General features: G+C 38.0%; 1 protein-coding gene across 3 annotated transcripts; it reads left to right on the forward strand.

Moving 5' to 3' along the window:
- Positions 1-9,991: 9,991 nt before the first annotated feature.
- RFT1 (RFT1 homolog) lies at positions 9,992-50,151 on the forward strand. Of its 3 annotated transcripts, XM_058170049.1 has the most exons (14): positions 9,992-10,194; positions 13,969-14,054; positions 16,170-16,286; positions 17,276-17,465; positions 18,786-18,887; positions 19,498-19,632; positions 20,327-20,405; positions 21,962-22,012; positions 24,521-24,651; positions 26,205-26,349; positions 27,943-28,048; positions 33,178-33,427; positions 48,691-48,780; positions 49,766-50,151. In XM_058170049.1, exons 1-13 carry the CDS (start codon positions 10,096-10,098, stop codon positions 48,736-48,738), a joined length of 1,539 nt encoding a protein of 512 aa, XP_058026032.1. In that variant the 5' UTR covers positions 9,992-10,095; the 3' UTR covers positions 48,739-48,780; positions 49,766-50,151. The 3 variants fall into 3 exon arrangements, with proteins under 3 accessions (XP_058026032.1, XP_058026031.1, XP_058026030.1); XM_058170048.1 differs by lacking the exons at positions 48,691-48,780; positions 49,766-50,151 and adding an exon at positions 36,293-37,523; XM_058170047.1 differs by lacking the exons at positions 48,691-48,780; positions 49,766-50,151 and adding an exon at positions 34,569-37,523 and having other exon boundaries at positions 9,993-10,194.
- Positions 50,152-72,089: the final 21,938 nt, after the last annotated feature.

Consider the following 72,089-nt stretch of genomic DNA (forward strand, 5'->3'; position numbering starts at 1 on the left):
CAGTTTATAGCTATGACTGCATAGTACATGAGGTCACAATCAAGTGTTAATCAGTGTTCACCGTTAAGTTTAGTTCCAGCCCAATTGTGTGAATGGTTTAATAATTAAGGCTCGAAGCTTATTTGTGAGGTGGACAAACTTGGAACATTTACCACTTGTTGAAAAATTAGAAATCTAGGCTTAGTATAATGGGTATTATATATTAGAAATTAAGTAACAGTTTTCTATTCCACTTTTCATTATCAGCTTCTCCCTTTACACAGGGAGGCTAAAGGGACAACCCAGGCCCACTGAGACAGAAGGCAGATGCTGCACTGTGCTAGGTATAATATGATCTATTTAGTTTCGACTTGGCATGCAATAAGGATTCACTCAAGCTTCCTTTTTTCTTATGCAGTTGGCAGTGTTGCATCAGTTATGAAATTCAAAAGAAAAATGCTTCAGTAATGAAATATTCGCTTTTAAATTCATGTTCATAGTAACTATATGGTAGATGGTAAGACTACATTTAGCATTAGATTGATCTACTGATACACTCATACACACAGTAGATCTGGAAGAACCCAAAAATTGTTTTCCTGTGGTGCTGTTCCTGGACAGAAGAACATAGAACTATTCAAAAAAGATTTCTACCTTCCTCAAATGAAACTTCCCAAATGCCATGCCTATATTATTTGTAGCGACAAAAGCTCTGAAGGGCAGAGAATTGTTCTGTGTCAGGATCTTGCTATTGAAGTTTTGAGCCAAAATCTGTGTCCTGCATCACTTCAAATGCTTATCCAATATCTTCTTAAAAACTTTCAGTGTTAGAGCATTCACAACTTCTGGAGGCAAGTTGTTCCACTGGTTAATTGTTCTAACTGTCAGGAAATTTCTCCTTAGTTCTAGGTTGCTTCTCTCCTTGATTAGTTTCCACCCATGCTTCTTGTCCTGCCCTCAGGTGCTTTGGAGAATAGTTTGATTCCCCCTTCTTTGTGGCAGCCCCTGCGATATTGGGATGTTCCTATCATGCCACCCCTAAACTAGACATACCCAGTCCACATGCCCGGTGAGACGTCTTGCTTGCATGGCACACGCGCACCGCTCGCTGGGAAAAAAAAAAAGGATGGAAGGAAGGAAGGAAGGAAGGATGGATTGATGGATGGGCGACCGCTTTGAAGCGCAACCCTTCTCCCGCAACTAAGGGGGGGGGTCAATGTTTTCCCCAATCCTAGGGTGTGGGGAAACAGTCATTCTTTCTTCCCCCCTAGTCTCTCCCGAGATCGCACTGCAGCGCCCATCATCCCCAGCCGGCAATCTGAGCTCGTGCCATCGATGTGGTCCTTGAACTTCCCCCTCCTTGTTTCTAACCCAGCCTAGGATGGCCGGCGTGGAGGGTATGGTGGTGGTAAAATGACCAGGAGAAAGCTTTCGCTCTTTTCGAGAGGTCCTCTTGGAAGGCTGCCTTGGAAAGGGAAAGTGGGAGGGGACAGAGATTTCTCCCTCAAAGGTCCCCTTGGAAGGCTGGGTTGGAAAGGGAAAGTGGGGAGGGGGCAGAGATTTCTTCCTCGGGTCCTTCTAGAGTCCTTGAGAAACTGATATCATACAAGGTTAATAAATTATACTCCTCCTCCTCATTGATGAGTTTTCATCCTGAAATTGATTGAAACATTGTACCATCATATGCTGCCATAGTATAGTGTTAACAACATCTGTAAAGATGATATATGAGCATGACACTAAGTTTTTCTATATTTCCCCCTTTATTGAAAAACTTCCATCATGCTTCTTTCTGAAAACAAAGGTCATTATAATATACCTCATTATATATTTGATTTGATGATATTTCAGTTAATAAATACCATTTAAGGTGTTAAGCTTCCTTTCTTTTTCAGCAGCAAAGTGAATTACAACTTTAAAGAACTTTATTACTTTATATTCATTTATTTTAAGTATAGATTTTAGATTTTTAAACAAATATGTTTAGAGCTTTTATATCTTTCAAGTTATTCAAATTATCCCCTCAGCAGGTATATAATGGCATCCAATTCCAATATCATGTTGGGGCTTTTGAGCAAGGGAGGAGGAACGCGAGCACCACCTTTCGCGCTGGCATTCCGGGATTTCCCTTTGTTTAGAGCTGGGAATCCTCCTTCCCCCTTTTGCACTTTTATTGTTTTTCGTTCAAATAAATATTCATGTTATTTTACTTGGCTCTATCTTTATTTTTTACATTGACCAGTAGCTGCCTCATTTCCCACCCTCGGCTTATACTCGAGTCAATAGTTTTTCCCAGTTTTTTGTGGTAAAATTAGGTGCCTCGGCTTATATTCGGGTCGGCTTATACTCGAGTATATACGGTAGTTGCGAAGTCGTGTCCGACCCATCACGACCCCATGGACAAAATTCCTCCAGGCCTTCCTGTCCTCTACCATCCTCTGGAGTCCATTTAAACTCATGCCTACTGCTTCAGTGACTCCATCCAGCCACCTCGTTCTCTGTCGTCCCTTTCTTCTTTTGCCCTCAATCTTTCCCAGCATTAGGCTCTTCTCCAGCGAGTCCTTCTTTCTCATTAGGTGGCCAAAGTATTTCAGTTTCAGCTTCAGGATCTGGCCTTCTAAAGAGCAGTCAGGATTGATCTCCTCTAGAACTGACTTGAAACTGAACTAGAAAACCTCCAAGGTCCCTTCCAACTCTATTATTCTATGTTCATATAAAACTGCAAAGCTATAGAACAGATCTGTACAACTATTGACATTATAGTAGCTACTTGTGGAAATCTGCAGACAATGCAAAACCATGGAGAATTAACACTGAAGACTGGTTTAATATCATGGTTCGATCACCCTTTTTAATTTATAGTTGGAATGAACATTACAGGAACTAGATCAACAATAAACAGTATATTTACTTTTTACCCACTTCATTATCTTCATTGCACAATTTCTAATTTTACAATGTCTCAAAATCGCTGGAGTTTTAGATGTGGTTATTAATACAAAAGATCGTATTCTGGATGTACCAGAATAATAAAATCAGACCATACTACACCATTTTTCAGATTATTCTAGTCTACCTTTCCTATTGATTTTCTGGACCGCGCAGGAACCAAGTATGTTATTTCCTCATTAAGCTACTTGGGTGGTAGGTTTCACCACCATAAATTATGAAATAGTGTAGATGTGCTATAGTACATGAATGGCAATTAATTCTTATGCAAGTTTAAATAAAAGGAATTCATTTTAATTAAAAAGTAATAGCCAGTTCCATAACATAAAGTTTTTCCTGTTGACATGTTTAAAATTTGAGGAATGCACACTTGCAGGCAACTCAAGAGGTTCATGTTTTAGCCCTCTTTCCTTGCATCACACAATCACCTATATATTCTATTCTCACTTAGAACTTAGAACTAAGGAGAAACCAGCAAATGCTCAGTCTTACATATTGGAAAAAAGAACCCAAACACTAAGTACATACTTGATGGACATTACCTTACAGATGACCCCCACCCCATTAAAGACCTTGGAGTTTTCATGTCAAATGATCTAAGTGCCAAAGCCCACTGTAACTACATAGCAAAAAAAGCTCTAAGAGTTGTTAACCTAATCTTGTGTAGCTTCTTTTCAAAAAACACTACACTACTAACCAGAGTATATAAAACATTTGCTAGACCAATTCTAGAATACTGCTCGCCTGTTTGGAACCATCATCACGTCTGACAATTGAACGAGTCCAGAAATATTTTACAAGAAGAGTTCTCCATTCCTCTGAAAACAACAAAATACCTTATCCCACCAGACTCGAAATCCTAGGCTTAGAAAACTTGGAACTCCATCGCCTTCGACAAGACCTAAGTTTAACTCATAGAATCATCTATTGTAATGTCCTTCCTGTTAAAGACTACTTCAGCTTTAATTGCAATAATACAAGAGCAACCAACAGATTTAAACTTAATGTTAACCGCTTTAATCTAGATTGCAGAAAATATGACTTCTGCAACAGAATCATCAGTGCTTGGAATACTTTACCTGACTCTGTGGTCTCTTCCCATAATCCTAAAAGCTTTAACCAAAAACTTTCTATATTGATCTCATCCCATTCCTAAGAGGAGCATAAGGGGCGTGCATAAGCACTACTGTTCCTGTCCTATTGTTTTTTCTTTTCTTCTTCATATATATATGTTTTCTGAGGTTTTTGCGGGTGTTTGTATGTAGGTCTTTGGTTATTTGGGTTTTCTCCCGCGTAAAATTGGAAGTGTCTTGGCGGTCTCATCATCTTCAGGCTTCAGCCGTTGCACGAATGAGACTTCGTCGCCAAGACACTTCAATTCCTGGAGACCCAAATAACAAAGATATATATATATATATATATATATATATATATATATATATGCTTATACCTCCTAATTTTTTTTTACTCATATATAAGTTTATATACTATATAATCTTTTATATGATGTTGTGACAAAAATAAATAAAAAATAAATTTCCTGACAGTTAGAATAATTAATAATAAGTGGAACAACTTGCCTGCAGCAGTTGTGAATGCTCCAACACTGGAAATTTTTAAGAAAATGTTGGATAGACATTTGTCTGAAGTGGTGTAGGGTTTCCTGCCTGGACAGGGAGTTGGACTAGAAGACCTCCAAGGTCCCTTCCAACTCTTACATTGGAGAGATGCCATTCTGCAATCTTCCCATTTGTTGCAAAGGAGGCTACCATATCCTGGATTTACCATTTTTTATTCATGGACCAGGAAAAGAAAATATCTGCAATATTGCAGTTGGGATCAATTTTATTGCAGTCAAATGGGAGAGGGAGGAACATCCTTTCTGTCCAGTTTGAGAGGAAGAAATTAAAAGTTTAAAGGAGATAAAAATTCTATTTCTATGGCTCCTCCCTATGCCTTTTTCTCTCTTTCACCAGCAGATGGAAAGATTTACCCAACAAGTTAACTTACATTTGTTGCTTAAACTAATCCCTTTACCAAAGGTGGTATTCAGCCATTTTGGACCGGTTCATACAAACAGGTAGCAGAAATCGTGGGTGGGCCTGCCCGACCACCTTGGCTCTATGACATCCTATTTAGGCATGTTTTTGAGGCCGGGCGCATGCAAAGCAAATGTGCGGAAGGCAGTGCGAACCGGGTGTGTGCATGCACAAAGCGAGCGTGCGTCCGGGCAGGGAAGCAGTAGTAACGTAATGTAAAACCCACAGCTGCCCTTTACCCCCAACTGCTGATAGGGTTAGGTATTTCCACATCAATTCCCTCTCCTCCCATAACCCAGTTAAGTGTGCCCTGTTAGTATATTCTCACATGTATTTTCTTCATAAGCAGGTCTCCTTGAGTTGGAACATTTTCACAGATAACTGTGTTTACAATTGCAGGTCTCCATCAATGACATCGTAAAAATTGATTGAAAAAAATTACCCAGAAGCAAAGATGTTGCTAAGATAAAATCCTCACTCTCATAAATTATCTTTCTACTTGTTGCTCTAAGGAAGGCCTGCCATCTAGTGGAACTAATACATAGATACTTTTTATTATTGAACAAAATGTTTTTATTGTTGAACTAAGTCTAGTTTTATCTCCTGAATCTTTTGTATTAGTATTCAAGTGTTAAAAAGTAACAGATGTAATGCAATTAGATAGCTCATCTAAAGAAAAATAGTCAAAAAAGTGCCTATTGAATGAGAGTTTGATATATGCATTTTAGCTAGCATTATAAGAAAACTCTGAAGAAATAAATACTATTTATTTTAGAAAATATAGCAGAAAATTATATAAGCATTTGAAACACTAACATATGATTGCACCCAGTAATGAAAATATGTGTTTTCAGAGTATTGTATCATTGGATATTTTCAATAATACTATATATGAATAAAATATGTTTGGTAAATTGTATTTATCTGAAGGAATTGATCCAGATTCATTTGGGTTTATTGATTGTAGGCACATATATCGAAAGACAAGTGCTTTTGCTATACAATGCAGGAAAGTTTTGGTCTGAAGATGGGTTCAAAGGATGTATTTAATTGTGCAATTATAACTATTAGCAGATTACATTAGAACATGATAATAAAAAATGGTTTAATGCTCTGTAAAATAATCTGTCAAGATTATTTTAATCCCAAATTTTTTCCCCCAAATAACTGCATTATTTATTTAGATTTATAAAAGCAATTTACAGATACTTGTGTATATTTGACAAATAAAAGTTAAGATAAAGTTGGTTTTGAAATAAAAAAACCTTATGGCAATTATTACAATATGAATAATTGATTTGACAATTAGTCAAACAATATGATTTGACATATTGTTCTAGGAGAAAATGTAGAACTGTATAAAGTGTTTGCCTGGTTTTTTTTTTCATAATTTCTGCTTTAGTTCAGATTTGAATCTTGCATATTGTAGTTCATATTGACCAGTTTTCTTCTTCTATATTTGTTATTGTTGTCATTTTGTCAATAAATGTAGCATTATATATTCCTGCCACGTGTGCTCCTCCACATAGCCAGCCATGCAGGGGTGAAATGCTCCCGGTTCGGACCGGATCGGCCAATCCGGTAGCAATTTCTCCCCCCTGCCCATGCCCAGCTGAGCCACGCGATAGTCAGAGCCTTTTTTTACTTTTAAAAGCATTTTTTTTACAACCTATTCAGCTGAATAGGTTGTAAAAATGCTTTTAAAAGGTTAAAAAAAAGGCTCTGATGATCACAGCTGAGCTGCATTTTTTATCTTCGGCCAAATAGGATGTTAAAAAAGGCTTTTAAAAGTAAAAAAAAAGATCGCGTGCCACAGCTGATCACCCCTCATACGCTGTTCTACTGCATGCCTCCTTTTGCTGTGTCCTGTGTGCACAAACCTCACATTTGGTGCGTGGTGCGCACTGCACATGTGCACACAGCGCACATGCACAGCCAACAAACCAGTAGTAAACGGGTTCAGCTTTCACCACTGCAGCCATAACCTTTAACAGAGTGTGGAATTCCCACATTGCCAGTTCTAGTTTGTTGGAATGATTAAGTGGCAAGGAATTCTCATTGGATTTCAGTTGTGAGTACAATTCATTCTTACATAGGCAGAACGTCCTTCACCCAAAACCTCTACAGAGAGTTCTATGGAATTTCCACCTATTTTCTTTAACCTTTTAATTTCAAGGCCAGATTCTGATGTACAGTTCACAATCACAACCCAAACCATGAGATTTATGTCCCTTTACTTGATACTAGGACCCAATTACAAAGAGCTGGGGCTTGCAATATGATACTGCAATATAGTACATGTTTCATCATTTTTTGCTGATGCCGATGTCAATCACTTTTAGTTGAGGGTCACACAGTATTCTAAGCCACTGCTTAACCATAATTTATTGAATGGACCACACATATTTTCACAACATACCAAACCATGAATTATGGTTCATAAATCAGTGTTTGGGTTTACACAAGCTAAACCAAATAAAACCACTATAGAGAAAAACAGTTTATAGCTATGACTGCATAGTACATGAGGTCACAATCAAGTGTTAATCAGTGTTCACCGTTAAGTTTAGTTCCAGCCCAATTGTGTGAATGGTTTAATAATTAAGGCTTGAAGCTTATTTGTGAGGTGGACAAACTTGGAACATTTACCACTTGTTGAAAAATTAGAAATCTAGGCTTAGTGTAATGGGTATTATATATTAGAAATTAAGTAACAGTTTTCTATTCCACTTTTCATTATCAGCTTCTCCCTTTACACAGGGAGGCTAAAGGGACAACCCAGGCCCACTGAGACAGAAGGCAGATGCTGCACTGTGCTAGGTATAATGTGATTTATTTAGTTTCGACTTGGCATGCAATAAGGATTCACTCAAGCTTCCTTTTTTTCTTATGCAGTTGGCAGTGTTGTATCAGTTATGAAATTCAAAAGAAAAATGCTTCAGTAATGAAATATTCGCTTTTAAATTCATGTTCATAGTAACTATATGGTAGATGGTAAGACTACATTTAGCATTAGATTGATCTACTGATACACTCATATACACAGTAGATCTGGAGGAACCCAAAAATTGTTTTCCTGTGGTGCTGTTCCTGGACAGAAGAACATAGAACTATTCAAAAAAGATTTCTACCTTCCTCAAATGAAACTTCCCAAATGCCATGCCTATATTATTTGTAGCGATAAAAGCTCTGAAGGGCAGAGAATTGTTCTGTGTCAGGATCTTGCTATTGAAGTTTTGAGCCAAAATCTGTGTCCTGCATCACTTCAAATGAGAGTGGCCTGAATCAAATCAAAGATGTCAAGGTATTCTCCACCAGCAGTGAATTTCTTCGTTAAAAGATAGGAAATACAGAGTGATTTGGGAGAAGGGAAGCACATGTTTCCTTATGTTTGATTAATTTCCTTTATGAAAACTAATCCAGGACTGAAGAAACCTAGAACTAAGAAGAAATTTCCTAACAGTGAGAACAGTTAACCAGTGGAAGGGCTTGCTTTCAGAAGTGGTGGGTGCTTCATCACTGGAGGCTTTTAAGAAGACACTGACACGTTGCAGACACTTGTCTGCAACTGTATAGGGTCTCCTGCTTGAGCAGGGCGGTTGGACTAGAAGACCTCCAAGGTCCCTTCCAACTCTGTTATTCTGTATGTTTATATGTGCATGAATAGGTAAAGGTTCCCCTCGCACATATGTGGTAGTCGTTCCCGACTCTAGGGGGCAGTGCTCACTCCGTTTCAAAGCCGAAGAGCCAGTGCTGTCCGAAGACATCTCGGTGGTCATGTGGCCAGCATGACTGAACGCCAAGGGCGCAAGGAACGCTGTTACCTTCCCACCAAAGGTGGTTCCTATTTTTCTACTTGCATTTTTTACGTGCTTTCGAACTGCTAGGTTGGCAGAAGCTGGGACAAGTAACGGACCCCGTTATTCAGCACTAGGGATTGCATGATTACATTATATGAATTATTATAGTAATTACATGAATACTAGTGTAATAAAATCTGTTTCCGTTTAAGCCGTATGGGAGCACCATGCATAATATTAACTTTTGCCACTTTTAGGCGCATTCAAACAAACTTGTCCAACAAAAAACAACAAAATACCTTATCTCACCAGACTTGAAATCCTAGGCTTAGAAAACTTGGAACTCCGTCGCCTTCGACAAGACCTAAGCTTAACTCACAGAATCATCTATTGTAATGTCCTTCCTGTTAAAGACTACTTCAGCTTTAATTGCAATAATACTAGAGCAACTAATAGATTTAAACTTAATGTCAACCGCTTTAATCTAGATTGCAGAAAATATGACTTCTGTAACAGAATCATCAGTGCTTGGAATACTTTACCTGACTCTGTGGTCTCTTCCCATAATCCCAAAAGTTTTATCCAAAAACTTTCTACTATTGATCTCACCCCATTCCTAAGAGGACCATAAGGGGTGTGCATAAGCGCACAAACGTGCCTACCGTTCCTGTCCTATTGTCTTTTTTTTTTTTTAATATATATATATATATAAATATATATATATATATATATATATATATATATATATATATATATATGTATATTTACTATATAATATACATATAATATTTACTATATAATCTTTTTGTATGATACCTACATATATTGTTGTGACAAAAATAAATAAATAAAATAAAATAAACTAGAAAAACATCAGTAGGAGGCAGTGGTCGCAAACTCAGTGGAAAGGTAATCCGTCCCAAGTCCTGATCTTTATCCCCAGTACGGGGAATAAGGACTAGGAAACCAGCCTCTCCTCCGCCTTACCGGGGCGAACAACACCCCAAAACACACCTGCCCAAGACAACCGGCCAGTTCAGAGAAGGGACACCTTCCGCGGCACTAGCCTTCTCATCTGGATTCCCGGTTTGGCCACGTGTGAATCTGCAGATGTGAAGGAAGGAAGGAAGGCAAGCAAGGACAGCGCAACGGTATCGGCAGCTGGTTAGGTGGAACAAGCGTCGAAGCCGCCGCCTTCTCGTCCTCCCTCTGCGGCTGACGGGATCCGAGCGCGACGGGGAGGAGCTACGGGCTGCTTCTCCTTTGACAAGGCAGCCAGCGAGGGAAGGGAAAAAAGGTCGGAAGGACCGCGCTGAGAATCGCTTTGCATGGGCGCTAAGGATGGCGGGATGGTGCCAGGGAAGATGGGCTCCCAGGACGTGCTCAGGGATACCGCCAAGCTGGCTTCCTCCAACGCCCTCTTGCAGGTACCCGCCCCAGAAGATGGAGTTGGAGATCAGAGGGCGCGCCAGCGGCAGCCTTTCGCCCTCTTTCCGCCTTTTCTCCCGACTGCCGGCTTCTCCTTTCTCGAACTGGCTCTTTCCAGGAGAGATGGTGAATCTCAAGCTCCCGTTTAAGTGGAAAAGAAGCCGAACGTGTCCAGACACGTCAATAAGCTGCTGGAGAAGCCGGGAGGCAAAGTGACTTCAATAGGCAGAAATCAGCGGAGTTTCAAAAATTAATTGATCATAGCAAATGTGACCGAAGTCTTTCCCGTTGGTGAATCATAAGAATCCAAATATTGGAAATGATTTTTTTGGTCTCTAGTGCAACCTGCTTTCCACTGCAGGAATCCACTGCTCCAGCATCCCAGATAGATGGCTGTCCAGCCTCTGTTTAAATACTGCCAGGAAAGGAGAGTCCATCACCTCATAGGGCAGCCTGTTCCATTGTTGAACAGCTCTTTAAGAAATTTTCTTGATGGTCAGCTGAAACTTCCTTTGTAATCTAAACCTAGTGTTTCTTATGTCCTGGAACAACTCTGAACAGTTCTGCCCTTGAGAGACTTGAAAATAGCTATGATGCCTTCCCAGAATCTTCTTTTCTCCGGGATAAACATATTCAGCACTCCCCCACTGTTCCAGGATATGATGCCCTTCACATCATAGTTACTCTCCTCTGTATATATGTCTATTGATATTCTCAATCATTCAGGCCACGATTGTTTCAGAGGTGCTTTTTCCAAAAGGCAACTGAGCTTTTTTGGTGGGGAAATATTTATTTATTTATGAAAATTGTTTGCTGTCCATCTCATATCCGTTGACTCTGGGCATCTTACAACAGTCATTCACCAACAGTCAGTCAGAATTGAAGAAGCTTCTTGAATGAAAAGCAAAACATTGTCAAAGAAACTCCCGCCAAGAAAGTCCAGTTGCCTTTTGAAAAAAGTGCCTTTGGGTCTCCTCTGGATACATTCTAGTTTTCAGTGTCATTCCTAAAATGATTCATCAAGACACTAAGTCCTTTTTGTCTATACTGCTGGCCTATATGGTCTCCCCTGCATACACTATATTTGTGCCTTTAAGGTTTTTTTCCCTTCCTATTCAGCTGTTCTATATTGTTTTTCTATTGAATTTCATCTTGCTGGTTTCTGCTTGTTCAGTTTGTCATCATTCTTCTGAATTTTAATACCGTCCTCTAAGATGCTTTGTTTTCCCTTATCTCTTTGTCATCTGCATATTTGACATTTCCCAGAAATCATTTGCATTTAATCTGAGAAAGTACTTCATAGAAACTACTTGTTGAAATAACTGAATAGTTATTTATATACCATAAAAACATTTATGCCAAATGGCAGAATATGCAAGGTCTAAGCCTAACAAAGAATGTATGCCTAAGAGAAATTTGCTTATCAGCATCACATTCTTTTAATAAATATTTACTATTGGATTTAGCGCTGTTCCTGTTGTATTATATCTCTTCTTATGTTCTTGTTTTCTTTATTTCTCACATTGAATAGATAATTTATTTAACATTCAATTCAATGCAAAGAGTCAGATGGTTCTCATTTCAGAGAATTGGATAAAGTTCTTATGGTCTCATGTTACCATTTTAATCACAATTGACAATGAGATAGGTACCATAAGTGGATTTAGTGATACATGCATTCAAAAGCTAAACATTTTCCCTGATATTCTTCCTAGTGATTCATTTAATGTCAAGAAATGAAGAGTATATGTATATAGGTGTGTGTAGATATATGTATGTAGGTATATGTGTGCGTAGGTATATATGTGTGTGTGTGTAGGTATATGTATGAGTGCATGCATGTGTGTATGTAGTGTATGGATGGATGTGTGCATACACACTCATGCACACACACATACACATAAAGGGTTTCCAGTCATTGATAAATGTAGTTGTTAATTTTACTTTAAAGCAAGTTGTTTTGCAATCTCTGCAAGTTTTATTCTCTTCATTAGGCATTCCTCCATTGAGGTTATTTCAGAGGTTTTTCACTTTTGTGCATTTTGTGCATGACTTGCAGCTATAATAGTTCTACAGCTACACTGTTGAGCTTCCATGTCTGGAATAATTAAATGGAGCAAAGACGCATTTCCCTAAAACAGCTGTTGCCTGTAATCTGTAGGGCTAACCCAAGAAAAAAGGAATCTTGTTATGTATAAGAATTATTTGATACAAGTACCGGTAATAGAGACAGACTCAGCTTTAAACAACCGATCGAGGATCATCCTGAAAAGGCTACAAGCATTGCCCTACAGATTAGGTTAGGCCAATGATGGGTTACTACCGGTTCACCCTGGATCGGGTGAACTAGTAGCGGCAGCAGCGGGAGGCTCTGCCCACCGCCCGGACGCTTCTATGCATGTGCAGAAGTGTTATGCGCCTGCGAGCGGACATGTGCACCCACGAGCGAACCAGTAGTGATAGGTTTTGAACCCCCCCCTCCCCCGGGTTAGGCTCTAATATGAACAAACAGCATAGTTCAGGTAGCTGTATAGTAATAAATTAAGAATCATTACAGAAAACTGTAATTAGAATATTGTGTGTAATTATTTTCTGTTGCTATATTTAGAACCTTATATAAAAGCTAACAATGCTGATATCTTTTTGGAAAAGCTTTTCATTATGCTCAGATTTTACCATTCTGTTCTACATCCTATAATACAGTAGGCTTGCTCTTTTCCATGCTGTAAGGATTATAGAAGGGGCACCGCGATGCTCCCATATAACACCTCTCCTGCGCAGCCTGCACTGGTTGCCGGTGGTCTTCCGGGTGCAATTCAAGGTGTTGGTTATCACCTTTAAAGCGCTCCATGGCACAGGACCGGGTTACTTACGGGACTGCCTTTTGCCACCTATAGCCACCCATTGGCCTGTGCGCTCCCATAGGGAGGGCCTCCTCAGGGTACCGTCAGTCAAACAATGTCGACTGGCGGCCCCCAGGGGGAGGACCTTCTTTGTGGGGGCTCCTGCCCTTTGGAATGAGTTGCCTCCGGGGTTGCGTCAACTCACCGACCTCTGGACTTTTAAACGCGAGCTCAAGACTTTTTTATTCCACCATGCGGGGTTAGCCTGATGAAATTTTTAAGTGGGGGTTTTATGATGGTTTTATCCTAGTTTTAATTCTATTAGGCCATTTTATAATCAGTTTTTAATATGTTTTTAATTTTTGTCTATGTTTATGTTGTTTTATTTGGCTGTAAACCGCCCTGAGTCCTTCGGGAGAAGGGCGGTATAAAAATTGAATAAATAAATAAATAAAATTTGGTAATGCAAGTTAATGATTTTATTTTGTGATGAATGTTAGTAATATTACCATTTAAACTAATAAAAGTTCTATGCGTTCCAAGAGTTTCATATACTATTAGTGTGATTGAATCTAAAGGGAGAACGTTAATTTAGACTTAATCCCTTATAAGGGCTTGCTCTCACATGTATAATCAATAAATTAAATATAAGCATCTGTAGAGTTATTACTGAGTTTTTAGTATACGTTTATAGGCAGCATTTTTGGAGTATTCAACTTCCACTATTAGAACAAGGAAATAATCCTACATGTCTGTTGAGTGATGACAAATTGAATTGAAGGGTTTACTGTTATTTAGTGGAAATAAGATCATAGTGTTAAGATGAAATTCTGAAAAAAAGATAGGCCAAAAATCTAAACAAACTAACAAATGTTGAAGTCTTACAGTTTGAAAGTTAATGTTTGATTAATTTCACTTTTCTTTTTGCAGGTGCTATTCCGGCTACTTACATTTGGCTTAAATGCTTTTACTTTACGTTACGTATCAAAAGAAATAATTGGTCTTGTGAATGTAAGGTAATAAATCATAATCATTTTATAAAAACATGAAGTATTAATGGTTCCAAGTTATAATAGCTTTGTCTAAATTCTTTCTGGAATAAATTTGGATAAATTACTTAACTTTTTGCTGCTTGGCATGATTCTGCAAGGAGATATTTTGAATTATATGGATGAATCAATGTCTGCATTGATGTATAAATGCAAATTTGAGTTTGTGATTTAGTTTTTTGAACAAATGCCTTTTCCTCTAAATTATGTAAATATGTAGTAGTTTTAAAAATGCTATGTTTCCAAAGACACTCCTGATTTTAATAGGTATCCAGTAGTTCTGAGTAATTCTTGAAATGAAATAAAGAAGTTTTGCTGCTTCTTTATTATTGCAAAATGTGAAATATACTGGGTTTAATTGCACACCAGGTATCGCCAAATGTACTAGTTTTTCTACCTTCTCCTAATTCACAAAAACCTTGCCTGAAAATTAATAGTCACATGTCCAAAATACATTTCTACCTTTAAAAGAATGCTATTGTGTAAGTTAATGCAGACATAGTGATACTTTAATGCAGAGGTATCAAACTGGCAGCCCATGGGCTGGATGCATAATGCACAGGCCACGCCCACCCCAGCTCTGCAAAGGGGAAAAATGTTGCAATATGTTACGGCAACATGACGCCGCAAGTTTGACACCCGTGCTTTAATGTAATATCCTTTGCCTATGGTAATTTTAGAGCAAAATTACTGCTGAAAGAATATGACATTTAAAATTGTAACTTGATCCACCCAAAGCAATAGAACTCTAGAGGAAACCTAAGAAAACTTTGACTAATATTTTCAATGTGCTCTTATTTTATGATTTTCATTTTGTATATTTCTTGATTTTAATTTTTATTACAAAATCCTCAAGAAACTTGTTTTCAGACAGGTGAAAAATAAACAATGGTAATACATAGTTGTGGTATAAATTAATAAAATCATTTCTACTTTTTTTGATACTATGTAATATACTCAGTACAATTGCATAGGTAAGGTAAAGGTAAAGGTTCCCTTCACAAATACGTGCTAGTCGTTGCCGACTCTAGGGGGCGGTGCTCATCTCCGTTTCAAAGCCGAAGAGCCAGTGCTGTCCGAAGACGTCTCCGTGGTCATGTGGCCAGCATGACTCAATGCCAAAGGCGCACGGAACGCTGTTACCTTCCCACCAAGGTGGTCCCTATTTTTTCTACTTGCATTTTTACGTGCTTTCGAAACTGCTAGGTTGGCAGAAGCTGGGACAAGTAACGGGATCTCACCCCGTTACACGGCAGCACTAGGGATTCGAACCACTGAGCTGCCGACCTTTCGATCGACAAGCTCAACGTCCTACCCCTGAGCCACCGCATCCCCTTTTTTGTGGATTGTACGCAATCCACAATTGCATACAAATGGTAAAATATTGTAAGATTATATTTTTCTGTAATTAATAGTGTTACTAAGAAAGTATAACATTTAAATATAACTTACATAGGATTCAGAGAAAAGAAACTTACGCTAACATCTGGTGGTCATAACCAAGCATGAATATAGTTTCTAACTGTTATATGCTGCAAAAATGACATCACCAATTCACAAAATATGTGTAAGAAAAGTAAAATAGAAAAAACTTCACTGAAATTTTTGATAATCACCTCAGATTTTTAACAACTACAGTAAATTTAAGAATTCTTTAAAAGCTATGTATTTATAAAAGGTTAATTAAAAAAAGACTAAAATGTAAGTATTTTGAAACTTAAGTAATTTGAAAATACATATAGGGCAGTTCATATTTCCTCTGTTAAAAAAGGAAGCAGGTGGTAAATGACTTAAGAGCCTATTAAAATTTCAAATGCCTAGTTTGTGTCTGACACAATTTCCATAAAATGTTATGACTCTCCCAAGTTGCATGTGAACCTGCATGAGTGCAATTCATAATTGATAACTCCTAAGGTAATCAAATATCCTTTGATACATATTATTGATAGTTATAATAATTATATAGTTAATATAACTATATTAACAACAATATAATAAAATTATTGATTGTTGAAATTCCCTTTTTAAAATGAAATTCCCCCGTTTTTCTTTTTTTCTTTCCTTTTCCTCCCAAAATATTAGACTGACGCTGCTTTATTCAACAATAGTTTTCTTAGCCAGAGAAGCATTCCGTAAAGCTTGTTTGAGTGGGAGCTCAAGGAGAAACTGGACACAAACATTTAATCTATTATGGCTAACGTAAGTTTAAATTATTCATTTGAACATTTTAGTTACTTTCTTCTGCAGTTCTTCTGCAATGTTGCTTGCACTTTTGAAAAGGCATAGGAGCTTGTTTTGAAGTCATGATTGCATTGAAAACAGGCAGTTGAGTTCCTCAAGATAGGCTATGAAATTGTTAAGGGACTTAATAGTTACCTAAATTGCATCTTAGTTTATCTGTAATAGTTTCATCCTAATTGCATATATTAATTACCTAATATTTAATTAGGTAATTTAATTTACCTAATTCTAATTTAATTCTAATTGCATATATTAATTACCACATTTCCATAAACCACATTTGAGAAATTGAGAAAAGCTGCTATTCAGCTCTTGCATGAGAATGATTTTGTTTGGAATAATTCTTGCCTTACTGCCTGGAAAAAGAAAGCAATCTGCAATTTTCAATGCTAATGTTCCGAAGTTAAATAAACTTTGGAAAGTCAATGCTGGTGGGAGAGACTGGATCTTTTATATAATACTGAAAGAGTATTAGATAAAATACTCTTAGCTTTTTTAGTGAGTGAAGGAGCAAATAAAAGCGCTCTCTCTCTCTCTCTCTCTCTTTGTGTGTATCCACATTCGTGCATATTTGCATATGACACTGGCAAAATTTGCTGTTTGTGCTGTTTCTTTTTTGCTTTTTGTATTGGGTTATTAGTTCCCAAAGAGCATTCCTACCCTGAAGCACTGGATGAAAAGTATAGATTTCTTATATAAATATGTATGCAAAAACCTTGTAAGTTGTAATGCATTCCAAGAAATATTGTAATTAAACTACAGAAATAATTTATTTCTGCAGAAGTAGGAAAAAAAACAGTTGTGTGTGCTTTTAAAGTTTATTGTACTGACTCTTGGTTTGCTAAAACTGGATGTAGATTTTTTTCTAAGAATTCACACTGAAGATGGGAGAAAAAAGAACCAATTATTAATTTTGGCTTAATGGTTTATCTTCTTAACTTTTGTAGAGTTCCTTTGGGCATATGTTGGTGTGTGTTCCTGGGCTGGATCTGGCTAGATGTACTTGAAATTCCTAATGAAAATGCAGTTCCTTACTATAATTTTGGAGTACTTGCTTTTTGTCTTTCCGCTGTGATTGAACTCCTGGGTGAACCTTTTTGGGTTTTAGCTCAAATACATTTACTTGTACGGCTAAAGGTTAGTGAAACTATGTGAAATTGTATTTTTTGCTTCTTTTAAAATTATAGTAATGAACAGATGTCTGAAGTTAAAAATCTTTATTCTGACATATATTCTTACATTTTCTTATAGATAAAGTATTGATTTACTGATTAATCTAAATGCATTAACTTAAATGAATTAGTCTTATTGATGAAATAATTAATAACAACAACAACAAATCTGAATACCTGGCTGACTGAATGAACCATACTTAATACAAAGATATAAAATAATCACAAAGTATCAAGATCAGAAAATTGAAGTTGAAAGATGATGTCATAAACTGGCAATGATATGGTTCCAATGGCACATTGGGTACCATACCCAAAAGTCTTGGACAATACTTAGAAAATCTGCCTATTGATAAAATCTCCAAATGTCAGTTACAAAAAAACCCACACTGCTTGGATCTGCAATTCTGCATATATAGATTAGGACAGCCTAGGTTTTTGAGAAGAACTTGATGCAAATGAAGGCCAACTTCAGTTAAAGAACTGGCAGCTGTGATTTCACATTGTTCACATCTTTTATGTTTGTACAGTTCAAAGCAGTGTACATAATTCTTCTGTTTCTTATTTTTCTCACAACAATAACACCGTGAAATATGTTGGGCTGAGAAGGTTACACTTCTGGTCTCATGCTAGAATTCATAGTCTCTTGGTTTCTAGTCAGCATCTTAATCACTACAATAGACTGGCTAAGCAGAAGTGCTGTTGCACTGGCAAAATGAGGTTTACATAGAGGTAGTCTTGCAGAAGCTGTACCTGCATAACCATGAAGTACATTGAAGATTCTTCCTGTTCATCTCTGGCAATTGTTTTTATTATTTTCCTTTCCCTTTCAAAGCTGACAGTGGCATTGTTTACAATAGAGAGCCATCATTGCAGACCTGGAAACATTTGGGACTACAAGATTTCTTCCATAGTATTGCTTTACTTGTTCATCATTGAGTGATGAACTCAACTCAACTACCATGAGTTCACTGAAATCAATAGGATTTTTAATCCTGATAACTGCCTGATTTTCCTAAAACAAAGCAAGAATAATTTAACTGAGGTTCAATTCATTGTTTTTGGCACAGAGGATATGAATATCCAAACAACTGAAAATGTCAGCCTAAAGAAAAATTGTACTTTGAGAAGTTTCTGCTCTTATAGAAAATATTCATGTTTTTTCAGAGCTGCATATTTGGAGAAAAGTTTCAATATAAGAATTCTGGGTTCCGTGCTTTTTGAATCTGACACATAAGTATTAGGAAGTTGTGTTTCTGATAAGATCTTTGTATGTTCTTTACAGGTGATTGCTGAGAGCTTGTCAATCCTTTGCAAATGCTTTTTGACAGTTCTTCTAGTAGTTTTGTATCCACACTGGGGACTTTATATCTTTTCTTTGGCTCAGGTACAATTTTATCCCTGCTTTATTACCATTTATTGGATCTATCATATGAATTGGTTGTGGAAACTGGCATGTTTTCCTTAAGTCACATCACATTAATGGTGTTCACAAGCAAATATATTTATTCCCTGTGCATGCTAGAACATATAACTTTTAATTTAGATGATGGATAACTGGTATGGATGGAAAGTTATGCTTGTGTCTTATGCAGAAGTGCCAGTGTTACTTTGCCAAGGAGGTGAGATGAACATAAGGGGTGGACCAGTCTTGAAAACAATTCAGCATTAAGTTTCCTACTTAAAGCATTCCCTTTGTATGTTCTTTATCATCTTAAATTTCTTGGCCCACGTTAAGGTGAGTCCTTACAAATACACCTGAGGTAGAACTGAAAACTGAAGTTGATAGGTTCCCCCTACAGAAAAGTCCTACTGCTTGCATCCTGTGGCCCTTGGCATCTGCCTCACCTTGTTGATCATTAAGCAGGATTGGAGTGGATATAATTGCATGACTTTTGAATGTTGCCAACATTCTCTTTTGTTGCTGTTCAAATAAGAATGTTGTTGCATTGCTATGTTGACAATAAAACCAATATGAATTATTTTTTCCATTGCAGCTTTTATACACTACCATTCTAGTATTGTGCTATACAATATATTTCATGAAATTTTTGGGTTCTCCTGCAGCAACCAAAAAATCATTTCCTATTACTAGAATGGTATCTTTTTTGCCTGCTTTGGGACAAAATGAGGTAAGTCGAACAACTTAAAAAAAAATAGATAACTTCTTGGCACAAGATGTTTGTTGTTGTTCATGAGTAGCCAAATTGTCCTAATAAATTCTTAGATTAAGTAGCATATGTTTACCAGTTAGCTGTTAATCAGTTTTAGTTTCACAGTCATTTTTCAGGTTTCAGTTGGTTAGATTTTTAATAACGGTAAACATTCCCCTCGCACATAAGTGTTAGTCGTTCCCGACTGTATGGGGAGGTGCTCATCTCCATTTCTAAGCCGAAGAGCCAGTGTTGTCTAATGACAATGCTGTCTGATGACAATTCCATGGTCATGTAGCCGGCATGACTAAATTACCTTCCCACCAAGGTGGTCCCTATTTTTCTACTTGCATTTTTACATGCTTTCGAACTGCTAGGTTGGCAGAAGCTGGGGCAAGTAACGGGAGCTCACTCTGTTATGCGGCACTAGGGATTCGAACCCGCCGAACTGCCGTCCTTACTGATCAACAAGGTCAGCGTTTTAGCCACTGAGCCACCATATCCCCCTACATTTTTAATACTTTCTTCCAGGATTTCTTTTAGCCTTCTTAGCCCTGGTGTAGCAGAAAGGCCTGTCATCCAAGTATTAACTGGGGCCAACTCTGCTGTTTTTAAACCCAGACAAAATGGGACAGGGTATTTAATTATACCTAATTATTTGTATATATTTCAGGATATAGTTAACTGGAAGGAAGCAAGGTTGACTTGGAGTTTCTTTAAGCAGTCATTCCTAAAACAGGTTTTAACAGAGGGTGAGTACAACACTTTCTTCAACCTGAATTTTTTATTCTCAGTCCCCTTCTGCCAACAATAGCAATAAGAATGTCATTGATTGACATTTCTGCACTTTTAGAATTGTTGGAATGGGTTTACCGTTAGGCTAAAGAGCAATGAGAAGAAACATGCTGATTTCACGAGATTGTTTTAATATATGTTTTGTCTCTGTTCATTGCAAAATGGAAGGTACTGAATTATTTGATAATCTTTTGATAATCTTTGAGAAATACTTGCCTACTACTTCAGTTTACAGCCCTTCCTTCCTTCCTTCCTTCCTTCCTTCCTTCCTTCCTTCCTTCCTTCCTTCCTTCCTTCCTTCCTTCCTTCCTTCCTTCCTTCCTTCAATTTACCTGGTTTACATAGCCACCAATCTCTCAACAATGACTCTGTTTGGTACAGAGTTAAAATCAAACCAAACGAAAAAAGAAAAATGAGAAAAGTAATGGAAGCTGAGGACAAACCAGCTTCAATTGTAAGAAAGACAAACTTAGTGATGGGCACATCTAACTTACAGATCATCTGACGCAGCCCCATATAAAGTGTGTTGCAATGGTCTACTCAGGAGATACTAAGGCATGAGTGACTATGAGCTGGGCTCCTGATCCAGGAAAATACGCAGTTGGATTAGCTGTTACCTACTCTTTGAATAGGAGCTGCAAGTCCAGGAGGACCCCAAATCTGCACGCAATTCTGATTAGGCATTGCTACCCCATCAAGAACTAAAAATGGAAATCATCACAGCCAGAAGCTCTAAAATCCAAAGCCACTAGGATTGAGCTGAACCTGTTCTTCCCTATTCAGATTTCTTAGGTTGCAGACACGAAGAATTAGCCCCATCACTTGCTTATCCTGGGATAGAGATGCATTACTGAGAATTAGCAACATATTGATGATAACTCTCATTGTAGTGTTTGCAAACTATCTTGCTCAGCTGCTTCATGTAGATGTTCAATATAAACGGGGAGAGCCCAGAGAGGCCCTACAAAGAAGGGAGCTTGGAATAGATCTCTCCCCTCCATCAACACTTAACTGCAACTGGTTCTGAAACAAGGAGCAGAACCACTACAATGCTGTGTTCTTCTACTCCAACCCAGAGTGGTCTCAAGGTCCAAAAGTATACCATAAGTAATGGCCTTCCAGGCCACAGAGAGATCAAGAGAGGTAGAATGGACACATCTGCTCCAACCAGAGGTCTTTGAGAAGGACAGTCAGTGTTGTCTTGGGTCCATGCTCTGGTCTGAAACCTGAATTAAAAGGGTCCAGATAATCTGTTTCCTCCAGGGCTCTCCCAACAACCTTTCCTAAAAGGGGGGAGTAGGAAACACGATGACAATTGTCAAGATAAGATAGGGTAGGGTAGGTAAGGTAAGATATGGTAACCTTTATTGTCACTTCTTTTTCTGTGAATACACTATCTGTTTGGATTCAAAGAAAGTTTCTTAAGCAGAGTAGACCACTGGCTTCTTAAGCCTGATCCTTAAAAGATCACCCTTTAAGAAAGAAACACTAATTTGAAATATTAATTCTATAGGTGAAAGATATGTGATGACTTTCCTGAATGTTTTAAATTTTGGAGACCAAGGTACGAAAGACTTTTAAACAAAATTTACCTGCATGGAAGAAATATTTGTGAATATCTAAAAATAGTGTAAATACATTTTTATGTGATTCTGACTTTTGATAAATATAATAAAGATTTGAGGTATTTTGTTGTTGTGTTATGTAATATCAGCTAATCTGATTATGAGGCTAAGATTACAAAGTGTCACAATGATTGGAGGTGTGCAGTACTTCAATTTTAAAATCAAATGTTTCGGACTGTCCAGACCCAAATGTAGCACCTCTGTGCAACTCTTCAAAGTAACTGTATCTTTTCTCTCCATAATGATATTCTGATATCAAAATGTGGAATTTTATCATTTATTTATTTATTTATAAAATTATTTGCCGTCCATCTCGTATCCAATGACTCTGGGTGGCTTACAACACGAAAAACATTAATTATAATTAAACATCAATTATAAAACAACGGATAAAGCATTATTGTCCAAGCAAAACAAATCTCAATACAAAATGACATTGATTAACATAAGTGCCTAAAGTTTATAGTATTACTTTTAACTTTTTGGACCGTGGAACTGAGTTCCCCATTAGTATGCCTCTGGCAGAGGCATTTAAAAATGCCACACTCATTTGGACAGTCAAAAGCCTCACATTGTTATAATGCTTTAGACCAGGGGTCTCCAACCTTGACAACTTTAAGACTTGTGGACTTCAACTCCCAGAATCCCTCAGCCAGCAAAGCTGGCTGAGGAATTCTGAGAGTTGAAGTCCACAAGTCTTAAAGTTGCCAAGGTTGGAGACCCCTGCTTTAGACCACAGGTGTCAAACTTGCCGCATCATGTTGCCATCACATGATGTTCATGATGTTTTCCCCATTTGTGGAGCTAGGGAGGGCGTGGTCTGTGTGTGACGCATCCAGCCTCGGGCTGCCAGTTTGACACCCCTGCTTTAGACTGTCAGACCTGGGAATAAAATAGTCTCTCTTTTTTTTTTTGGAGGGGTGTAGAAACCATTTAAAATGAACTAACAGGGAAGTTTCAAACTGCAGTGTATGCATCATTCAAGTTGCCTGCATTTAGTACTGGAATATCTGGGTATAAATATAGCAAATTAATATAGTTATCAAGAAGATCTGTTAATGTCATATATTTACAAAACCGAGGTATCTGTTATTAATCATAATAGTACAAGGCTTAAATTGAAGGAAAAAGGCTAAGGCCATGCTAAGATATGGCTTTAATGTAATCACAGGGATATCAAATTTAGTGGGAGCAATTATTGTATTCTCAGTTTCATGAGGGGTTCGTATTGTTTATGTGAGTCTCTAAGGGCAGAGTGGGCATATCCAGATATAAATAGATCATGCATAACTCAGGTTTCTTGGAAAAAGAAAATGCGAAAAACAGTAATGTAATTCCAGAGGGATCCTCATTTATCATATAGCTATGTTCCAGGAGAGGATGGAGATTAAATTTTAATCATGAGTTATCAGTATTAGGGATCTCAACTGATGACCTGAGCAAACCATCTGTGGGAGATAGTGGGATGCAAACATTATCCCTAACTATTGATTTGTTTTCCTGTGGAATCTTCTGTGAATGCAGGTGAATATGAGGGAGGAGTTTGTTTTCAGAAAGAAAGAAAGAGAGAGAGAGAGAGAGAGAGAGAGAGAGAGAGAGAGAGGGAAAACCTAGGCATAGGTCCAACTAGGGGACAATATAAATGACTGCAGAGCTTAAAATCCCTGGGGAATGGCTGTCTGTAAAAGAGCTATTGGTACTTCTGTGGAGAAATCAGAATTGTGAGGAGTCAAGGAGTCGTATTCAGTATGAATTCAGTGATGCCATATATAAACTTCAGTCATGCAGTGAACTGATTCTAAGTGTATACTTTCTCTTAATGATAATGACATATCTAATTCCATGTTAATGAAAGAATGAAATAATACCATATATGCTGCATTGGATAAGTTGAGACAGCTGACTTTCTAACATGGCAATATGCTGGTCTTTATTTGTCAGTGAGTTCCCAGAGCACTGAATTATAAGGATTTAAGTCTAACACATCTGAAAACATCAGATTGAAGATTTCTACTATAGTTCAATGAATGTGAAACAAATGCAACTGTTTTTTAAAATTCTGCACTTTGAAAAGGGATAGTTTATTTTTCTTGGAACTGAAAATGATTTTCCATTTGTATGAAATAAGTTTTCCACAGTAATAATTGTTTGCTCATTAGTGTGACTAGAGTAGATTTCTCTATTAGGTTGGTTGTGGTTATAAAAATAAATCATTATATTATTTTTAAATTGTTCTCTCTGGGTTGCCAGTGTTATTCAGATAATTTATCTGTAATATTGTAGAATGTTATTTATAATACTTATAATACTTCTAATCTTAATATAATACTTATAATATTTTTAATCTTAATAGAAACATGTTTTTAGATTGAGACTAATTTATATTGCGAGCAGACATTAAGTTAATAATAAACATATTAACTTTATTTTTTTCCTCCTTTCCAAAGGTGTATATGATATTATAAACAACCTTGGTTCTTTGACAGCTAGATTTATATTTTTACCAATAGAGGAGAGTTTTTATGTATACTTTGCTAAAGTTCTAGAACGTGGGAAAGATACTAAGTTGCAAAAACAGGTAAGTTTAGTCTTATCACTTGTTAATTTAACATGCTACAGAAGTAAAAAGGTTGAAAGTATTGATCAACGCTTTCTAAAGCATTAATAAAGTTTTCACTAGAAAAAGAGAGGAAAACTGATAGATGTATAATTAAGCATAGAATGGAGAATGCGCAGTATGTACGATTTTTTCTTTGCATGATATAGAACCTCTATATTATGAGAGAAAGCTATTTGGTGAAACTGAATGGTGAGAAAATGAGGACGGGTAAAAGGAAAGGAATATATTTGTTGCATTTTACAAATTGCTCTGTGAAGTTAATGGAAGGTCTAAAAGCCTGAGGGATAAGTGTATGGATGAAATGGCCCCAGAGTCAGCTTCCTCCATCATTAGTCCCTGGGAACAGCAACTGGAAGATAATGAATTCTTCTCAGAAAAATTTGTTTGGCTGATTTCAGAACACAGTGCTGGTCTTCTTGGAAGAGGCCTTCCAAGAGGCCTCTTTGTATGTTAATTAGTTCTAAAGTACTTTACAGAACTAAGTAAGAAAAATCTTGATGTATCAGGGTTTTCAAAAAAATGTTAAAGGAAACACATTGTCCTATAAGCGATGTGTGTGCAAATAAAGGTATATATACAGAACACACCCACACCCACACCCACACACACATGCTAAAATTATACTAGAATTTGTGATTTAAAAGCAGGATGTTATTTTCATTTAATTTCACTGTAGTAAATTATTTTCGGTGAAAGTACTCAGGATTGGCTTGCTAGCTCTTGAATAAGTATGAATATACATTTCATATAAGCGTTTATGAGTAAAATGCAAAATATTATGTAGAAGTAATATTACAGAATTTACCTACTACACAGACCTCTTACTGTGGGGAAAAAAATTGAAGGAGAGTGCTACATGTGCTGTTTGGAATCCCAGAGAAAAGATTTAAAACTAAAACAAACAAACAGTGCAAGATAATTAAGGCTTGGAAATCTAGGCTGCAGAAATCTGGAAAATAATTAAATGGCAACAAAGAGAATTTTTAGTTGCAGTCATTTGGATTTTTGTAGTCTAGATTGATTAGGCCTAGGTATCCAGTTTATTTTAAGATCAGATTGATTTGCTGTAAAAGTAAAAAATAAAGTCTGACATAGTTTGCTAAGCGTGTTGAGTGTTCTTGCTTTCCCTATGCTGCATTTGAAGGTAGCTGTCAAATAGATTTACTTTCTCAGTGAAATTAAGATATTTTTAATGAAGCAATTTGTACAGTTCAGTTTATGTCTATGCTATGCTATGCTGTAAATTTCAGCATATCATGTACCTTTAAATGTGTCTACTATCAAACATATTCTATAAAATGGCCTTTGCTTAATTGTAATGACTTCACTGTGACTAAAAAAACTAAACATACAGTAGCACCTTATAAAGATGCCAAGAGTTCCCTATTGCCCTATAAATTTAATACATATCAATAAATGAATAAAATCTGATTATTTTGTGTATACAGTTAGCATAATAATCTTGAACAATTTTGTTGTTTACAGTAAATAAATATATAATTCCTTTTTAGGATGAAATTTCTATGGCAGCTACTGTATTAGAATCACTATTGAAACTGGTGCTTTTGATTGGCTTAACCATTACAGTATTTGGTTTTGCCTATTCGCAGTTGGCACTGGATCTTTATGGAGGATCAATGCTCAGTTCAGGATCAGGTAATATTTATTTTCTGAAATGTACTTTCATAAATATCAAATTATATTTTGAAAGCCTCTTGGATAGACTTTTATCTCTGGAGAAGGTACAAAATATTTGGAAGAATTGATGCATAGCAATCGTATTACAACTTAATAGTTGTCTAGTTTTTTGCTGCCCAGCCTTAGATTTATTTTGTGTTAGGACTGTGCAATGACCTGAATTCAAAGGAGAGAAATGAGTCAGAGTGTGTGTAGACATTCATGTTACCCTTGTCTGCCCTACTTCAAATCAAGCGGTTTTCTGAATAGACATGCTTTGTGTGTTGGATTTTTGCTGTTGTAATGAGACATTACATATACAACCAATGAGGTTGTAGTGCTATGAATACTGGGATGGTATTTTAGGTGCTGTATCCAGAAATGGAATATCTTCCTTTGATGGAAAGATTGGCAACCATTTTGAAAGCAAACTCTACATAGAGGAAATAGGAAAGGAAATTATACCATGAGAACCAGTGTTATATATTGTTAGTGGTTTACTTTTGTACTCAGTTCATCTTTTATAATTGAAGAAGGAAACCTCTGCTCTCTAGACTTTGCTGAAGTAAAACTTCTATCTTCGGTCACCATTGGGCACACTGATTAAAGTTGCATAGGGAAAAGTAGCCCAGTAACATCTGGTGGGCTCCAGGTTCCAGTCTCATAATTTTAAAATACAGCAACAACCTTTCCCTCAGACTTGAAAGAATTGCTAGAATTGAAATATCTATTAACCTATCTATTTATTTGGTTTGACTTTCTATGTTGCAGCTTCATCAGAGGTGGGTTTCAGCAGGTTCTGACCAGTTCTGGAGAACTGGTAGCGGAAATTTTGAGTAGTTCAGAGAACTGGTAAACACCACCTGCCCCTGCCCCCATCTATTCTCTGCCTCCCGAGTCCCAACTGATTGGGAGGAAATGAAGATTTTACAGTATCCTTCCCCTGGAATGGGGAGGGAATGGAGATTTTACACTAGACTTCCCCTGCCATGCCCAGCAAGCCACACCCACAGAACTGGTAGTAAAAATTTTTGAAACCCACCACTGAACTTCATACACTCCACATAGTCAATTTTTAATATAAAATTAATTTTGGAATAAGCAGAATAGATTAATAAATTGTCTTTTGGCATTTGCCGCTTTTGTGAAAAAGATGTATAATTCTGTTAATGGAATGCACATTAAAAGCAGCCATCTGGTTTGCAACAGGCTTTTTGAGGCCTTTAATTTGGCTAGTAAAGCTTTCTCTGACATTGATGGAGACCAAAAGAAGGAGCAGCCCAGAGCTGTCTTATCAGTGAAATGGACAGCTTATAAATTTAATAACTAAATAAAAATAAAATAAATTGCAGCCAGAATTTATCCCATATTCAAACCTAATTATTGATAACTATTTCTTATACTATGTTTGCTTTGAAATTGAATACTTGAATTAAACTAAAAATTTAAGTTGCTAGGTTATACTCCAAGTTGATTGTGCTTTTATAATTTATTAATATCTTTATTTGCATTTGTGTACAAAATTAAGGTTATGTGTGATTAATTTATCCACTTGTCACAATGTTTAATCAGGTCCAACTCTCCTTCGTTGGTATAGTTCGTATGTCTTGCTGCTTGCTATTAATGGGATAACAGAGTGTTTTACATTTGCTTCAATGTCTAAAGAAGAAGTGGACAGGTAATGTAAAATTGCCACAGTTACCAAAAGTTAATTTTAATTCTATATTCTCCGTAATTTTGAATGAGGAAGAGAATCCAGTTTGTAGAATCTCAGAATAAGTAATAGCTTATTAAATTTGATAGCTATGGATAAGAAAAAGCATTCATTTACACGAGGAATTATTCATGCACTGAAAGATCTAATCCAACTGAGAAGTTTACTGATTGTAGATAAGTAGTTTATATACATAACTCACCTAGTCCCTGAAGGTTCACCTACATGTATAATCAATTGGAGTTGAAGGATTTATTTTAATTAAGCTTCTTAAAGTTAAGTTAGGGGTGTCCCCACTAAATGAAATTGCCCGGGTATTTTGAGGGTTGAGAATCAACATGATCCTGGGTATGAATCTTCTATTCTTCCATTCATTCCATTCGTTCTTCCATTTAGGCATAGGAGATATTCATGAGTACAATTCTCAAAAAGGATAATGATTTGTGAATTATTTATAGTAGATAGTTTTCTAATAAAACTACTTATGACCGCAATTGAGCCTAAAACTTCCATTGCTAAGCAAGATAGTTAAGTGAGTTTTACCCCTATTTTACCACCTTTCTTGCCACAATTGCTAAATGAATCACTCCAGTTGTTAAGTTAGTAGCACGGTTGTTAAGTAAATCTGGCTTCCCTATTGACTTTGCTTGTCAGAAAGTTGCAAAAGGTGATCACGTGATTCCAGGACACTGGAACTATCATAAATATATGATGTATATATATGGTGTAGGGTTTCCTGCCTAGGCAGGAGGTTGGATTAGAAGACTTCCAAGGTTCCTTCCAACTCTGTTATTCTATTCTATTCTATATGCTAGTTACCAAGTGTCTGAATTTTGATCATGTGACCATGGGGATGCTGAGATGGTTGTATGTATGGAAAAAAAGTCATAAGTCATTTTTTCCAGTGCCATTGTGACTTCTAACAGCCACGAAATGAATGGTTATAAGTTGAGAGCTACCTCTATATCAAACGGCTGAATTTCAAATCTGTAGGATAGAATCCCAAGCTGTATTTGGGGGGGAGATGTTTGTTCAATTGGTTAGAATCATAGCTATTTGCGGTCCTAATAAATAAAACTAGTTTCTTGGTGCAGTTCCTATTGCATATTTATTTGCCTACAGCATAAAGCAACTCAGCTAATTATAACAGAATTTATTAACTGATCCTCATTATGTATAACAATATTCGATACTGGCCTATTTTTAAAGAAGAGTTGAGAACATTCTAGTTATAAACTTTTAATTAATTTGTACTGTATGTGCCTGATCTGTATTTGGAGCAGGGAAAATAGTCAATGAACAAAGGCTTTCAGAGCTGTTCAAGCCATAGAATCTTACTTAAAATCTTTGAACCTGAAGGAGCCCTGGTGGTGCAGTGATTAGAATGCAGTTTTGCAGGCTGACTCTGCCCACAGCTGGGAGTTCAATCCTGCCGCGTTCAAGGTTGACTCAGCTTTCCATCCTTCTGAGATCAATAAAATGAGGAGCCAGATTGAGGGGGCAAATGCTGACATTTGTAAACCGCTCAGAGAGTGCTGTAAAACACTATAGAGAGGTATATAAATCTAAATGCTATTGCTGTTGCTAACCTTTGCTTACCTGCTTCTGAAAGTTAGCTGACCCACCCTGCTCTTTTCACTAAACCTTAGAAAAATTACCATGGGTGCCCAAAACTGCATTCAAGTGATTTCCCTCCCCCTTTCCTTTCTATCATGGAATGCCTTAAAGTTTTCATGGAACTTTGGAAAAGCTAAAGCAGCATTCTTCCTGTGACTTCCTATTTTGAAACTTTAGGGTCTTGCTAAGGGGCTTACCAAGTGCAAACTACACTACAGCGAACTCACAGTGCTTCCTCTAAGTTTCTGGCCGCTTTCTTTCTTTATTCTTGCCTTCTCTCCAGCAGTCTTTCTGTTGGGTTCGACAATGAGAGAACTTCTTATGTACTTCCTTCCCTAAAAAAATGGGGCACATTCAGATATATCTGCCCTGAAAATAACCCATGTTGAACTGTATAGCACAGTCAAACATCAGCATATGAAAATTTGTTACGTCATAAACTTTTTTATGATAACTTTTATGTAATAAAATGTTTTATACAATTTTATAAAATTCCATGCAAGGCATGGGTCCCAGATTTTGAATGCATTGTTTAAGTTATTCTGTTTGGTTCAAAACATTTTGCCCTATGGTGCACTGTTTACCCAATTGAAGGTTACCGGAAAAAAGAGCTTTAGTAGTATATAGATAGGCTTCTCTGCCATTTCCAGTCACTATTCAGCATGAATATTTCTTATATAGCAATAGCACTTAGACTTACATACCACTATATAGTGCTTTACAGCTCTCTCTAAGTGGTTTCCAGAGTCAGCATATTGCCCCCAACAATCTGGGTCCTCATTTTACCCACCTTGGAAGGATGGAAGGCTGAGTCAACCTTGAGCCTGGTGAGATTTGATTTGTTAAACTGCTGGCAGCCGGTGATCAGCAGAAGTAGACTGCAGTACTGCACTCTAACCACTATGACACTGTGGCTCATTAATATATTATAGTATATAATATGTAACATATGGTTAATGTTACATAATATATTATAGTATATAATATGTAACATATAGTTACTGCTAGATATGGTCCATTATGTTTATGAAACTCTTTCAAGGAAGAGTATACATTGTGACTTGTTTTTTTAGCAGTCAGTGAACACTTAACTGATTCATTTTCCAATAAGTAGCCATCCACATAGCTAAAATATTCAGATTTTCAAATATTCCTAGTGATCCATCATTGAAGTTTTTTATCTGTATGGTGTCTTTTAGTCATATTATTCTGAGTGGTGCATTATGTAAATTGACAGGGATAAAATAAAATGCTAGTCCACATCAATGGTTTATAAAATGGCACTGGGAACTTAATGATAGTCTTTTTCAATATATAAAATGCAAAGTCTTAAACGAAGCATAGCCATTAGTACAGTATTTACTTCTCCACCATTCACTGGTGTGATGAAACAAATAAGATGCTAACCTTGGTCATCGTGAGCAAACTCACTCTGCTTGATTTTGGATGCCCTGACCTGTATTGATTCTGATCTTTAAACCTTGTACTCACTCCACTGACTCTGCTAGAAACAGAACAATTATTCGTGAAATTGTACATTTCGGTGAAAGGGTGAGCCTTTAAAGTGCAACTCCTTCTTCGGAGAATAAGCTTCATCATAAAGGTCTGCCTTAGGTCTTTCTGTTATGGCTGGAACTAATTTCAGTACTGCGACTGGCATAATAATAGCTGCCAGCCTAATGCTAACTTTTCTCTGACAGCACCATATGTTGTGGCGATCTTGTACATAAACAAATAAAACTTTGCTTCTAAACTTTATAAGTAAATAACACTTGTTCAATGAACCTTTTCTGTTTTTCTTCTGCTGACAAAATTCTGATGCTACATATGCTAACTTTATTGACTAAGGATATGTCTCTTGTACATTTTAGTCAAATGTAACTTTATAAAGAACTTATCCCAGTGAAAACAAATGATTAATTAAACATTTTAACATTTTGAATTACAAATTTAAGATAATATAGGCTTCTCTGCAAATTCCTGTCACTGTGCAGCTTCCATAATTTTGTTTTAAATTGACTTTTGATCAAGTAAAATACATTTCAGAGAGTTGTAAGATGTGATTAATTGTACGTTCCCAGTAAAGCTATCCTCTAGTGTGAAAGGCAAAAACCTTGAAGATGTTCATTACAGCATTCTAGTTTAAGATCAGAATAATATTGAATTAATCCTCATTTTCATGAATTTGTTATTAATTCCCACTTCCCATGCATGGCAGTCTGTGCATTAAAGAACTTCCTTAGGCAGCATATGAGTGTGAGAAAAGCAGAGACATTGAAATATTAAAAGGATATTTAAGATACTAGGTTCAGTTTGATCAGTGGCATAGCAAAACAGTTCTCTGTAGATAAAGGTGTTGACAGAGAGAAAAAGTACTGTTACTAAATATTTAATTTTAAATTGACATAAATAGATGTCACTGTTTACAAGCTCATATCCACATAACAGAAATATTAATATTGACAGGCAGTCTTTTAAAAACACAATTACTATTCAATGCAAATTTGTGGCTGCCTTTAGACTGTCTACTTTTCAGTTCAGTTTTTAGACTTCATCAGCTTTTCAGTAGAGCCTTTTTTATTAAAAAAAAGTTTAATAAAACTTATGATGGTTACTTGTGTGTTGTTATTAATATCATCCTTATATCATCTCATTTTATATCACCTGGTTTGGACATAATGCCAAACTACTCTTCAGTATGACATACACAAACTCTCTCTCTCTCTGGATGTATGTCAAGAGATCAGACATTTTTAACTTTCTGTTCTACTTACGATACATACTTTTATCATTATAGCTAAGTCCAAAACTAATGTTAATCTTTGTAATAATAGTTAAGGGACTAAGTCAGTTTAAGCAGCTGTGGATGGTAATTGATTTTCTCTGCCATAGCTTTATACCTCAGTTTGCTATACTTTGGGTGTAATGGTAAATTGTGCTTAAATTGAATACAGGCCTGAAAGCTTTTAATCTTTTTGAGGCTGCAACAAAAGATAGAAAAGAGAGAATTAAAAAAAGATACAAAAACTCATAATTTAGTATTGAATCTCAGTGAGGTTTGTACTTACAATAAAACATTTTCTCAATATTCAAAGCAGTGCATATACTGTATCTCACACCTATTTATAATGTGGATATAATCTGTGTCTCTTTCATTTTGAAATAATCATCTTAAATGTATTTTTTCGCACAATAGTCAATAGGAAATGCGTTTTTCTTCTTTTAAGTTTTTGGAAGGTGGGGTGATAGATAGGAGAAAACTGGAACTCACCTACTATATATATCTACAGTACATTACAAGATGTTTCAGCAGTGATCTGCTGGTTGTTTAGGTTCCTAGCCAATGAGACCCGCATATGGAATGAGTTAGAAGTTTACTTAAAGTAGCCTAAAAATAATTCCATCTCTAAGATCTTAAATTACTAAGATGCTGAAATGGTGTAAAATGTTTTCACTTCTTTCATTTTTGTTTTTAGGTATAACTTTGTTATGCTGGCTTTGTCCTTTGCATTTTTGTGCATGTCCTATTTCTTGACCTCTTGGCTAGGAAGCATAGGATTTGTCCTTGCCAACTGCTTCAATATGGGGATCCGAATTTTACACAGCCTCCACTACATCTATAGATACTTCGGATGCAGCCCTTACAGACCTTTGAAGGGCCTTCTTATTTCACGATTCCTGGTGGTTGTTTATCTCATCAGTGGGATGAGCACTAAGGTTTCAGAGGTGGGTGATATTTTTTTCTTCCAACTTTGTTTCATTTGGACAAAGCAGGTGACTAGCACTTCTACCATTTGGACTGGAGAGTCACTTTGTGAAGTTCCCCTTTAACCCACTAGGTCAAAATAGCTGCATCTTCTGAATTTGTCAACCTAAAAGACCCTTTTCTGGGTTTCTGAGCCTAGAGAAAAAAGTATTGTTAAATAAATTGCATCAGTCGTAATAAGTAAAGTGAAGAAATGACGTATATATAGATCATATTTGCAAATACATCTGAATGAATGTGGTGTCTGTTGCCATGTATTTAGTGTGGTCTGCATCTACCTATGAAATAGGTGGCACATGGTTCATGATTTTTATTCCATAAATGGTTCAGAAATAATGCCAATAGGAGATCAATTATCTTTATTAAAATGATTTTAAAGGTTTGAACAAAGCTCTGTATCTGATTATCATGCTGCAGTGTCTCTAGCAGCTTCCATTCTGTTAGAGTTGTGAATGGTTTTGGATCAGACATTACTTTTAAGTGATATCTGAACTATATGAGCCATGGTGGCGCAGTGGTTAGAGTGCAGTACTAGAGGCTACTTCTGCTGACTGGCGGCTGCCAGCTGCCGGCTCCCTGCAATTTGGCTCCATCCTTCCGAGGTGGGTAAAACGAGGACCCAAATTGTTGGGGGCAATATGCTGACCCTGTAAAAACCGCTTAGAGAGGGCTGTAAAAGCACTGTAAAGCGGTATATAAGTTTAAGTGCTATTGCTACATAAAGGTAAAGGTTCCCCTTGCACATATGTGCTAGTCGTTCCCGACTCTAGGAGGCGATGCTCATCTCCATTTCAAAGCCGAAGAGCCAGCGCTGTCTGAAGACGTCTCCATGGTCATATGTCCGGCATGACTAAATGCCAAAGGCGCATGGAAGGCTGTTACCTTCCTACCAAAGCTGGTCCCTATTTTTCTACTTGCATTTTTTATGTGCTTTCGAACTGCTAGGTTGGCAGAGCAATTTTGCAAGAAAATGATTAAGAAACAGGTTATAGCCTGTAGGTGATATTATCTTTCCTTTACCTTTGAATCAAAAGCACTAACCTGGTAGTAAATTAGGTTTGCTTTTGTTGTCATAGTAATTTCAGTTTCTTTTCTTTATAGGTGTTTCTGTGCTGTGATAAGGGGTGGATGGCCAGATTAATTCATGTCACAGTTGGAGCACTTTGCCTTATGGCAACTCTCACGACAATATTTTTCACAGAGACAAACCTAATCCATTTTGTTAGAATGCATATTTTATCAAGATATTCCAAAGAACAATTAAAATAATGTTAAGTATGCATTTGATATAGGCATTTGTATTTAAATGGATAATTATTATACAAAGATTTATAAAGATGTAATATTTCTGATGATTATCTGATTGAAATATTGAAGCAGACATACAGGGAATCCTCACTTAATGACCGGTCATTAAGTGAAGATTCCCTGTATGTCTGTTTCAATATTATCATTTAGCAACCGTTCAAAGTTACAATGGACAGCACTATGTACAACCTGGTTTTGAAGTTCAGATGACTGTACTCTCCTCTGAGTTTATGGAATTGCATTTTGGGTACTTGGCAACCAACTCACAATTATGGCTGTTTACTGCATCCTGCAGTCATATGACTGCAACTTTTGGCATTTTTATTCTTGGTTTCTAACAACAACAAAAAAGCCCATTGGGGGAAACTGGTTTATTTTACAACCATGGCATTAAGTTAATGAATATGGTGTTTGCTTACAACTGCAAAAAGGTTGTTAAAAACAATCATGGTCATATGGTGATCCTTTAAACAACTATCATGACTTAACGACCATAATTCCAGGGTCAATTACATTAGTAAGTTGAGGACTACCTGTAGTTGGTGACAAAATTAGGTTTTGAGCCTCAAACATTTTAAATTGACAACTTTGCCAGGTGCCAGCAATTTGTGAATGGAGTTGTTTTCTAAATATATTTTATGCTGGAGGTTACTGCTTTAGAGGGTTTTGGTTGTTTGGAATGCCTTTTAATTATTTATACGGAGGAATTTAAATGTGAGCCAGTGTAGTGTAGTGGGTAACGTGTTGGACTAGGAATGAAGAGAGTCAAGTCCTGCTCCTCAATTAGGCATGGAAGCCAGTTGGGTGACTTTGAGCCAGCCATTCTCTTTCTCTGTTTAGACTGCAAAGTTAAAAAAAAATCTACTCACATCAGACCAGTGGAGTAAAATATGGTCCATAACCTTCAACGAAGAGGATTTCATTAAAGAGTCTGTGAGGACTGATGAATTGATTTGAGATGATTATAAAATCATGAGGGAAATATGCTTTTATCTGTTGGATGAAAACTGTTTTGTTAGTGGGAAGGGATAACTAGATATTATTCAGGAGTTAGAATAGTAATTTAACTGTACTGCTAAAGTAAGCGTAAAGCAAACATATGGGGATTTTTTTCCTTAAAAATCATAATTGATTGTCAGGGATTTTACTTCATTTTTATACAATACTTAAATATTGCAAATGCAAATATTAATATATTTTATAAATATTTGAAATGTAACATCAAGTGTTATTTGCTATAATATTCTATTCTATTTTTTAAAAAAACAATTCATATGAAACCATGTTAAAACATAATATTTAAGAGGAATAAGGAAAATTAGAAAATTAGAACAAAAGCCACATTAAAGTGTTAAAAAATAAATCTGGAAAGACTGATATACTGATATCTATAACTCTAGCATGGAAAGCATTAGTAACATAACATTTAATGTTATGATTATCTTGCATCAGTAAATAAAGCACAAATTTAAGTGTTTCTATAAAACATGCAGCTAATATGTTTCCTTCGATTTCAGATATTACAGTTCAGTAGCAAAGCTTCAGGTAAAGCATGCTTTGTTAAAGTCTCGGGCAATTATGTATCATTACATCACTTGGGATAAATATCATTAATCTTTATCATGTTCAAGCTCCAAGAAACCTTTGAAGACACGTTCAATTTGTTTTCTTGAGTAACAAGGGAGTGGCATTTTCAGAAGCAATAGGAATAGCTGATCTTCCCATGCCATATTCCTGCTCAGAGCCATAAATACTCTACAATAGGGGTGTCAAACTCAAGGCCCGTGATCTGAATTCGGCCCATGGAGTGCTTAGATCTGACCCATGGGCCTGCCCTGGAAACAGCAAGAGATCGGACCGCGGTGCTTCAGTGCTCGGGCCACCAGAGATGCCCCCAATATGAGTGACGTCGAGCTGGCCATGCCCACCCTGGCCACGCCCATCCAGCTCCCCGAGGTCAAACACAACCATCAATGAAATCGAGTTTGACACCCCTGCTCTACCATCTCTCGCATAAACTACTCTGCTATTCCACAGCATCCTTAGTTCATAGTTGTAACTTTAAGGGGTGAGAGGACTTCTAGGCTCAGAAGGACCTAGTAAACCTAGTTTTCTCTCTGCCTCTCTTTGCTGGTAATATAGGAGTATTGGATCATAGGAGCCACGTTCTGTATTTGTTATTTATAAATTTAATTTCAGTGTTCTGAGTTCATAACTGTTACTTTAAAATGATGCGCTTTTGATGAACTGAAGGCCTTTTCATTCCTGAAAATTGTTTCCATGTTCCTGTGAAAGATTGGCATGCACAGGATGTATTCAATCAAAGGTTGGTAGAAATATTGGCTTCTGTTTCCTACTATAGAATATATTGCTGCTGCTGCCTGCTAAATTTACGACTGTCCTTTAAATAGCCTCCCCAAAGGAGAGGATCTCTCCAAATGTGTTTGATTTTAATATCCATCATTCTCAAGAATCTGTCTATGTGATACATTTAAGGGTGCATGGGATTGAGACTGAGTTTGTAAGAATCAGAATAAAGTATTTCAGATTAGTTCTCTTTTAATTTGATAAAATAATCTGTGTTTGGATTATTTTAGTAACTGTGTATTAAAAATATAAATGCTGAAACTCAACATTCAAGTGAGTAACCTTCTTTGGACAGGGTAGGAATTCTAAGGTATTTTACAATTATGTTTTGTGGTGTGATCTAAGCAAGACATTTAACGTTATTAAAAATGAGATTCCTAATTTCATTAGTTGTGGTTATTAAAGTGTCAATGGGACATAAGCACAGACCAATATGGATTAGGCACAAATATTCAAATGGCAAGAAAGGCTATAGATTGATTGTATGTGCTCTTGACATTGAGAATAAGTAAAAGATAAAGGCTTACATAACCAGCAAGCATTTTTGAATATATTGTCAATTAGATGAAATAGCATTCTTTTTTCTGTGTGCACAAACCTATCTATCTATCTATCTATCTATCTATCTATCTATCTATCTATCTATCTATCTATCTATCTATCTATCTATCTATCTTCTATCATAAATAGGTTTTATATATTTTTTTTTACAAAATATATTTTAATAAAGCTAATTAAAGATGAATAATAGCAGAAATATGTTTGGTGAAATTCAGAAGGGAGGCAATTGCTGATATCAAATTGCATCTTCTCTCACTGTTCATTTACTTAATGGCAATCAGTTTTACTATTTCATTTTAGTTTTCAAATAAGAAGCCATGAAATATCAGGGGAATGCAGCAATAATGAACCAAATTGATCCAGTAATGAAATACTATTTTAATAGCATATTAAGAAGCTTGCTTTAAAACCAGTAACAATGAAGGAAATTGGTTCAAATGATGCCTACTCTTTAGAAGTGGCTCTCTTTTTACATGGCTAATTCATGAAGGTATTTACATTTATTAACTTTTGCCCTTGGCAAATGTAGCTCTTGAGATGATCTGCAAACAAATCATTTGGCAATGTTTGCACGGCTGAATGAATGCTAAGGATAGAATTTCTAGTGCTTCCCCACCTTAAAAATTCATATGGCTGTGCACTTTTCAAAAGTTTAATTTGGTTTTGAAATGAAGCAAATGGTTGTTGGGCTCACTTGGATATGTTGGTACTGAAGAGATTACTCATGCAGTTAGGAGGATCTTTTTCTTGGCTGTTGTGATCAGTTCTGCCCACTCAAGGCTGATGCAGTAAAATCTTGGTACCTGAAGCCCAGAGTTGCCAGGTGCTTTGCTAATTGCAGCAAAGAATTTGGCAGACTTGCTCCTCTTTGCTTGTGGATTTTGATAAATCAAGAAGCCACTAGCATGGGTAAGTAAAACCTCGATATGGATCTCTCTCTTCTGGATTACCTTGACTACCAAGGCCATGACAGCTCATAAATCTAGGTGCGCTCTATAAAGCACAATGGCTTATGGGTTCAATACCCAGTGTAGAGGTTTGAACAGAACTTTTTTCTTCCTAGCATTTTCCTTCCCAGCAATCTTTGTGTGGGTGCTCAACCTAGTGTTGCTGGTTGTGACAAGAATTGACCAGCTAGTTTTTCACCTGAACCTACTTCAATGACTTCTTCAGTTTCAATAACAATAACACGAGCTACCAACAGATTTAAACTCAATGTCAACCGTTCCAGTTTAGATTGCAGAAAACACGATTTCTGTAACAGAATTATCTATGCTTGGAATGCATTACCTGACTCTGTGGTCTCTTCTCATAACCCCAAAAGATTTACTCAAAATCTATCCACGTTTGACCTCACCACATTCCTAAGAGGACTCTAAGGGGCGTGCATAAGAGCACAAACGTGCCTACCGTTCCTGTCCTATTGTTTCTTCATATATATCAAATAAATAAATAAAAAATAAAAAACCTAATGTTGCGGGTTGAGAAAAAGTGACTGGCCCAAAGCCACACAGCCAGCTATCATGCTAAGGTAAAACTCATAGTCCCTTGGTCTCTAGTCTGGTGCCAAAATTAGTAGGCCAAACTTACTTTCATACAATATTAACTATAATGATTATGCAATTGATGAGTCCCAATAAGAACAAAACAAATCATGCATTACCTACTGATGATAAAGAAATGTGTAAAAACTAATGACTGAGGCAGCTTATGCAGTAACCGAAAACAATTCAGCATGTAATTGACTTCACATCTGGAGGGTAGACTCCAGGTTAATATTTCAATTGTAGTTATGATTATTTCCACTCATTCTTCTATTAACGTTGAATGTCATGGATTGCAGAGAGTAGCTCAGCTCATTTTCTGTAAAGTCATAACAATTCTGGCAGATTTCAGAAAAAAAAAGAAGAAAGCCTATCGGAATTCTAATCCACTTTGCACTCACAGCTTGTGTATTCAGCTTGATGCCAAACATGTCTCTACTGAAAATGTAATTATGCTTTTGAATGTGCTGGTTTTATTCCTCTGATGGTCTCCATCTAGCAAAGTCTTCTTGAGGAGAGGAGCCCATTAAATTCAACAACCTATATAAGGCTGAGTTAGGCCAGGAACAGAACAGGTGCTCAAGAGCTAGCATCTAATTACAAGAACGGGAAGTATTTATATAGAAACAAAAAACAAGCTAAAAGCATCAGCACAAGAAACAAAGGAATTATTTACCCAGGTGAGAACAGTCAGCTTAATTTGTGGAAAATAACGGTCTCCACTGGAACTTCATTGTAGTTGAAGAAAATAGACTGAAAACCTGCATTTCAGACACACATTTGCAAATAAACAGCTTTATTTCTCACTGAACAAGTTAAAAGTAACAAGGAAGTGAGACGTCAGCAGATCCATATACAACTATCTGCACTGATCTTGGGTTCACCAAAGACAGCACAAAGTGGTCCCAGCTTTCTTTTCTTCCTCAGACTTACTCTGGAGAATTGACACTTTGCTCTGGAAAGAAATATTCCTTGTGAACGGACTGGTTTTACTTTCCGGGGATTTTATCATTTTTCTCCCCGTTCTTGTCAATCACAGGGTTGATAATGATCATTTGTCAGAATGGCAGGGGTTGTTTTTCTGGCAAGGCATGTTCTTGCAACAACAAAGACCTGTATGAATCAATACACAATTTGCTGTGAACTGTTAACAACAAGAAATTTGAAAATTCCCCTTAGCCTTCCTCAGATGTCTTAAACTACATCATCAGATACCTTAAAACTACATTTTGTTAGACTCCCCTACCTCCTGGCTGGTTTGCCTCAATGAAAAACACAAAAAAATGTTATCTTGGTTGTTGTTGTTTGTCATCTTCTTTTTCATTTCCACTGCTACTTACAAAAGCTAGAAGAAGCTTCTGATCAGAGGCTACCTGGATGCAAACATGTCTCTATGTGCGTGTTCCTGATCTTGCAAGCACTAGGCTGGCTGGGGATTTCAAGGAGTTGAAGTCCAGAAGCCATTAAATTGCTAAGGTTGAGGAACTCTGAGGATTCCTGGAGTGCTGGGAGAAATTGAGGTAAATTTCTTCAATTGAAGAGTATTGAAGTCAAACAAAACCAATAAGGCAGCCCATATTGGAAGTAAGCAAGATATTAATGGAAGGTTTGTATAGCCCTAAACAGCAAGTTTTTTTTATTTTTAGACCTAGAGGATCATATAATTTTAACTTTGTTGAAACTATGATTAGAATGTAGTATCTTAAAGACCATTTTACTTCAAACCCCCAGCAAGGGATAAATTAGAGGAGGGAGTGCTCTATATATTTGCTGCCTTAAACTTCTGGAGTAATGTGTATGTGTATTTGTATACAACATTTATATATTCATGTTACAATTACAGTAGAATAAGCAGTGATAATATTTGATTTTTTAATGATGGGTTCACATATTCCTTTTCATCCTTGCAATACTAATTAATACATGCAAGATGGTTTCTTAAAATCTCAGTGTGATCCATCCACATATGGAGCCATGAGTAACTTTTGGAGTGAACCAATCTGAACATATTCTATCTTATAATGGATTTTCCATTTTTCTTGTCAGAATTAGTCCTGATCCTTTTAATTTTTATGAACTGGTGTTACCCTTAAGTGCTGCCTGTCAAGATGAGTGAGCCAACTTGTTTGGAAAAGAGATGAAACCCAACTAAGGCACTCTGCAAATATTTATCTAATTCTAGTCTATATGTTTGTTTTTTAATTTGACAAGGCAATGTTTATGTAATGACTGAAACTGAGACCAAGAAAATGATGTGCTGTGAAGTCAAAGGGTGCAAAGCAAATACACTATTCTGAAAACAAATTGGTTCAGCCAGCAAGATTGAAGTATGATGTTTAAAAATATGTGCCCAATCATTTTAATCAATTTCATAAATTGCTTCTGTGGGTTTGTTTTAAGTTTTTCTGTACCTGTGAATTAGGTGTGAAGAAAATGAGCCACTGAATATAACGTTGCTTTGTCATGAAAGCAGTTGATGCTGTCAGTGAATTTTGGCTGGAACAAGAAAAAAGATAAGATATAATGCCCCATTTGTAATATGGCAACATTTGGCTGGAAAAACTATTTCTTGATTTAATTGTTTATCACAGTACGTCTTGGAATATTATCTGTTGTTCAGATATTTTAGTTTTGCTGAGCAAGGGAGAGAGGCAATACAATCTGTGAGTTATAAATAAGTTTGCCCAGTTGTATTTGCAATATGTGTAAATTACCACTAATCATACATACCATTTTCAGTGTGCACTTATTGTCAATTGCATGCTGCTATCAAATATAAATATCAAGTGTCAAAGTTCAAATTTTGAAATATAATATATGAAAGCTATCGAGTATTTATCTGGTGATAATTTGCAGGGAAAAAAAGGGTCAGAAAAGGTTATAGATTTAAAGTTTAGATTGGTTATTCTGCTTCTTCATCTATCTCGTCCAGCTCTCTTTTAAACAGCATTGCCTGAACACTGAAGGCTAAAATCAGCTCGAGGAACACTGTCATCAGGAAATTGATGAACTACACATGGGAGCTCAACCATCTACATTGTGCACATGAGCTTTGGCTTTGAGCATCTCTGCAGCAGAGTATGTGCTTCAGGGTGGGGCACATCTGCACATGTGAAACAAGTTGATATCGCCATCAATGAAGCAGTATATTTAATGACAGGTTGTCTCAAACTGACACCAACTGAGAATATATATCCTCTCGTTGGTATTGCTCCACCTAAGATCAGGAGAGAAGTAGCATCAGATGCTGAGAGAACTAAGCAAGAGAATGATTGACATCCTCTGAATGGACATTTGCCCCAAGCCTCACTGACTCAGATCTAGGAACAGCTTTATGGGAAGAATAAACATTCTTGAGGGTATACAAGAATAAAATCTAATTAAAAGATGGAGGAAGGAAACCATTGAACAAGGAATAACATTAAAGGAGGATATGGCTGAAGGATCTGACCTCCCTTATACTACTTGGAGCAGGGGTCTCCAACCTTGGTCCCTTTAAGACTTGTGGACTTCAACTTCCAGAGTCCCTCAGCCAGCAAAGCTGGCTGAGGAACTCTGGGAGTTGAAGTCCACAAGTCTTAAAGGGACCAAGGTTGGAGACCCCTGACTTGGAGGACCCTGAATGGCTTGAGAGTTGGAGTGCCTAAATGTAAAACCAATAAGCTCAAGTGGAAAATCGTAGTAGATAACAACATGCTATGTGAATGTGGAGAGACACAGAGCCTGGCCCATCTACTGGTATGTTGGCTACTACCAGAATCATGTACTGATAATGACTTATTTTTGGCCAATGATAAAGTCAAGAAAGTGGCTTCATTCTGGCAGTTTTAAAGTTTAATCTAGCCACAAAAGAAGAACCTGTCTTGTATGTTTTACATGCGGCTAAAAATATCCTAATCCCTGGCCAGCACAAGTCAGTTCCAGGGCTGGCTGTGGTATATGGAAAAATAATCCATACATCCAGGAAGGTGTATGCAGAAAAACAGTAGCAAAATAATAGATGTATCTTGAATGGATTGACATGTTTTATTGTTCAGGAGGAAATATTTTTGTCTTGAATCTGCTGTATTTGGTACTCTGCCTCTTCTCTACAATTGCTTCCTCTCTGCTAAAAGCAATGGCTCTTTGCCATCTTCAGTCCTCTTTTTGACAGTAGTATAAATATATATTGATTAAAGTCACATTTTTTTCTCTTTGAAATCAATAACCTTTGAATAACATTAGCTGGAAACTGTAACAAACACATCCAACAATGATGGAATGTTTGCTGAGGTGAAAGAAGCTCTTTATGTAGAAACTTCCATGGGTAAATGTGGATGAATCCTAGATTCAGGGCTGTACCAGATTTCTCTGAGTAACCAAGATGGAGAGGGTGGGATTTGGCTATGATTTATTGGGATTCTAGCCTGGAAGCAGCATGCCAGCAATGCAGTTATTAGATCACGTTGACTGGATTCATTAATGTGATCATTTTTTAAATTCCCCTTTCTTTCCATACACTAGGTTCATTGCATTGTGAGGATATTAAAATGACTTCCATTTCAGTGAATTTAGCTGGAGGCAAGTAGACACTTCGGAGGCAAGTTGTGGCCTTGTTGGGTGGAATATCCGGCTAATAGTTAACATTTTCCTCATGATGTATTTCCTGTGAAATAGGAATTATAGGTAGGACATAACATAACATAACATAACATCAGAGTTGGAAGGGACCTTGGAGGCCTTCTAGTCCAACCCCCTGCCCAGGCAGGAAACCCTACACCATCTCAGTCAGATGGTTATCCAACATTTTCTTAAAAATTTCCAGTGTTGGAGCATTCACAACTTCTGAAGGCAAGTCGTTCCACTTATTAATTGTTCTAACTGTCAGGAAATTTCTCCTTAGTTCTAAGTTGCTTCTTTCTTTGATCAGATTGTGGGCCTACCTATATGTGGGCCTACCTATATGTCAGGGTTGATCAGATTGTGGGCCTACCTATATGTCAGGGCTATGTCAGGAAATATAACTGCTCAAGCCTGACATTCTTGTCGGCAACATACCAAATGTTAAAGATATTCCTTTCTTACTATTCTAGCATTTACTTGAATGTGGATATGCATGGAACCTATGCATATAAGTATCTTATATAGCATTTTGGGGGAACTGTTATTTTTGTTTCGGTAGAATTTACTGTAATCAAAGTGATGGTGTACAATTTCCATTAACTTAATTTCACTACCTTTCATATAAGAGATATTTGCTTTCTAGCACATTGTGCGTATTCTGTAAAAATGTTCTTTGAACATGAGGATGGAGCAGTTTATACACATCTCTCTCTAATCCAGAATTTAGCTTGTTATCAAGATATCAGGTTTATTTTCCCTCCCCTTCCAACCTGATGCTTGTGTAATAAATGCTAAGAATGTGTGAAATTGCAGGAAAGAGATCCTGGTTTATATCAGCCTGTTCTTTTCCATTCCTACTGCATTTTTCATATCTAGCTTCAATTGGCTTTTGGTGAAATTGTGTTGTTGTTACCAAGATCAGGAAACAAAACTCATTCCAACATCTAGAGTCAATGTCAGGGTTGGGTTTGGACATAGACCAGTGGTGAAATGCAGCTGCATCTATCCCGCTCGGATAATGGCTCGGGCGAACCGGTAGCACTGGCAGCAGGTGACTCCGCCCACCCGTCTGGACAGCATTGTGCTCCATTTCTGACACTCTGCGCATGAGCTAAGTGAGTACCCGTGTGTGCTCCTATTTGCGAGCCAGTAGCGAAGATAAGTGGATTTCACCCCTGACATAGAGAAGGAGTTTTCTCTTCAGCCATTGCTCAGCCATACAGCTTGATTACTGCCTTTCAAACAGTAACAGGCTCTGTATCCAACCCACATTACAGAATAGCCTGAATATAAGAGGAAGATCATGGAGAAATGATACAGTAAAAAAATAACTATTTCACTGAGTGTGTATATCTTTTTGATTCATCACTGTATGTTTCTGTACCTAGGCATGTATATTCATCTTGGTTTCTACTTAGACAAGTAGTATTAATGTTCTGAGCTTTTCTAAGAGATCCTTGACAAAGGATAACATTTCACCTTGATTTTATTTTGTTTGTTTGTTTCATTATTTTTGCCACTCGGTTGGATTGCATTTGTGCAATGGGAAGTTGATCATTTGAAACACAAAAGGAGCATTGTGTTTCTTCTTACCCATTCGGTTTTTTTAAAAAGACAAAGTTCATTTACTTCATTATTTTATTTCATAAAGTAACTGCATAAGTTACCACAATAGGACTGCAATAAATTACATTTACTGAAAATAACAGCAATTAATTTCCAGATCATTTGGCTGCAGTGTTTTCCTATATATATAATAGAATTATTCAAACATCCACAAACAGCTTATACGCTGTACTAGAGTGAATTAAATCAATCAAAAATTAATTGCTTCCAAAACATCAGCACCGTCTTCTGGGATTCGTTGAATTTCAATAAGTCACAATAAAGTCATATTAACTGATGCAGCATAGAATGCAACAATTACCAGTTGCTCATAAGGTAAGTTTTATTAACTAAGCAGACTGGGTAGAAAAATGAGAGAAAAGGAAAAAAAGAAAGAAGGTAAACATCAGGTAGTAGTTACTGATATTAATTTGATATAATACATCATGTTTATTATTTGCTTGTTTAAGATTTTTGTGCCTGGAGATGATTCATAGGGGACTGAAAATGTCTATTCATTCTCAGAAGCCTCTGAGTGCGAGTACAGCATTTGGTGATTTTACGCTCACTATACCCATCTGCGGAGAGCTCTTTCATTATCTTCAGTGCTTCCAATTTGTTTATCCACAACCACTACTATTTATAAAGCCATTGGAGCCCTTGCTAGGAGTTTCCCTGTTTTTCTCTGCTTCCACTTACCTGCTGAAGGATGGATAGAAATGGCACTAAAGGAGCTCTTTCAGCTACGTTGTTAACGGCTGTCAGAATGAAGAGATGTTGCAGTAAGACTCATTTGCAGGCTTGTATATTCATTTTTAAACATCCCACTTGAATCTATTACACCTATGGAATCATAGCTATAGAAGATATAGCTATCTAATCTAATTTCTGTTATCAATATATTTATTGTTACTTGCTCTTGGAAATGCAATTATGTGAAAGCTGTTCCATATCAGACCAATCAAGAAATAATGCTATAGATCTCTTTTAGGATTGAGCATGAAAGGACCAGTGCGAGCTGATCAATACCTTGAAAGTCGGGGGTCACTAAGATGTCAGACTGAACTATTGCTTACATCGAAGGAAATATTTATTTATTTCATACTCGTAGTTTCCCTAGGACAGGGGTCAGCAACCTGCAGCTCTGGAGCCGCATGTGGCTCTTTCACCCCTCTGCTGAGGCTCCCTGTTACTCAAAATATGTGTCACAACTGGCAATGTGTGACACCCGCCGGCACGTAATTTATTGAGCTTTTTAACACCTGGTAAGCCAACCATAGATAAATCCAAGAAAAGAGTGTTTAATGCAACTACATATGCGAGTTTTGTGGCCGCTCAAGAAATAGTCAGGCACCGGAAGGGTTTTGTGGCTCCTGGTGTTTTCTTTTCTGTGGGAAATGGGTCCAAATGGCTTTTTGAGTGTTTAAGGTTGTAGACCCCTGCCCTAGGAAGACCTAAAGGAGTATAGTCTCCATTTGACATTTGCCACATGCTCCAAGGGACTAAACTGACTGGTGATTAGTGCCTTCTCACATGTAAGTCCTTTGATGTTTGATATTGTGTTACTAATTTGATCATGTAAACGGACATTTAATTATAGTAGATAAATTATACAAGGTTTTCTATAAACAGGTAGTCTTCAACTTACAATATTACAACAGTTCATTCAGTGGTGGTTCGAAATTACAGTGTTGCTGAAAAAACTATGACAATTTTTTACATGACCTTTGCAGCATCCCCATGGTCACGTGATCAGAATTCAGATTCTTGGCAACTGGTTCATATTCATGATGTTACAGTGTCCTGGAGTCATGTGATCCTTTTTGTGACTGCATGATTGTAACTTTGTTGCTTGCATCCTTGTGATTTATATTAATATTGATTGTTTCCTAGTATGATTTGATTGCTTATTGTACCATATGACTGTCACTGGGTGTTGTACCTTGTGATTCTTGACAAGGGTATCTTGTCTTTTTATGTATACTGAGAGCATATGCACCAAAGACAAATTCCTTGTTTGTCCAATCACACTTGGCCAATAAAGAATTCTATTCTATTCTATCCTATTGTGATCTTCTGACAAGCAAAGTCAATGGGGAAGCCAGATTCACTTAACAACCCTGTTACTAACTTAACAAATGCAGCGATTCACTTAACAACTGTGGCAAAAAAATGGGACAAAATTCATTTAACAAATGTCTTGCTTAGCAACAGAAATTTTGGTCTCAGTTGCCGTAAGTCAAGGACTAACTGTATATGCGTTTTCCAGTATTTGAAAATGTTGGGATAAAATTTGCATAAAGCTATTTTCTGAAAGGGAAGAACAGAGCCATTATAGTCTTTTGTGTTATCCAGTGTTTGTGAGCCTATGACTTGTGATGTGTTAATACTACAAAGAGATGAATTACTTAGCTTTTGACTTTATGACCAAAGCTGGAATCCCATCTCTTTCTGTGTTAATTAGACTTCAATTGATCTTGGTTGGGATGTTTGTGTGGTAACGAAGATGTACAGCTGAATTACTGAAGATCTGAGAGATGCAGCTAGTTATGTGGGGTTGGTGAAAGGATGTGTCTGCCATGTATATTTTCCCACCCAGTCTTGCAACCCAACAAGACACATATGCCTATTGAAGGCTTAAGAGTTTCTATTTGAATGACCAGTTTTTTCTGGTTAGTTTTTCCAAGCTAGTCTGAAACTTGAACTTTGAGGCAGTTAATTCCCACCCACCCTCCGCTATAATAATGACTTTATTTTAATTTTGGTGCATTATGCACAAAAATGGAAGGACGCTTCAATCCCCACAATGGCTGCAAAAGTTGATGGAGTTAGTAGAGATGGCCAAGTTGACGGCTTTGATCAAAGAAAACAACAACAACAACACAAGCACATTTGTTTCTACTTGGAAACCACTTCTGGACTTTGTGCTTGAGGTGGAAAACCCCCCCAAAGCTTTGGTTTTACTGCTTAGATAGATTTGTTATAGAAATGGATAGTTTATTTTTACTATTTTGTAAAAACAAAAAGTTGAGTTTGATGTTACTGCCTTATTCTACTGCACCAAAGGAAGTTGGAAGTTAATACCTTTTTTCCCCCTTTTTTCTCTTCTTTTCTACAATTCTCCCTTCCCTTTTCCCTCCCCTATTTGCTTTTGTATTTTTGTATTTTATATCATAACTAATAAAAAATTGGTGCATTATGAAGTTAATTTTGCCATTGCCCACCCATTCTTCCAGGTCAGACAAATGGCAGCTGAATCTGCAGAAGGAATGAGGGTGTGGTGAACATCTCAAAAGGAGCCGTCCCTAGTTTATTGATCTATATAGGTGAGGTGGGAGAGATGCACTTTCAGATTTGCAAGATTCTGTTAACGTAACCTTATAATAAAGTTAGAGCTAGTACTTCTGAGTGTGTTTCTTGTCTGGACTATCTCAGAAGAGGTATATTGCTAGAAATAGCAATAGTAATAGCACCTAGACTTATATACCTCTTCATAGTGCTTTACAGCCCTTTCTAAGCAGTTTACAGAGTCAGCATATTGCCCCCAATAATCTGGGTCCTCATTTTACCCACCTCAGAAGGATGGAAGGCTAAGTCAACCTCGAAATAGTACATTACTTCCACCATCTTAGTCCCTATATTAGTCTACTATACTCGTCGTAATGGTGCCAGTTTGTTGTAGTGGTTAAAGCATTAGGCTAGGAGTCGGGAAACTTGGAGTTTTAGTCCTGCCTTAGGCACAAAGCCAGCTTATTGGACCTCTGTCAATCCTAGAAAACAGGCAAGGGCAAACCACTTCTTAAATCTTGCCAAGGAAACTACAGGGACTAATCCAGGCAGTCACCAGGAGTCCACACTGATTCAAAACAAAACAAATCTCCAACTATTGAGAATATATTTTAATTTGACTAGTTTCTGGAATACTAGGGTTATGTAATTTAGAGCACAATAAAATACAGTGCATTCTGAGTTGCATCTGTGGCTGATTTTGAAAAGCTGAAAGGGCTAGACTTTGTTTTCAAATTCAGATACAGATTCAAATTCTTGGAACTTGTTAGTCTCTATAGGAGATCAGCAGAAAGTCCTAGGACTGTAGACTAGACTGGGAAGTCAAAATCATCCTGAAAGATGGCACATATTTACAAGAAAATTACATGGGAATTCCTGTGAAATTCCAAGAAACTGAGCTTCACTCAAAGAAATTTTAATATATATGTTAATTATTTAATTAGTTACAGATCATCATTTAGCAATCCTAGATATTTACAACAATGATGAAATTTTATAGCCTCTCATTTTTGACTTTTGCAGATCTGTAAAGCAAAGAAAAACTGAAGATCATAAGCACCATTGCAGTTTTACTATTGATTGCTTTGTTTAACAACTGAGTTGCCCATCCTAGTTGTGGCTGCTAAATGAGGATTACTAGTGCAGTAGTTTGTAAATAGTTGCTATTTTTTGCAGTTATCTCTTGGATTAACTATTATATTTAATATAGATATTTGTTATGCAAAACTACATACATTTAATTGCTGAGTCCAAATATTTCATATTTATTTCCTGATTCCCATTAGTTCCCTTGGCTGACCTTAATAAAATTAAAATTCTATCCTTTTCTCATATGCCTTTTTGATAAAATTAGAAGCAATGGGAAAATAATCTATTCTACCACTGTTGCCACTGAACTAAAATGGTTTGGAAACTAATTCTTCTAATGTATTACATTTACTCAGAGGTTTACTTTACTCAGAGGTTTAAGATTTCTTCATCATATAATTAGTGCTTCCCCTTCCCTTCCCTTCCCTTCCTTTCCCTTCCTTTCCCTTCCCTTCCCTTCCCTGTTCTTAATCATGCTGGTGAATGGATAGACATTTTTGTGGTCAATTTATTAACCACATTTTTGTCCATGAAAATTTGTGGGTCAGCTTATAAACATTGAGTTGGCATGATCTCAGTTGCCTTTGAATCTTACTGACTGAGTTCAGCACTGGACAGCTGCCCTCCACTCCTACCAAATATCTACCAAAAGGATGGAGGGATATTTGTCCTCATTTGCATTATAATGGTTTCTAGCAAGATACAATAGCCACTTGTGGAATTCCAGCAGATTCCAGTGGAAGCTGTAGGTGAAGGAACTTTACAAGAAAACAAAAAACAAAAAGTGCTGGTGAGTGCTGGTGCCGGACATCATATGAGGGCAATAAAGGTAAAGGTAAAGGTTCCCCTCGCACATATGTGCTAGTCATTCCCGACTCTAGGGGGCGGTGCTCATCTCTGTTTCAAAGCCAAAGAGCCAGCGCTGTGCAAAGATGTCTCCGTGATCATGTGGCTGGCATGACTAATATTAGTAATATTATATTACTATATTAATATAAATTAATATATTAATTAGTAGCAATATTAGCTACTAATTACCTGGCAGTCTTCCCAGATCATTGGGAACTATAGCCCCAATAATTCTAAAACATCTGATGGAGAAAGTTGAAACATATAATACTGTTCAATTGTTAGAATTAATTATTTTAATTTTTATCAGATGGGAGGCTGCCCAGGAACCTTGCAGAGACATGGGTGTTGCAGGAACAGCTGGCTATCCATCTCATAACAAGCCTCCACATGTCTCACTGCATTGACGCTGTTAAAAATAAAGTTCTTCATTTTATTCTTTTACCATAAAATATAAAATGTATTCTGGCATTTAATATTTCATAACTTTATATAGAGATACATTTTCCGGGCTGTAGAAAGGATAAAGGTGTCTGATTTGCATTAAAGTTTAATGGAAGCCAGCCCTTCTAGAAGCATTAGAAAAACTTTTCCCTCAGTCTTGAGTATGTTCATACATTTCTGTATCTGCCTGTCTGCCTTTGAATGAATATACTGTAGACTTTCTGTAGCGCATCAGTTGCCTGCGTGAGACATAATTTACAGGTCAGCCTTGACACTTCTTCCACTAGCAAAAAAGTGCTTAGGTTAAGCCCTGATCAGTGGTAATGTAAGAAGTAAGCTGCAGAGATATGATTCTCATGTCAGTGCTTCAGAAAAAGGTGCCAGTTAGTTTCCTTGTACCATGACTGGCCTTGGGTTATCCTCTGGAGGTCTGAGGTTGACATTTCTTATCATGAAGCTTGAACTGGTGATGTTTTTCAAAGCGGTATTTAAAAGACACAATATTTTGAAAAGACAAAAACAAAACAAAAAACACCCACCTTAAAAGAAAATAATGGATTAGTCCTAGCCGCTTACTTTAGCAATTGCCAGAAGAATTTAGGTACTGGCATTGTGCACTATCATGTAGAATTTGAATAAAATGCTACAACTCATCCAACTACATTCCAGTTTATTTTCACAGCAGGATATACAGCAAGGCTTAAGGTATGAGAAAAATGGTGCATTTGTTTTGGATAATACTGATGTGATTTCTCATAAGAATTAGGCATTTGAGGCTATAGATTGATTAAAAATGTATTAAACAAACATATGTTGCTATAAATAAATAATTTATTTAAATACGTGTGTTAAATAAATTATAAATAAATTATTTATTTAACACATTTAAATGTATTTATTAAAAATTATATGAAAATAAAAGCAGTTTCCAGCATGCTGCCGAATTGAGAGCCCCTTTGTGAAAATGTTTTTTCTAGAGGGAAGAGCATTACTTTTGTTTGTTTTAAAAAGAAAAACTATACGATGCAACTATAACAATTTTCTTGGTTTTGATGAACTTCTTATTAATTGCATGAATTATCATTCAAGCTGTCAATGCAGATGCCTTTTTAATGGGCATGTGAGACCTTTGAACAGAATGTGTCTGCATCCACGAGAAACTAAAAATAGTTTGGCATATTTGCACTATCTAGGTTTTGGCAATATGGGCTTTAGCTGCTGTTCTTTTACAGTTAATGAATTAATTCCCACCACAAAAATGTAAGCATGTAAAAGACTAACATAACAAGTTATTTACAATATGTCGTCCTTTTGTTCCTTCCAGCATAACTAATATTTTATGAGGTTGATCTCTATTTACAGAAGACACAGTCCTAAGCAATGAAAAAAACCCACCACAATAGAATGGATCATGCTTTCTCCATGCTTCCCAATTGTGTGCCATCTATTAAGATTCCACACTTGTTTCTTTGTAGGCAAATGACTTCCTTTTTAAAGATATAGTCCTAAATAGCGTTTGGGTAAATAATTCTAAGTTATTTATATTTATATTTAAAGACAGACGTTGGCATGAAAGACATCTTGCAATTATAAATCAAAAGCCATCATCTAAAAAAATCCCATTGTTTCCATCTATTCTAACACCAGCTTTGACTTTATTTGTCTTATTTTATGTATAAGTCCCAAATAGATATCAGTCCTTGGGCTTCATCCAGAAGTTGCAAAATACATTTGGACAAGTTTCAGCTGTTGTAATATATAGGAGCTTGGGCTTGAGGAAGGCGGACAATCACACACATATTGCCCAGTTCTGAAGTCACTGCATTGACTGTTTTAGTAGCTAATCCTCAAGAATCTAGATATATAAAAGACTGAACAGTTTGAGATCATTTTTTTGAAAGGTTGCCCTCCAGAATGTGTGCCTGTGAGCTTGTGATGATACTAGATCAAGGTTCCCCAGTTATACCACAACTATGTATGGAAGAAATACCTACTTATTATAAGATGCTCTCCTAAACTATTGTAAATTCAAGATATTTTCTGCACACTTTTCCTACTTTATTTAATTTGGATTACTAGTGGGTTGCATGTTTTGGCATTAAATGTGTGTTTTTGGAGTGGGGGAAATGTTTATGTTCGTACTTTTTATCTTTTATTGAATTTGCATAAAACGTTGTTTCCCTTTTATGTTAGTAAATGTCATATTAACAAATTCCTATTAAAATATTGGCTGGACTTGTCTTTTTTAACTAATTTTTTAACTAACTTGTCACATATATGTATGTGGGTGCACAGTATTTGAAAACGAATAACAATTGGAATAAATAAACTACTCTATAAAGTGTGGCATTGCTTCAATCTTGAATCCAAATCAATTTGGTTCTACAATGGCTAAAAACTGAACAACATTCATGAAGTGCAATTTACATCTTATTTTCATCTGGAAGTGTTATGTTCTTTACCTGTTTTAATTCATTTAACTGATTTATTTAGCCTCACTTTCTGATTTACGTGAGATAATTTATAATGACAATATACGATTCTAAGGTGGGTTACTTGAATAATTTTGGCTTTTTCAAAGTTGGATTTACTTATCATTAATGGAAGCATTCATTTAAAATATTATGAAGTTCAAACCATGAGTTTCTGGATTGTATAAAGTATTCTGTGTATATTGATACTGTCAGAAAGTGGGTGTTGTTGTCCAGGCCTTCCTATCCATCCTCTGGAGTCCATTTAAGCTCGCGCCTACTGCTTCAGTGACTCCATCCAGCCACCTCATTCTCTGTCGTCCCATTCTTCTTTTGCCCTCAATCTTTCCCAGCATTAGGCTCTTCTCCAGTGAGTCCTTCCTTCTCATTAGGTGGCCAAAGTATTTGAGTTTCATCTTCAGGATCTGGCCTTCTAAAGAGCAATCAGGGCTGATCTCCTCTAGGACTGACTGGTTTGGTCACCTTGCAGTCCAAGGGACTCGCAGGAGTCTTCTCCAGCACCAGAGTTCAAAGGCCTAAAAAAAGAGGGGGTAATGGGTTTTAATTATGGGTCAGAGAAGAAAAACAATAGAAAATGTTAACAAAACGAATTCTTTTCTTCTATCAGCAGGTGGCGCTAGTAATCTATAAAAAGCTCTTCTTTTCTACAAAGGAAACCCTTTGTTGTGACTTCAGAAACCTGTTTTTTATTTCCTTATGCTATCCTTAATATAATGAAACAATGAAGCTTCTTAATGAAGTAGCTAAATTGATTGCTGACAAATGGGGTCAGGAGAAGTGTGCAATCTTTAGCTTCCTTTTAAATTATTTTAGATGGAGTGCAGGAAAAGGAGCTTCAAGAATAGATGTCAAACCACATCACACGGAAAACACACACTTGTTGCTAAAGAGAATAAAATGGTTTTTCTTTGTACCTGGGGATTTAGTACTGTACGAGCGTGCGCTACCTCTGTCTCACACACAGCAGTTTGCCTTGAGTGGATCAAACCATTTCAGCATAATAAGAGTTTTTGTACGCTTTGATTTTTTTCAGTAAGACATATGGCTTTAAAGCAAACAATTTCCGACCCAACCGCCCCACCATAAAAAAGCATGCAAACTGAAATAAGAATACTAGATAATTTACAAATTTAAAAGCATGAACCATGCCAGTGGCAGAATCTTAGTATTTAGACAAGCGATTCAGAATGCTGTTTCCTCTGCTGTGGAAATTGGTTTGCATACTGCAAGCCTAGCGACAGGAAGATAACATAGCCATTTATTTTTATTTCCATAGGAAATTTTGGCCATTTAGATCTTTGGGTAGCAGGCCTGAAAGAAAGCATATATTTTCCTCTATGGTCACCTGTTGACATCCGATAACTGGCCCACCACTCTTTTTACACTGAGAGATGATCTCATTATTATCTGACCTGCTGCATCGTGGACTCTGATATTTACTCTACCTTCCAAAAGATTTCCCATCTCTCTTACTCTGAGACATCCAAATGACCACAAGTTCTATAACTGATATTTTCCCCTCTAAAACAGAGGTGGGGAACTATGGCCGCTTTATGACTTGTGGACTTCAAGTCCCAGAATTCCGGAGCCAACATGTCATAAAAGGGCCACAGTTTCCCACTCCTGCTCTAAATTAAAATATTCCTATATAAGAAAAGAGAGAACACATATAGCACTCTTTTTTCCTATTAAAGAGATTATTTATAGTGCTCTCTCTGTCAAAAAATCTAATTACAGCTGTTTTTTCCTTCTTCAAATGGATGCGTAAATAGTTTGAGGTCTACATGTGCTTGTTTGAATCTATTAATTCAAAATCACAGAATTGGGAGGGATCACAGATATTCTTAGACTAATTCCCTGCTCTCTGAAATGAAATGAAAACAAGAGGGACACTTATCTTACCCTCCCAGCTTTTATTTATATTCCTTCAGGGAAGGAGAACTCAGCACCCGCAGAATAATTTGCCCTGGTGTTGAACATCTTTTTGCAATTAGAAAGTATCTTCTGATGTTTAACTGAAATGAATTCTTCTTACAATTAATTGCTTAGGGTGCTTCCATATTGCCAGCCACCTCCCAGTTCCTCACAAGCAGTTTGCCACGACTCCGATCATATTCATTCTGTTGACCTTGAAATATGACGGCTGACCTGCTCATAAACAACATAAGCCAAATAGTAATCACCTGTTCTCCCTACAGTTGACTGATAAGATTGTACAAAGAATATCATTCAATCAGTGCCCTGCCTCTTGAATTACCCCTAATCCCCCCTCAACCATGGATGTCTGAAACAGAGTAGTTGTTATTAAAAAAACTATGTTGGTCAAGGAAAATTGACAAATTATGGGGCCTAATTATTTGAGGGACCACTTATCTGTCTATTTCTGTCTCCTGGTATATTTGGGTAGAGTGGGTGTGCTCCAGGTTCTTCAATTTAAACATTGTGGGAGCAAGGAAGGATACCTTCTTTGGGTTTGCCCTGCCTTCCAGAACAACATATTCTCAGAGATACATATGTTGTCCACTGTCTTGAGGCCCTGAAAAGTAATGTTTTCCTGGTTCCTTGTGTCTGTGCAATCCCTGTCATTTAAAAAAATTGTTATGGTTGTTTGTAGTCTGGGCTTCTTCTTCTTTTTAATCCTTTCAGCTGTTTTGATTGAATATTTAGAGAATACAAATTGCCCAGAATTTTCTGGAATGGAAGGCTTTTATGAATAATAATTCGTAATAAATAAATACTAAAGTAAATAAAATTGTAACAAATGTAAAGAAATCCAGAAACATCACAACTACCATCGCCATCACTGAAAAACAACAACAACTCCCCATTCTTGGTTTTTATGGTTCCATGACCTTTAAAATTAAATAGCATGATGGCAGTTTTGCAATTTGGTAACCGTGGTTGCCGGTTGCCAGAAAAGCCAAATGGATGGCAAATGGATTGAAAAAATAATGTGTTCTTGGCAATGGATGCACTTCACAGCTGAAGCTTTTTTTGGGGGTGTGTGTGTGTGTGTTAGGGACAAGTAGCTTTGCTGCAGCTGCCTCAGAGTGCCTGACCGGAGACTGCAACCCTAAGCGAGAGATGAGATTAAACAAAAATTGTCTCCAAAGGGAGCAGGTCAAGTGTAGCAGGAGCTTTTTCAAAACTTCAAAAGAAAAGGATGTTCAGAATTGGCTTTTCTGCAGTTTTTCAATAAACTACAACAGAGTCAGAAATAAATCAGTTCAGCTGACATCATGAAAACAATTGGGTGAGAAATTGTTACCCCAAAGGTAAAAACTTCCATCTGCTATACTTCATTTGAGGAAATATATGGATTAGAGGTCTCACTACCATACCAGCCGGATAGTCATGCATGAAATGGTGGAATGGGGAAGATGTCAATGGAAGTAAATCAAAAGATTAGGAATGGTTGGTTTCACTAAATTCAGGTTGTATGGCTTAGAATTCTATTTCTGGAGAAGGACACCACTCCAAATATTGCAATGTAGTTCCTCATCAAGAAGTCATATACCAGAATGTTAACAGAATAATAGAGTTCAAGGGGACATCAGAGGTTTTCTAGTCCAACCCCCAGTTCAAGCAGAAGACCCTATATCATTGCGGATTTTTAAAAAAACGTTTATATCAAGAAAGATTGCAGATAAATTGCACATGCATTTTTAAAATTGTGATACAAATAGACACTGATGATTGAGCCTAGTTTAGAGACAGACTAGTTAGCCTGTCTCTAAACACAATAGACTTTAAAAGAACATTACATGCTTATTCATTTAACACTCATCCTAGTGAATTAGTAAAACACCATATTTGAGATTTTAAAAAGCATCTGGAATGACAAGCTAAGAACAGTTTCTGTGAAAAGAAGCTCTGCCTTATCTACTTCTGAGAATATAAACAGACACGAACTCAGTATGTCTAGTTTGATGAAAAGAAGGACTAGGGGAGACATGATAGCAGTGTTCCAATATCTCGGGTTGCCACAAAGAAGAGGGAGTCAAACTATTCTCCAAAGCACCTGAGGGTAGAACAAGAAGCAATGGCTGGAAAGTAATCAAGGAGAGAAGCAACTTAGAACTAAGGGGAAATTTCCTGACAGTTAGAACAATTAATCAGTGAAACAACTTGCCTGCAGAAGTTGTGAATGCTCCAACACTGGAAATTTTAAAGAAAATGTTGGATAACCATCTGACTGAGATGGTGTAGGATTTCCTGCCTGGGCAGGGGGTTGGACTAGAAGACCTCCAAGGTCCCTTCCAACTCTGTTATTATGTTATGTTATGTTATTGTAGGCACTTTACATTTAGAGATTAATCTATACCAGTGTTTCTGAACCTGGGTGAAGGGTAGTGTGGACTACAACTCCCAGAATTTCCCAGCCACACACCTTCCAGTTGTCAAGGTTGAGAAACACTGTGCTGATGCCTAACAATATCCAGATATTTCTTTTTTTGGGGGGAGGTGGCATTTAGAAAGCTAATTAGTGGGGATCTTCCAGCACACATACAAGTGAAAAAGTTACCTGTTAGCATGGTGGTGACTTTTTAAAATGCTCTTTTAAGCTGTACCAGTTCATTCTATTGAGCCATTTTTACCAAATATTATTGGTATAGCTGCTACTTTAGTACTTTATAGAATTTCAGAAAAGAAAGTGTCTTTGGGTTGCAATTGTCTATTCTGTTTCCAGGGAGTAAACCTCAAAGAACTCAGTGGTATATCTTTTCAATAGATAAGTATAAGACTGCACAGTTTACCATCTAAAAATAGATAAGAGACAAAGAAAAGACAGGTGGCCGGAGAAGGAACAAAAACAGTACGCAGCAGTAGGCCGTTTTAGATTTTGGAAAATGAAGACATTAATTATATTTATGGGGCATTTACAATTAGTGTAATTGTTGAAAATACTTATCCCTCAAATACGTTGCAAAACGTAAAACGTTGACAGTGGGCTTATCAAAATCTTCAAATTTTACAATGAGCTTCCTGAAGCTGTCCCTTAGAAACCTATTAAATGTGAACAAGAAACTAAATCCAGAGTCCCTGGGTAGAATTAAAGGGCTGATCACAATCCTGCTTTTTTGCTGAATATTGTCATCTCAGACACAAAGCTGTCATATTATCTTATTGGCACCTTCTGGCTCCTAACAGTTCTGGCTATCCTTTTGATTTCAAATAGTGTAACGTTTTGTCATTATGGAGGAAAAATGTGGCTAGTATTATTACAACCAACCATTATAACAACCAACCATTTAAAGCAGTGCTTTTCAACTTGGGACCTTTTCAGCCACACTGAGATTATAAGTGCCAAATTCTTTTGCATTTTTCAAAAGGTCCAAGGGAGGGGAGATGGCTTTAAAGTTTAACAATAATTCTTTTCTTTTCACTTCCTCTGCTCTTTGTTCTAGGGCAGAGGACCTAAAGGAACTCTACACTAACAATAGCACTTGTATTTCTCTACATGTATATGTTTTCCTGCAAAATACTGCATTCTTTGTGAAACTATGCATGTTTTCAGACTAATTTTATCTTACCTTAGAAGAGATGCGCACTTGGTTTTAAACATGAGCACATGCTTATCCCTAGAAAATCCTCAGTTTCTTTTCATACAATTGAGGCTGAAATTTGAAATTTGGGAAATGCTCTAAAGACAATTCAAAGCCGTCTGGTCTTCCCTGATACAACAGCTACAGCAACTCCCAGTATGGAAAGGACCAGCATTTTCATATAGTTGTTAAAAATAGTCATAAAAGAAGATGTATCTTTCTTTTTTAGCATTGCAAACATAGTGAATACCTTTTAAGAACTAAGCATTCAGAGCCATCAACCATAGATGAGTGAATCTACTGGCTTTTCTTTTCCTCACATTTATGTTCTTAAACATTATTCCTGTTCGGTTTAATGTTTGCATTTTAATAAGTTCTTATCAAAAAAATCCACATCCAATGGGGATTTGGAGTTAGATCTTGCTTTAGGAAATCTTGAAAGTTATTTGAATAGAAGCAGTTCATCTATTTCCTCATTATGGTCAGGAGCTATATGAGGAGACATTGTGGGAAAGAACCCTGGAAGACATTTGCTTTTAGGGAGCTTTGGGCTTTCTTGGAAATCTGAGGGAAAACAGAAATCTTTTGGGTATTTGTGCTGTGGATCCTGGTCTACTATTCTTGCCTTTAGAACAGAGCTGGATGCATCACGTGCTGGCCATGCCCACACCCGGTTTAGTGAAGGGGAAAGAAGTCTCAATACCTCATTTATTTATTTATTTATTATTTATTATTCAAATTTTTATACCGTCCTATCTCCTGAAGGACTCAGGGCGGTTTACAGCCTTATAAAAACATAGAAAACATAAGAATAAATACAAGTTAAAACAACATTTTAAAAAACTTATTACATTAGGCCAAATTTAAGAAATATCGTTAAAATAATACAAAACCCTGTTTAAAACTAATTTTAAAACTAAACCCTAGGCCAGCCCTGCACAAATAAATAGATGTGTCTTAAGCTCGCGGCAGAAGGTTCGAAGGTCAGGAAGTTGGTGCAATCCTGGGGGGAGCTCGTTCCAGAGGGTGGGGGTCCCCACAGAGAAAGCCCTTCCCCTGGGTGTCGCCAGTCGGCACTGCCTGGCGGACGGCACCCTAAGGAGTCCCTCTCTGTGGGAGCGTACGGGTCGGTGGGAGGCAGTTGGTGGCAGCAGGCGGTTCCGTAGATAACTCGGCCCTATGCCATGGAGCGCCATGGAGCGCTTTAAAGACGGTAACCAAAACCTTGAAGCGTATCATGTGACGGTGCTGTGACTCCATGAGTTTGACACCTCTGCTTTAGAGAAATCTTATACTAAAGTTTAAAGTCTCAAATGACTCCCTTCTAAGAAAGCCAACTTTACACCTTCACTGCTGACTTGGAGTATATGAAAGGGTAACTGAAGATAGCTTCCAATATAAGGAGAAGAAAGAAAGTCTCTCTCTCTCTTCCCTCCTCCTCCCTCCCTCCTTCCTTTTCTCCCTCTCTCAGAGACAGAAAGAGAGAGAGAGAAAGGGATAAGTTGTTTATCAAGCCAAAATAAATAAAGAACAGAGCCTAATATCCAAATATTTTATTTTATTTTATTTTATTTTATTTTTCAAATTTATATACCGCCCTATCTCCCTAAGGACTCAGGGCGGTTCACAGGCAGTTAAAATACATATAAATACAGATTAAAAAACAACAATTAAAAAACTTATTCTATTGCCCAAATTTAAAATAGTATAAATAATAAAAACCCCTTAAAACCCATAACTTTAAAATCTAATCCAGTCCCGCGCAGATAAATAAGTGTGTTTTAAGCTCATGACGAAAGGTTCGGAGGTCCGGAAGTTGGCGAAGTCCTGGAGGAGTTCGTTCCAGAGGTGGGGTCCCCACAGAGAAAGCCCTTCCCCTGGGTGTCGCCAGTCGGCACTGCCTGGCGGACGGCACCCTAAGGAGTCCCTCTCTGTGGGAGCGTACGGGTCGGTGGGAGGCAGTTGGTGGCAGCAGGCGGTTCCGTAGATAACTCGGCCCTATGCCATGGAGCGCCATGGAGCGCTTTAAAGACGGTAACCAAAACCTTGAAGCGTATCATGTGACGGTGCTGTGACTCCATGAGTTTGACACCTCTGCTTTAGAGAAATCTTATACTAAAGTTTAAAGTCTCAAATGACTCCCTTCTAAGAAAGCCAACTTTACACCTTCACTGCTGACTTGGAGTATATGAAAGGGTAACTGAAGATAGCTTCCAATATAAGGAGAAGAAAGAAAGTCTCTCTCTCTCTCTTCCCCTCCCTCCCTCCTTCCTTTTCTCCCTCTCTCAGAGACAGAAAGAGAGAGAGAGAAAGGGATAAGTTGTTTATCAAGCCAAAATAAATAAAGAACAGAGCCTAATATCCAAATATTTTATTTTATTTTATTTTTATTTTATTTTTCAAATTTATATACCGCCCTATCTCCCTAAGGACTCGGGGCGGTTCACAGGCAGTTAAAATACATATAAATACAGATTAAAAAACAACAATTAAAAAACTTATTCTATTGCCCAAATTTAAAATAGTATAAATAATAAAAACCCCTTAAAACCCATAACTTTAAAATCTAATCCAGTCCCGCGCAGATAAATAAGTGTGTTTTAAGCTCGTGACGAAAGGTTCGGAGGTCCGGAAGTTGGCGAAGTCCTGGAGGGAGTTCGTTCCAGAGGTGGGGTCCCCACAGAGAAAGCCCTTCCCCTGGGTGTCGCCAGTCGGCACTGCCTGGCGGACGGCACCCTAAGGAGTCCCTCTCTGTGGGAGCGTACGGGTCGGTGGGAGGCAGTTGGTGGCAGCAGGCGGTTCCGTAGATAACTCGGCCCTATGCCATGGAGCGCCATGGAGCGCTTTAAAGACGGTAACCAAAACCTTGAAGCGTATCATGTGACGGTGCTGTGACTCCATGAGTTTGACACCTCTGCTTTAGAGAAATCTTATACTAAAGTTTAAAGTCTCAAATGACTCCCTTCTAAGAAAGCCAACTTTACACCTTCACTGCTGACTTGGAGTATATGAAAGGGTAACTGAAGATAGCTTCCAATATAAGGAGAAGAAAGAAAGTCTCTCTCTCTCTCTTCCCCTCCCTCCCTCCCTCCCTCCCTCCTTCCTTTTCTCCCTCTCTCAGAGACAGAAAGAGAGAGAGAGAAAGGGATAAGTTGTTTATCAAGCCAAAATAAATAAAGAACAGAGCCTAATATCCAAATATTTTATTTTTATTTTTTATTTTTATTTTTATTTTTCAAATTTATATACCGCCCTATCTCCCTAAGGACTCAGGGCGGTTCACAGGCAGTTAAAATACATATAAATACAGATTAAAAAACAACAATTAAAAAACTTATTCTATTGCCCAAATTTAAAATAGTATAAATAATAAAAACCCCTTAAAACCCATAACTTTAAAATCTAATCCAGTCCCGCGCAGATAAATAAGTGTGTTTTAAGCTCGCGACGAAAGGTTCGGTGGGCCGGTAGTTGGCGAAGTCCTGGAGGAGTTCGTTCCAGAGGTGGGAGCCCCACAGAGAAGGCCCTTCCTGGGTGTCGCCAGGCAGCACTGCCTAGCTGGCGGCACCCTGAGGAGTCCTCTCTGTGAGGCGCCTGGTCGGTGAGAGGTATTTGGTAGCAGTAGGCGGTCCCGTAAATAGCCCGGCCCTATGCCATGGAGCGCTTTAAAGATTGTCACCAGCACCTTGAAGCGCACCCGGAAGGCCACAGGTAGCCAGTGCAGTCTGCGCAGGATAGGTGTAACACGGGAGCCACGAGGGGCTCCCTCTATCACCCGCGCAGCTGCATTCTGGACTAACTGGAGCCTCCGGATGGGTGTCATCAGCGTACAGCTGGTACCTTACACCGAAGCCACTGATGATCTCACCCAGCGGCTTCATATAGATGTTGAACAGAAGGGGCGAGAGAATCGACTCCTGCGGCACCCCACAAGTGAGGCGCCTCGGGGCCGACCTCTGCCCCCCCTGTCAACACTGTCTGCGACCGGTCGGAGAGATAGGAGGAGAACCACCGATAAACGGTGCCTCCCACTCCCAATCCCTCCAACTGGCGCAGCAGGATACCATGGTCAATGGTATTGAAAGCCGCTGAGAGGTCTAATAGGACCAGGACAGAGGAACAACCCCTATCCCTGGCCCTCCAGAGATCATCCACCAACGCGACCAAAGCCGTCTCCGTGCTGTAGCCGGGCCGGAAACCGGACTGGAACGGGTCTAGATAGACAGTTTCATCCAGGTGCAGGGGAAACTGATATGCCACCATACTCTCTACAACCTTCGCCGTGAAGCGAAGGTTGGAGACCGGACGATAATTACCTAAGACAGCCGGGTCCAGGGAGGGCTTCTTGAGGAGGGGCCTCACCACCGCCTCTTTCAAGGTGGCCGGAAAGACTCCCTCCAACAAGGAGGCACTCGTAATCGCCTGGAGCCAGCCTCGTGTCACCTCCTGAGTGGCCAGCACCAGCCAGGAGGGGCACGGGTCCAGTAAACACGTGGTGGCATTCAGCCTACCCAACAACCTGTCCATGTCCTCGGGAGCCACAGGGTCAAACTCATCCCAGAAAATGTCACCAAGACCACCCTCAGACGCCTCATCTGAATCGTCGCAATTTTGGTCTAGACCATCTTGAACTGAACGATTTTATCGTATAGATAACCATTAAACTCCTCAGCACGTCCCTGCAACGGGTCATCCCGCTCCCCCTGGTGAAGGAGGGAACGGGTCACCCGAAACAGGGCGGCTGGGCGGTTATCTGCCGACGCAATGAGGGAGGAGGCGTAGCAACGCCTCGCTTCCCTCAGTGCCACCAGGTAGGTCCTAGTATAGGACCTAACTAGTGTCCGATCAGCCTCTAAATGGCTAGACCTCCAGGAGCTCTCTAGGCGTCTTCTCCGGCGTTTCATCCCCCTCAGCTCCTCGGAGAACCAAGGAGCCGGTTGGGATCTGCGCCGGGTCAGAGGCCGCAGAGGCACGACACGGTCTAAAGCCCCAGCCGCAGCCCGTTGCCAGGCTGCGGCTAGTTCCTCTGCCGTGCCGTGAGCCAGACCCTCAGGAAGTGGCCCAAGCTCCGTCCGGAACCTCTCCGGGTCCATCAGGCGCCTGGGACGGAACCAACGTTGTGGCTCCGTCTCCCTGCGGTGTTGAGTGGCGGTCAGAAAGTCCAGGCGAAGGAGAGAGTGATCTGACCATGACAAAGGTTCTATGACTACATCTCTCAAATCCAGATCCTTCAACCACTGACCAGAGATAAAAATAAGATCCAGAGTGCCACCCCCGATGTGAGTGGGGCCATCCACTACTTGAGTCAGGTCCAAGGCCGTCATGGAAGCCATGAACTCCCGAGCCACTGTCGATGACGAGCCGGCCGATGGCAAGTTAAAGTCCCCCATGACTAAAAGTCTGGGGGTCTCCACTGCCACCCGGCAAGCACCTCCAGGAGCTCGGGCAGGGCAGCTGTCACGCAGCAAGGAGCCAGGTACGTGACCAGCAAGCCCATCTGACACCTATGACCCCATCTCACAAAGAGGATTCACACCCGCGATCTGAGGTACAGTGGTCTCCTCGGCTCTAGACTCTCTTTAATAGCAACCGCCACCCCCCCACCCCTACCCTGGGCCCTCGGCTGATGGAATGCACGGAAACCCGGTGGGCACATTTCGACCAGGGGCACGCCCCCTTCAGTGCCCAACCAGGTCTCCGTAACGCCTATAAGATCCGCGGCGCCACCCTGGATAAGATCGTGTATTAGGGGGGCCTTATTGGCCACGGACCGTGCGTTGCATAACATAAGACGAAGGCCCAGGCTCTGAGGGTCTTGACCATCCGGGGAACGGGAAAAGTCAGAGGGATCGGGGCACGCGATCGCTTGCAGACATCGAACGCGTGACCCCCTAGACCGATACGATCCCCCCCTTCCGCCATATCTGCAAATGGAACCACCCTCACGGAAAGGAACACATTCCCCCCCATAACCTCCGAACCCACTAAATAATCGCCACGAGCACGCGCAGGGACTGGTTTCCCTCGACGGGCTACCCCAATACCCGCCTAACCTCCCACCCCCACCCGACACTACCCTCCCCCCCCTCCAACCCAAACCCGTCAGTTCCCGCCCTCCCCTTAAAATTCCCATTAAAATTCCCCTTAAAAACCCGATTAAAATAATTAATTAAAAATCCCCTGAGTCTCCTATTTTTAGCATGCCTATTTTTGGCATTTTTTCCAAACATTCAGAATGTAAGTCATGTTCATATAAAAAGTCTCTTAATGGTTTATTGTTTTGATTATCATATGCTACTTGGCAGGGGTGAAATCTAAAAATTTTCCCTACCGGTTCTGTGGGTGTGGCTTAATTGGTGGGTGTGGCTTGGTGGTCAGGTGATTGAATGGGCATGGTCAATAATAATAAATAAAAATAATAAAGTATACAAAACTTGGGAGGCCCTGGTCTACCTTCTTTAAAAATAGAGACCCCGGTCTACCAATTGCCTTTTACTGAGAGGCACCAGTCTACCAAGTGCCTTTTTTTGGCAGGCACCGGTCTACCTCCTTTAAAAATAGAGGCACTGGTCTACTAGCTGCCTACAGCGCTGATCAGCTGTAGTGCAGCCCTTTGATGTGCCGCGGCAGTCATTTAAGGCCTTTTGCAGCTATATCATCACCGAGAGCTTCAGGGACCGAGAAGAGGAACAGCGAGGCTGGGCAGTGGGGGGTGGGCAGGGATTTTTGCTACCGGTTCTCCGAACTACCTGCCCCCATCGCTACCGGATCGTGTGATCCGGTCCGAACCGGGAGCATTTCACCCCTGCTACTTGGGACATAAAAACAATGTTCCAAATTCTGTAAAACTATGTGATAGTGGTGTCAGCCTTTTCCATTAACAGGAAATTATGAACTTTGCTACCTTTATTCTGCTGATGACCATATCTTAAGGCTTACTAGCAGCCAAGTGGGCGCATTCAAATGATATGTAGAAATTCTGCATTAGGTTCAAAAATCTGTTTAGGCATGAAGATCAATGAATCACCTTGGGATCACCATGAGCTCTCAGTCTAATATACCTTGCAGGCTGATTGTGACCATAAACTTGGAGAGTGAGTTTTGTCTACATTATCTTGAGTTGCTGGAATAAAAGAAATAAAGATAGAAGTGCCAGACTATATGCTTTCTAGACATTAAGAGTTTTCTTGTGGAAAAGTAGTCTCAAATATGTTTCCAGGGAACCCGTGCTTTTAAATAAATACATGATGATGGCCTCTGATTTAACCTTCCACCTTTATTCAGGCATTCAACCAGTTACGTGTTAAAGACTTGTGAATATATATACCCAGTTCTGCATTAGAATCAGGTTTAATTGCCAACTAGCTCACTTTAATCTGAAAGCTAGTGTTTTATAAGACCCATAAAATGAATACTGAAACCCTGCCTGAACTCACAAAGGAAAATGCCACTTTCTGCTTTCTTCTATAGTTTGAGTAAGAGCCTTAGGAAGGAGAGTTAGACATTTAGTGCATTATTTTTCTTTTATAGTAGGTAAACACAATGGGATTAACTTAAGAATTATTATTATAAGAGGGAGAAAATTCAAGGGCTGCTCAGTGACCTTTGTATTTAATGTTTGTGCCTTAATTCTGGCAGAATCACACACAATGTTAGTAGAGGTGCTGCAAAACTTGGCACATGGTTCAGTCCCTTACAGCAGAGGTCTGCAAATTTGGCTCTTTTAAGACTTGTGGACTTCAACTCCCAGAGTTCCTCAGCCAGCAAAGCTGGCTGAGGAACTCTGGGAGTAATCTTCCAAGAAGACTCACTATCACTGCTATGGTTTGTCATTGCACTGATTCCTCTGTCCACAATACTGAATAACTCAGGACATGTCTATCAAACATTAAAAGCATCTGCCAGACTATCCCATCTTCTTTACATGGATGACTTGAAGCTATATGGAAAAACTCTATCTGAAATCGAATCACTGCTCAACACTGTCTCTATATACAGTCAAGATAATGGAGTTTGACTGGAGAAATGTGCCTTGCTTGCCATGAAATCAGGGGAAATGGTGAAAACTGACAGAATCAAGATGCCCTATGAAAATAATATTAAGACTCTGGATAAAGATGATCGCTATAAATACCTGGACATCCTTCAAACTATCAATATAAGGAAGTCAAGAAAAAGGTTTGAAACGAATACATTTAAGAGAGTGAAGAAGATCTTAAAATATAAACTTTTTATAAGATAATACCAGTAAGTTTATATAAATAAACTTTATAAAAGATAATACCAGTAGTTATGGGCACATTGGACTTCAACTCCCAGAGTTCCTCAGCCAGCAAAGCTGGCTGAGGAACTCTGGGAGTAATCTTCCAAGAAGACTCACTATCACTGCTATGGTCTGTCATTGCACTGATTCCTCTGTCCACAATACTGAATAACTCAGGACATGTCTATCAAACATTAAAAGCATCTGCCAGACTATCCCATCTTCTTTACATGGATGACTTGAAGCTATATGGAAAAACTCTATCTGAAATCAAATCACTGCTCAACACTGTCTCTATATGCAGTTAAGATAATGGAGGAATAAATAAAAATAATAAAGTATACAAAACTTGGGAGGCCCTGGTCTACCTTCTTTAAAAATAGAGACCCCGGTCTACCAATTGCCTTTTACTGAGAGGCACCAGTCTACCAAGTGCCTTTTTTTGGCAGGCACCGGTCTACCTCCTTTAAAAATAGAGGCACTGGTCTACTAGCTGCCTACAGCGCTGATCAGCTGTAGTGCAGCCCTTTGATGTGCCGCGGCAGTCATTTAAGGCCTTTTGCAGCTATATCATCACCGAGAGCTTCAGGGACCGAGAAGAGGAACAGCGAGGCTGGGCAGTGGGGGGTGGGCAGGGATTTTTGCTACCGGTTCTCCGAACTACCTGCCCCCATCGCTACCGGATCGTGTGATCCGGTCCGAACCGGGAGCATTTCACCCCTGCTACTTGGGACATAAAAACAATGTTCCAAATTCTGTAAAACTATGTGATAGTGGTGTCAGCCTTTTCCATTAACAGGAAATTATGAACTTTGCTACCTTTATTCTGCTTGATGACCATATCTTAAGGGTTACTAGCAGCCAAGTGGGCGCATTCAAATGATATGTAGAAATTCTGCATTAGGTTCAAAAATCTGTTTAGGCATGAAGATCAATGAATCACCTTGGGATCACCATGAGCTCTCAGTCTAATATATCTTGCAGGCTGATTGTGACCATAAACTTGGAGAGTGAGTTTTGTCTACATTATCTTGAGTTGCTGGAATAAAAGAAATAAAGATAGAAGTGCCAGACTATATGCTTTCTAGACATTAAGAGTTTTCTTGTGGAAAAGTAGTCTCAAATATGTTTCCAGGGAACCCGTGCTTTTAAATAAATACATGATGATGGCCTCTGATTTAACCTTCCACCTTTATTCAGGCATTCAACCAGTTACGTGTTAAAGACTTGTGAATATATATACCCAGTTCTGCATTAGAATCAGGTTTAATTGCCAACTAGCTCACTTTAATCTGAAAGCTAGTGTTTTATAAGACCCATAAAATGAATACTGAAACCCTGCCTGAACTCACAAAGGAAAATGCCACTTTCTGCTTTCTTCTATAGTTTGAGTAAGAGCCTTAGGAAGGAGAGTTAGACATTTAGTGCATTATTTTTCTTTTATAGTAGGTAAAATGTGAAAAAGAAAAAAAACTCGAGTATAAGCCGTATAGACCAGTATAAGCGGAGGGGCTAAAAAAAAACAAACAAACTCGAGTATAAGCCGTATAGACCCGAGTATAAGCCGAGGGGACGTTTTTCAGCACAAAAAACGTGCTGAAAAACTCGGCTTATACTCGAGTATATACGGTACATGATGATGGCCTCTGATTTAACCTTCCACCTTTATTCAGGCATTCAACCAGTTACGTGTTAAAGACTTGTGAATATATATACCCAGTTCTGCATTAGAATCAGGTTTAATTGCCAACTGCTGCAGTATTTATAAATTATAATAATTGCTCTATTATTTATTTTTTCCTATAATTAGTATTAACCTGATACTAATGAATAACATACATCCTTTTGCATGTCTGATTGGATTTTCAGCCCCGAATGAATTTCCCAAAGATGTGGGAACTGATACACAGGAATAAAGTCCTGAGTCCTTCGGGAGATAGGGCGGTATAAAAATTCGGATAAATAAAATAAATAAATAATAAATAAAGTATATATAAAGTATGAAGACTCTTCAGTGCAAAAGTTATGACCAGTGTCTTGAGGAAAGAAAAACAAAAATATTCCAGTAGAAGAAAATATATATAGCTCATGGCTGAACTGTGGAGTCCTTGGTGTCCTGCGAGCTTGGTTGTTTGCTCAGAGATGTTTCATTACTTAATAAAACATCTGCAAACAAACTACGAAGCTCAGGGAGCCACAAGGACTCCATAAAAAAATGTGGAGGAGAAGGGAGAAGGAGGAGGACAAAGAGAAGAAAAAATTGAAGAGTGGCTGACATCTGGCAAAACCTACCTGATAAAAAAAATGCAGAAAAGGGGCAGCATTGGGCAACTACAGGCCAATTACCTGTTTATCAATAATTTTCAAATTACTAACTGGTGCGATAGCTGATGCAGTCCAACAGCATTTGGTTAAAAATAAGCTCTTTCCACCTGAGCAGAAAGGAAACTGCCCAAACAGCAGAGGAACAAAAGGTCAACTTCTAATTAACAAGATGATTTTGGAAAACTGCAAGAGAAGGAAGATTGACTTGAATGTACTATGGATTGATTACAGGAAGGCATTTGACTCCCTGCCACATGATTGCATAATGAAGTGCTTAGAAATAACAGGAGTTAGTAGAAACATCAGAAGCTTAGTACAAAGACTGATGACACGATGGAAGACATGGTTGCTGGTCAATGGTGATAGAATAGGAAAGGTTAACATCAAGGGAGTAATCTTCCAAGAAGACTCACTATCACTGCTATGGTTTGTCATTGCACTGATTCCTCTGTCCACAATACTGAATAACTCAGGACATGTCTATCAAACATTAAAAGCATCTGCTAGACTATCCCATCTTCTTTACATGGATGACTTGAAGCTATATGGAAAAACTCTATCTGAAATCAAATCACTGCTCAACACTGTCTCTATATGCAGTTAAGATAATGGAGTTTGACTGGAGAAATGTGCCTTGCTTGCCATGAAATCAGGGGAAATGGTGAAAACTGACAGAATCAAGATGCCCTATGGAAATAATATTAAGACTCTGGATAAAGATGATCACTATAAGTACCTGGGCATCCTTCAAACTATCAATATAAGGAAGTCAAGAAAAAGGTTTGAAACGAATACATTTAAGAGAGTGAAGAAGATCTTAAAATATAAACTTTTTATAAGATAATAAGTTTATATAAATAAACTTTATAAAAGATAATACCAGTAGTTATGGGCACATTGGATGCGATCCCAAAATAACTGGAACACCACTTGAACACCATCAGCAGTGACTAATTCATCATCAGTCAATTGCATAAGGCAGCTTTACTTGGAACAGCTTACATCCTGCAATGATACCTGTAACACCAATTAAACATCCATGTCTGCCTATCCCAGGTCTTTGGAAAGGACTCGATTGGTAGACAAAAATGCCAAATCCAGTCTGAACATCTGGCTGACTGTGTGACAAACCATAACAACAACAATAATAGCATCTAGTTGAGATAAATGGAGGAATAAATAAAACAGCATTATTATTGGCATCTAGTAGTATAACATCTACCCAGTCTAGGAGAACATGGGGTGATGCTTGCTGAAAAAAGACTGCATATTTTTCAAATTTGTAATTACAAATTTGTAATTTGTAATAATGGGAGATTTAAAGAATTATATAAGATTTGTTAGGAGAGAAATTCTGCCAAGTGTGATCTTTCCAGGAAAGTGCAGACTTGTCTTGCTGACAACTTTCTCCTTCAGAGGGTAGAAGGAAATCATAAGATCGGCTCTCCTTGACTTGATACTAATAAACAGGGCTTATTTTATTAAGGGTGTGTGGAAGTAGCATTCTGCCAGTGAACTGATGAAGTAGATCAGGATGGATAGAAAATCTCTAAAAACAAGGAGACATAAAAACAAAATGACAAACAATTCCCATGAGGAGAAAAATGGAGGATAGCAGAATATCTGCAACAAAAAAGGGGCAACATAGGAAGCAGAAACAGGAAGAGATCAGTAAAGGAAACTACAGAGAAAAGTGAAGATCTGTTTTCTGCAATTCCAGACCATAGGACAGGAAATCATTCGGAGGAGAGTTAAAAGGAAAATATTTCTCACATCCCTATCTCCTTGTTTTGGGGATTCATGTAGGTATTTTAGAACAGGCTAAAACATCTGCAAACTGCAAGCATCAATATACAGTAGCTATATTCTGAGAAATAGTATTCCATTTCAGTAAAGGCTGAATTTTTGGATAGTATTTATTTGGGGGTTTGGTGGCTCAATGGCTGAGATGCTGAGCTTGTCAATCGAAAGATCGGCAGTTCAGCGGTTCGAATCCCTAGTGCTGCCATGTAATGGGGTGAGCTCCGGTTACTTGTCCCAGCTTCTGCCAACCTAGCAGTTCAAAAGCATGTAAAAAATGCAAGTAGAAAAATAGGGACCACCTTTGGTGGGAAGGTAACAGCATTCCGTGCGCCTTTGGCATTTAGTCATGCTGGCCACATGACCACAGAGACGTCTTCGGACAGCGCTGGCTCTTCATCTTTGAAATGGAAATGAACACCATCCCCTAGAGTCGGGAATGATTAGCACATTATGCATGAGGGGAACCTTTACCTTTACTAATATGGGATGTCTGTTCCTTATTTACTGAATTTGGGATTTTAGAACACACAGGTTTA

This window comes from Ahaetulla prasina, chromosome 2, assembly GCF_028640845.1.
Source record: "Ahaetulla prasina isolate Xishuangbanna chromosome 2, ASM2864084v1, whole genome shotgun sequence".
NCBI classification, from domain to species: domain Eukaryota; kingdom Metazoa; phylum Chordata; class Lepidosauria; order Squamata; family Colubridae; genus Ahaetulla; species Ahaetulla prasina.

Excerpts from the sequence above, each read along its gene's own strand:
- RFT1 (XM_058170047.1), top strand. The coding sequence starts at position 10,096 with ATGGGCGCTAAGGATGGCGGGATGGTGCCAGGGAAGATGGGCTCCCAG. Across the intron at positions 18,888-19,497 it reads ATATCTTTTCTTTGGCTCAG|CTTTTATACACTACCATTCT; the intron begins GTACAATTTTAT and ends TTTCCATTGCAG. Across the intron at positions 28,049-33,177 it reads TCTAAAGAAGAAGTGGACAG|GTATAACTTTGTTATGCTGG; the intron begins GTAATGTAAAAT and ends TTTTGTTTTTAG.